The following is a 72089-nucleotide window of genomic DNA, read 5'->3' as shown; positions in this document are numbered from 1 at the left end:
CATGACACGCATCTAATAATTATCAAGTTCTCATTAGTCACATACTTTCGTCATACATTGGCATCACGTAATACCAAATTTGGCATATGTGAAGCTAGCAAAACGGCCACGAGCGCATCATCAGTGTGGATTGCTGTGATGTTGTTACATGACACGCATGTCGTGATTATCATGTTTGGATGTGTCATTTAGCTATGTCTTTCGTTCACGTCGCGTAATACCGAGTTTGGTACACGTGAAGCTAGTGAAACAACTGCGAACGCATCATGAGCGTGGCATGTAGTCATGTTGTTACGTGACACGCATGTGACGATTTTCATGTCGGGTCTGTCGCTTGTGTTGGCCATGCAATCATGTCAAACCATACTAGTTTTGCAACATGCCATGTGAAGAAACCACCGCAAGAGCTGCAGGACCATAAATTGTAAATCATGACATTCATGACATACATGTCATGACTTTCATGTTATGACTACTGAAATATGTTCTTCATATTTATGTCATAATAGGTTTCATATCGATATTATTATCAAAATGGCCAGGAGAGCTGAAAGTCGTATGCGGCTAGATAGATAGATAGATACGCACAAAGCCGCCGAAGTTCGCTAAGAAATGCTTCGCATTTAAAAATCACGGAGCGCGTGCCTCTACATCTCTCCTGCGCAACGCCGCGAAGAGGGCCAGCATCGACGTCGCCGCCAGTGTCAGCGTTAGCGCCAGCGCAGGCTTTCAATAAAGTACACCATTTTTTGCTCAAGCGAACAATCTCCCTGCCGCTTCGCATCCACACATGGTTTCCTTTTGAAGAGATGGTTCAATTTTTTTGAAATCTCATGCCCGAACGGTTATGCAAAGTTGCATAACGCCACGCACATTTCTTATTTGCACTCATATTTCATTCGATTTTCGGCCACGAAGCATGTCTCGAATGCTCAGCGAAAACAGCGGCTCATTGTTCTAGAAGGTTCACGATTATACTTAGATCACTTTGTTTAGATTACTCCCACTTCGCGGACATTACAGAGTATTCAGAAATTTAAGCGGCTGCTAGCGGTAACACTAGAATGTTCAATGCTGCTTGTATAAATTCCGACGCGCTTCATCGCTTGTCAGATGATCGCCGGCCGCATAGGTTCCAGAATAATATGCCGTCGACTTGTTACGCTTAGAGACTTGGACCTCATGTGCTCTATGTTGGACACCTGTACGAGATGAGGAGTAGCCGGCGCTTTCTTTGTGCGTTAATATTCGGCTACATCACGTCAATAAAAAAAGTAAAAATGTACACTGCGCAGTCAATGGACATACCGTCCGCATAAAACGTAACCGATTTTGTCAGAACCATTACTTTCTCCGCGACTAAGCATTTAAACAGGAGCTCGGGGTAAGGCTTTAATAAAAACTTGTTTACAGTGAGAACCGCAGCATATCAAGTAGTACCGAAATTTAGGCTTTTACGGATTACCTTTGAAGGGTTCTTGTACTGCTACACCGTAGATTACTCACTGACCTTGGAAGATTTCCCGCTTGGACGGCTCCGCGAACCATCTAGTAGAAGCTTTATGCAGGAGGACTGTATGTGCACAGTTCATAGGACTTCGGTTGATTGAGGCCACCTTGTGTGACAATGTAAAGCACGCACAAAGTGCTGCATGAAAACCGGAGCAGACCGTGCGCAAGGCTGCCTCGATTGCTCGAAGACGTTGGGGAGCGGTATATGGCGGAGGCCCCGATAATCAGGCTGTCTGCACGCACGATAACGTGCACGTTATAGGCTGTTTAGAGGAAGGTAATTGGCTCTACAGGGCGCTCCAGAACAATCGCGAAATTGGAGGCAGTTAGCAGAACGACACAGACGGCGCGGCGCTGTGCAGTTGAGTGCACGCCCGACTGACTGAACGAATGAGAAGCAATAATTATTTCGGTTTCGTTACACGCGTCCTTGGTAGACCGAGGAACGGTTTGATTTCGTCAGCATCGTGCTGTTCCTTAGTTTTCGTTAATTCTTGGTCGTTGCGTAGATCCACGGTGGGCGAATGATACACAGTTGTACATCTCAGCATACTCCACTTCCAAAGAGTACTATTGCGTACATCCTAATGTGCTGCCTGCATCGATTACAAGTGCTTTGTTAGCACGTGAGCACAACTCTCACTATAGCGGCTGGGCATAATTATCTTAATATAATTGCATGTGTGGAAGCCAAATCGCAGGGGGAGAAGTTAATGGAGATATTAAAGCTTGCTGGAGCAGATGTCTACAATGACTCCCCTAAATTCCTGCACTACCTCGGTATTATCCCAAAAGCAATGGCCTGAATTTACACCGCCAAGAGTACCTATGTGTTGCTCAAAGATAGCTTTGTAAATCGTGAGTAAATTACTCTGAGAAATACTCATGCTGTGAAATGGTTATTCGAGTGTATAGAGACGATTTTCGTCATACAGGGAGTGTATGTATATCATTTTCTTTTTACTTGAGGACTCATGACTTTAGAAAATTTGAGAGTGATTCTAACTCAGACGCTCAGCGACGAACAATATATTCGTGGAAGAAGAGCAATCCTTGCATTCCATTAAGCCATTTGCAATCAGGTTTTCTGGAGTATTTCAACAAAGAACGAGAGGGTATATATAGAAAACCCATCATCCACTCGTCAGAGTTGTTCATTATTTCGTCATCACACTGCGAATTGTTAGCGTGAAGTTGAGCTAAACTACTATACCTAGCACCATAGAAAGGTATTCGATGGCCTGAGTAAAATAAACGTTTCGTCAGTTAAGAAGCCTTCCTTTCGGAGAGATACGCATGCACTCTCTTGTAGCTTTGTTATGGTGATCGATGGCTGATCCGTGGGTCACAGAATCGAATTCTGGCCCCGGTGGCCTCATTTTAGTTGCAGTGGAGAATGCTTCGGGCCCGTGCACTTAGTCTAAAGTGCACGTTAAAGAACCCTGGGTGGCCAAAAATTCCTGGGGTGCTCCACTTCGGCATCTCTCATAATAATATCATGGTTTTGGTGCATTAAGCCTCATCCTTATCACTATTAAAATCGTTGACTGTTGGATGAGTTGGTGTTTTGACATAGAAACCATTGTGAGTTACGCAACTAAACAGGGCACACGAGAAGGAACAAACGAGTACAAGCGCCTGCCATCGCCTGCTCCTTCCCGTGTGTCGTGTTCAGTTGCGCAATTCACAATGGTCTCTATGTTATCAGTATTATTACCTGAAAACTGGCGGATGGCAAACATCTATGTTCATTTAGCATAGAAGACTAATTAGCAGAGGAAAATATCGCCTAACTATGAGCATGGTCGAGCACATGCATGCTTTTTAAATGAAAATGGAGGGTTTGATTCCAGTGGCGTTGGTCACATTCCGACGGACGCAAAATGCTATAGCTGCTCGATTGCTGTGCGGTGTCAGTGCCCCCTAAATAACGCGAGACGGTCGAAATTTTGCGCAGGCTACGGCGTGCCTTATAAAAAAATCGTGGTTCTGGCACGCAAAACCCTAGATACTACTACACTATCAAAAATAAAACAAAGGGGAACCCAGGATTCAAGCTCACAAAGTAGGCTGTAAGTACGGACAATCGCAGCTATTATTTCAAGCTTAAGTCAGAGAAGCTGCTTATACTGAAAATGATCTCATGCCGTATAACTACCGTTCTTTTTGAGCTGCCTATGAAAATGCCTAAACGAAGTTCTGAAGCAAGCATATGTCAGCTGGCGTACCACCGTAAATTACATGCTTTCGTTTTTGCGGCTGAGTCGAAGTGCATGAAGTCGCCCCACCGTGTGACGATGACGTGTGTGACCCAACATCTTCATAGCACTATCCAGCCACCTACACTTATTGCACAGTGGTGGATTGAGCTATAGACCAGACCTTAGACAAGAAACTGACGGTGCAAATGTAGCCGAATTCCCCCCTTTATGTTTGGCGTACAAAGTTTTTGAGGTGCCTTGCGTACCTGAAATCCTAAAGGGATAAACCATAAAATTTCATGCAGCCCACAAACACAAGCTGCTCTTTCAAAACGAAAGCGCACACCTAGTTTACTCTCTTCCACATGGTACTCTTAGCGCTTGGACTGAGCAGTGATGGAGCATATTTTGGCATGAAGGCTTCTTGTCTAGTCATCAGTAACATGTGTCTACGCTGTGTGCCGGGGTCTTCTCAGACCCGCTTACTGTGGCCGGACAATCTCACCAGTATTATTACTTAAGGAAAAAAAGTCTTTTTTTATTAATATGATAAATAGGGAGATGCTGGTGCACAAGTACGGCGCCAATTATTCCTTAGTTCTTGAGTAAAAATTGAAGACATATCTTAAAGAAAAACATTAAGGGCAGTGCATGGAAAAGAGAACGCCCAAACACACATATGCGAAAACACACTCATACGCACACATCAAACAACACGTACACAATAATAGGGAAATGTTCGAAAGACAACGACTTAGGTCTTTGATAATGCCCATCGTTAACATTCGATCCAACCGGCACAAAATAGCAGAGCACACGTACGGTCCTTACGGAGATGTATTCGCTCAGGTGTACATAACAGTCTACGCGGCAGGCACTTCAGCCAACACATATGATCCTCATAAATTGCCACGAACGATCCGTCGATGTCAACGCAAATAAATACGGCTTCTTGACGTCATCATATATTGTATGACGACAGAGGCTGTCAAAAATGGTTGCTCATGGTGACGTCACGCGATGATGGCATGGTAATAGGTGGGGAGATCCCGGTGCGAAATCAGGCGAAGTGGAGAAATCTTCCAGTTCTTACGATTCTGAAGTTAGTGCAAAAACACGTTTGGCACAGAGAGTTCTTGCGGGTAGGAAGGCAAGGATCGCTGAATCAGTTTAGAAGGAAATGAAAGTGGTTTCCGGCTCCCAGTCGTCCTAGACGACTGCACGATGGACACACCGTGTTTTTTGTTTGTTTGTTTGTTTTTCGATTTACCTGTATCACCTTGACAGCTCATATATATGCCACACCATTGCACATAAAAGACACCCACATGAACAAAACGCACCGATGCAATCTTCACCACGACTATACGGTGGTCCAAATAAGCATGCATCCATCGTTCTGCCGTGGTGCACCCGGAGCAGGAGCCGCTTTTCTTCTTTCTTCGCCACACTCTAGTTACACCGCACAAAAACACTCAATCGAAGCACTCGCTCCGACCACCTGTACTAAACCACTCCGCGTGTCCTTAACCGAAATCTTAAGCCTGTCAGAGCATGAAGAGTTCGCCGCCGCAAGCGATCGAGCAACAAACTAGAACGCTTTGTTGCATCTGCGCCTTGCGTCGGTAGATGCGATTGCCTTCTCGGCACGTAGGCACGAACAATGCGACGACCGCAGAGACAGACGGGTTTTCGTTGGTAAATACCTGCGGGCGATAATTGAAAATGCGATCAGGGAAGTCGGAATGTCTTCTTTCGCGTTGTAACTTGATCCTTGTTATAGTTGCTGCACTGTAAATATAGTTTCGTGCTCCAGTAACCTCAATGTCTGATAATGGCTGTTCAGGCACTTACAAATGTGGCATATTAGTGCGAAATAACTCCCATGAGCAAAACGAAAAAACAGCTGCCTCGCAATAGTGGTGCCATGCCTTTAGGAAGTGCGGAGATCATCTGCTATCTTTCTCTTTCGTGTTTCTAATTCGTTCTCTGCGGAACATTTTTCTATATTTTTTTCTAGTTGTTTCTTTTGTTCTTTACCTTTTTTTCTCTTTCACTCTATTTCCATTCATGGCTTCCTTCTTTTTTTTTCAGTTTGTATGCGTTCTGTTGCCTGCGTTATACGTCAATCAATAACAGCATGTTACCGGGTACAGTGATCCACTCTTAAAAGTGACTATTTACCCAATGGATGGATTGATAGATGGGTGGATGGATTGATATTGCTGCACCCTTTAGATCGGGCGGCTGACGCCACCTAGCCGTAATACTTAATACTTAACAAGTGATGCGCAAAGCGCCACCTGCCGCCACTGCTCAAAAGCGTTGGTGGGCTCCGGCGAGAAGGGGACCCGCGAGCCTATAAGCGAGCGCGATAAAGGATTTGTTTGTCATCGCTATTGGACAATTCCGATGGCCTTCAGGGAAGTCGAGAAAGCACTGATGCGTCGTTGGCTGCTCAAAAACGTACAAAAAACTTGCCAGGAAACCACTTCTAGAAGTTTCCGGTGCTGTTTCACGAGCGAGAAAGCCGGCGCCGTTGAACTGCGGCTGTCCGACGCAGATGGCAATCAATGGCGCTTTTTTTACGGGAGTGTTAGAACAATTACCGTGTTTTTAGTTCTCCAAATATGTCGCTACGTCAAAGAAACAACAACAAAAACCCCTACTATGTTTTCGCCTGGCGTCCTCGCCTACACACTGAAAGCTGCGATCATCATAAGGTTGTGGAGAAATAGCTTTCATAAGGTTGTGGAGAAATAGAAAGGCAGTATACAAAATTCGCTCATTTATCGAACATCACCTCTGCCAGATGGGAGGCAGCATTCCGCAGCTCGTCCTTGGCAGATCAGCTCTGGGCTGTCCACCAAGCCCGCGAGGCGGCTGAGGAGCTTGGCATCTCAGTCCCCACGTGGGAGCTGCCCGCAACACAGTTATCTGTGTTTTGGAGGACCAAATAAATGTATACAATCCCATCCGATCTCTTATTAAAACGAATTGCATTAAGCGGAAAGCCGGACAATGTTGAGCAAGCGATAGCTCCCTCACAAAAGGGGCGTGCAATCATCCGTGCGTTGCACGGAATCAGCTGCATCGTATCTGTAGGTGGCACAGGAATGTGATCATCGGTGTGGGATATGTCGCTGTGCACGCGCATCAACAAGGGACATACTGACTGCACAATGTAACACCTGTACTCATTAAAGCCTTTAATGTGGCGTTTTCTCCCACGTTTTATTTTCTTTATTATTGCTGGTGGTGCTAGCAGCTGGTTGCTATGTGGTCTTTTGCATAAAGTTGGTGCTGCTTCATTTTATACTTTTGTCATACATCTTTTTATACCCAATGCGTGAGGTCGATGCTCAAAATTTCGCTTTTTTTATTCTTGCTGGTGGTTCTAGCAACTCTTTTTTTTTTCTTTCAGATGAAATTGCAAGTTGGAAGCACTTGATTTTGAAGCAATATCAATGACCACTCCTAGCATTTGTTTGCAAATTGTTAATATTGCAAATATGTACTCTTTCAACTAATTCATAGCTTCTTTCACTTTTCTGAAGCTGAAAACTGTAAGTATAGTTACGTAACTTATCTCATGAAATGTTTTCTTAAAACTCCTTTAATTAGCGTTTCTACAAACGTGTGATGTGTTTAGAAAAAGTTTATTCTCTCCTGGGACGCAACAAAGCTAAGGGACAAGCGTCTGTATAACAGGCACAATAACAAACAAAAGACCAAGCACAACATACATTACACATTTAAACAAGTGTCCAAGTCCATAGGATGTCCATCGTTCATAGTACTAATAACTATACATACACTACATAAATGCACTAATCACAATATGGACAATGTACATGATGATATATGTGCAGAATTTACAAGACTTGGTGAAGATGTTAGAAAATATGTACAACAGGTATCAATATTCATAAAAGTTACATTACTTACAGCGTTAGAATGAAGTGCATATATACAAGAGCTCACACCAATATGGGACATACACAAACACATAAAATAGTAAACACATACTGATTACATGCACCAATCAGACATTAACAGGTGACCTGGCTATAGGAACCAGGCCAAGTTGAAGACTAATCGAACGCGTCTGTCAACTACGGACAGAAAGCGGCACGACCATTGTCGCAGAAATTCTTCCTCCCCAAGGAAGAACAATTCCTCCGACAGAAACGATAAGAGTTCACAGTAGAGGCGTTCCAGAATCGGAAGAAGAGCACGACGACGATGACCTGCCGCAACAGCTTCGCACCTATTACGCCATAAACAAAAGGCTCCCGCAGCTATTAGAAGGCGTGCAAGGCGACTACGCGAGCAGCGACCAGATGTTACAAAGCGATTAACACCTAGGCCACGAAAACTAGCGTTAACTGACCTCCAAAACACCTTTGCGATGACACATTGCTTCAGCATATGCTGGTTAGACTCCTGTAACGGGCAGTTAGGACAAGTGGAAGATGGGACCATGCGCCACCTCTCCAATCTGTCCCGTGTTGGGAGTACTCCCCATCCAAGACGCCACATAAAGTCACGGAGGTGACCAGGCAAAAACGATGCCGTTATCGCGCTCCACGAGACATGTCTCGATCGTGCTAGACGGGCTGGAGGAACCAGAGGAAGCAGAAGAGCCGCCGTTGTATCTACGATGCGTGGCCCGGGGGCCGAGCCACGCTTCATGGAAGACAGTGCCTCTTTCACTTCGTCAGCTGACGGACTTGTGCATAGTTGTTCAGCGACTTCAGATGAAATTCGAGGTAGCCTACTTAACATTGTGGCTGTCTCGGTGGTACCGCGATGTGATGACATTGTCGTACGAGCCATGTTGGCAAAGTAAGCTAGGAAAATTGATTGATCACGTGTCGGCGGCAACGCAGTGTGTAAGAATCTGGCCGCCGGAGTTCCTAGTCGACTCGACGGGTTGAGAAGCGAGCTTTTCGCAAAGCGTAGAACCTCAGGGTGAGCACATGGATTACGTCTGCAACGCCAAGCAGCCGCCGTCAATGACGAAGCTGCAATGAGTCGTTGAAAACGACCCCTTAACTCTCGCTGCCATGCGCGCATCAAGGGAGTTAGTCGATCAACCCGAAGAGCAATACGCAGCTTTGTGGCAGTGTCCGCTAGTTCTTCGGACGTACGGCGTCTGAGGGCCCGCCCTGCTACTGAGCAGTGTAAACGCCACTGTGTCTTGAGCGCGTCCCACACTTCCGGACCGCATCCCAAGAGAGAGGCCCGCAAGCTTCTAGATAAACTGGAGCGTGTAGGCGCGTCGTGCAGAATGCGGATGTCAAGACGCCAAGGTTTCACTGATGATGAAAAGGGAAAGTGAGCCTCGAGCGTCACTGGTCGGTGGTCTGATATATAAACAGGCGATGATGGTAATTTTACTACATCAGAGTGCGATACGTAAGAAGCTAGCGTGCTCGGCACATAGAAACGATCCAAACGACTAGACGACGTGCTACGCCGCCAAGTCCAGGCATACTGTAGTCCATGCACTAGTCTGTACGTATCTATCAAAGAGAAATGTTGCACTAGGCGACGCAGCTCTCGCGCGTTCCAATCAGAGCGACCCCATCCTGGACCTTGCACGTCAGCTCGCGTGTCTAATACACAATTAAAGTCTCCAGTGAGTATAACATGACGACCATCTAGAAAATACACGTCCAGGTCACGGAAAAAATCGTTAGACATCGCTTCTTGAGCTGGCCCATAAATACACAAAACACGCAGCTTGAAGGATGATAGGACGCAGTCAAAAGCCAATACCCGTCCGAACGCGTCATAGAAAACATGATGATTTCGCAGAAGAGCGCGGTTAAAAATAATAATTCCAACTCCAGAGAAGCGAGATGTCGCGAAGAAAAAATAACAGTCTAAATTAAATGCGCGTTTGAATGCACGAACGTGGCCAAAGGTGAAAAAATTTGTTTCTTGTAAACACAGAATATCACAATGTTCTGCGCGGGCTATGCTGATAACCTCGGCTTGTTTTACTGGGTTACGGAACCCTTGAACATTTAAAGAAAGAATTTTCAGGGTGTCAGCCATATTGAAAAAAGATGTGTGACTGACCTGGTCGTGTTTTTCGATTCGGTATACCCCGGGGATTTGTCCGGGGGAACTGGAGTACGTACACTACACAGCACAATTCAACCCTCTAGAAGAGGGTCGAGGTTTCTTCGGTTGCTGGAATTCGGAGCGGCTGTCGTGGGTGCCGTCCGAGCTGGTGCCAGACTTGTGAGCACGCTTGACCTCTCGCGGGGCTTGCATTTCCACGTCACAACTGTCTGGGCTAGAAGGGAGTCCGATGCTACTGTCGACTTCGAGGCTGAAGCTGCTGTCTGACGAATCAGATGGTGGTGGGGCTGCAGCGTTAACGTTGTCGCCGCCTCCAACGACCTTGATCACGGATTGCTTGTCGAGACGCGTCAGTAAAGAACTCCCATGGCATCTTGCAACTTGTTCAAGGGAGTCACGAGCCTGGCTTTCGGAATGATCCAAAGGGCTTTGCTCATTCGGTTTTAATTCTTTTCCAGGCGAGACACCAGCGCCCGTAGATCTCGTAACGTCAGCTTCTTCTGGGCACTCAGCTGCTAGGTTTAACGATGATTGCGGTGCCTCGGTGCCTACCAGCGCTTCTTTCTCGGCTTGCGCCGACGTCGAACATGGCACGACATGTTTGTCTGGGACAGACGTGAGGTCGATCGCGGTGGCTGTTTCTATTGCTGAGATTTGCAGACGTGGCGCGCTCGGGTTGGCCAAGCTGCACACTTCCTCATCTTTTAATGGAGCTCTCAGAATCGGATTCTGGCGTTCTTCTAATACAGCTTCGGGTTCTCGTTCATCTGTTGCCGTTGGTGACACGGACGGTAGGGCAGGAAAGGTCCCCGCAGTAGCATCAGAATATGAACGACGCACAGGGCAGACGGTGGTAGGGTGATTATCTCCACAACGTCGGCAGGGGCGGTCGTAACCTTCGCTTTCGTGTCCGTGCACACCACAGCGACCACAGAATGGTGCTGTGCACTGTGCTCGATAATGACCACTAGAGCCACACCGACGACAAACACGTTGCAGACCGCGGTAGTCGAAGGTGACTCGATGACCAGAAACGCGAAGATAGTTGGGGACGCGATTTGTGGGACTCATTTCCATCCGGACATAGCGTGTGCCTGTGAGAACTCCGCGTCTTGTGCTCATGACGCCAGCGGTCACAGTCAATACCTTGCCGTATGGGGACAAAGCCTGGACGAGTACCTCGTTGGAGACGAAGGCTGGTAAAAACAGGCAGGCGACGTTAGTTACCTGCGGGCCGACGGGAACGACAGGGATACGCTCGCCACCGATGGTCAGGTAGCCAGCGTCGACGATGAGAGTCATGGAAGCCATGCTCTTGACAGTTACTTGGAAGTTCATGCCTCCCATGTGCTGAACGCAGTGTACCTCTGAGAGGCCAACTATTGAGGCCGTCGCGTCGACGACGGTCTCCGGACTAGTCCCCGCAGGGACGGCAACGTCGAAGGCCTGCGCCTTCGAAGGCGTCCATGACGTCGATGGCGCCATGGCTGGATGAGGAGGACGTCCCTGACGTGGAACACGCAGGGACGTCAACAGGATCACTTCCTCTTCGTCTTCCCGTGCCTAGTTGATCACGGTTAACCCGGCACCAGGTAAGTATCTACTAACGTGTGATGTTTCTACTAACGTGTAACGTTTCTACTAACGTGTGATGTGTTTAGAAAAAAGGTTTAACGATTTACAGTACTTGATACTGTACTATGGGAGAGCTGAAAGGCGTCCCGCAGGTCATCGATGGAATGCAATGTTTACTAACACATGCCTGCCAAACCATGTTCCTGCCAAAGCCACGTGTTATCAGGCAAAACATATCAGGTGGCACATACTTGATATAGGTATAACATTTGACCTCCAAGGTGGTGCCGGTGAGAGATTTCTTCTGTGCGTTGTTTAACAATAAAAATAGTGCTCAATCTACATGTCAATGGCTGCTAATGGGGAATGAGAGACAGGAGCATTCAGCGTTTAGTCAACGTGCACGCTGCGATCCCCATTAGCAGCCATTGGCATGTACATTGAGCACTATCGGACAAGAAAGGGTTGCTACATAATACTCGCTGGGTGTAACCTCCTTAGTTTTAGAAAGGTTTAGCGAGCGTTGAGCCGCAGGGCCATGAATACAATCAACTAGTATATATCATGAATGAATTCGAGTTGGTTAAAGGGGGAAGCAGATACGAAGCGCAAGCCGTAAGAAATTAAAAGCTGAATCCTCCTGTCTCTCATTTCACATTAGCAGCCACTGGCATGTACTTTGAGCACTATCTGACAGGAAAAGGTTGCTACGTTATACTCGCTGGGCGTAACCTTCTTGGTTTTAGAAAGATTTAGCGAGCATTGGGCCGCAGTGCCATGAATACAGTGAACTAGTATATACCATGATGAACTCGAGGTGGTTGATGGTGGGAAGTAGACCCGAAGCTGAAGCCGTAAGAAAGTGTGCGTGTGCCACCTCTTGTTTAGTCTTTGGAATGTCCACTGAATGGCGGTGCTTCTATATGGGGAATATATGATGACAAGATGTGAGATGGTGGTACCTGGAGTGTTGAATAGATGGCCGAACGGACACACAGACAGATGCATGGATGGACGCATGAACAGACGCAGGGGCGGATGCATGAATGAACGCAGGGACGGGCGCACAAACAGACGCATGGACGGTCACACAGACGGACACATGGACGGACGAATGCTTCGCCCCACTCTCCATCATTCACTCCATCGATATGCTGCCATTTTTTTTCTCACGTTCAGCTCAGTCTGGCGCCACTAGTACCAACTGCCCTCATATTCTTTTTCTCGCGTTTATCATGCTCGTTTCGAAGATTTACCAACGCTGACCCTTCGCGTGGCTGCGCCTCTCGAATTCCTGCGCCGATGTGACTGTGCTTCTTCGAAGTCTACCGTATAAACATGTTGCATATAAAGAATAAGCTAGTTTTCAGAAAAATTTGGTAGCGATTTAGAGTACTAGGCGCACTAATAAGGGATTGCATAAAACAGTCCTGTGGGCCCGACAATACACACTGAAGATGCTCAGATATTGACTACGAAGAAGCTGTCTTTAGAAAAAGTGGTTATTGATTTTGAGTACTCGGTACTGTATACAGTATACTATGGGAGAGCATAATGCCATCCCTGTGCGAAGAGCCGAAATAGCAGGGGGGGGGGGGTAGAAAAAGTAGGTAACGATTTCGAGTACAAGGTTCTCTACTATGGGAGAGTTTAAAGCCGTCCCATGAATAGAAACAAGATAAACAAGAAACAACCCATTAATACAAAAAATATCGGGTCGAGAACATACGGATCGCGCGTCAACACACGCAGGCACTTGCGGACGGGCTTGTAAAGAAAGCGGCGTACTTACGATGAGCTCCACTTCGTAGGGAACCTTGTCGACGCTTGTCTGTGCTAAACACTTGATGCGTAGGGTGACAATGCCATCCGATACAGCGGTGACATTGAACACAAGTCCACTTTTACAAAGTGCGGCTCCTTTACACACATTAACACCAAAAAGTAATTACTTGGGACGCGTACACGCGAGTAAAAATTTGCGTCCACACTTCCGCCATGCTTTTAGTGAAAGGCGGCACCAGCTACGCGAGCCCACCTGCGATTACAACAACTGCCGCTACGCGACTTTTGGTAGTGCCCCTAAAGATTATTTCAAGATTGCGAGCGTTGTGCCCCAAAATAACTTCCGGTCACCTCACCTACTAGCTCGTAACGTCGAAACGGAAATGACGTCTGCACGTTTTCTCAGGGGTAAGGAAAGTCTCTTATTAGTTTTTCAGATAAAAAGAACGTGCGTAATACTCAAGGCCATTTCTTGTAGTTCTTATGTAACTCAAAAGAGCATTAATTTGAATATGCTTTGCCAAATGAGGGAAGAGAAATGTAGAAAATCAGCGGGCTATTTTCTAACGCTCTTCTTGCCCACCGATTCTATTTAGGCGTATCGGTGGACGAATCCGGATGTGATCAAGGGCCTATAGCTGACGTCATGCAAATTAACGATTGCAATTTAGTTGCTCGTTAAAATGTAAGGCCCACGGGACGGCTTTCTGCTTTCTTATAGTTGAGTACATCGTACTATAAATCGTTAAACTTTTCTACGCACGCGCTGCATAGCGCCTGTGGTAAAGCGACAGTTCGCGTGTGCGTTACTGAATTATTTCTTTCATTTTTATTTGTTTCTGTCGCATTTTTGAATGTTCTCTCCTAACTGTTTTTTTTTTCCTTGATGCCTGGAGTCGGACGATTATTCCCGTGTCTCGTAGCGCAATACTTCTGTTTCTGCACGTGACAGCAATGGTCAAGTGATCAAATCTAGGGAACAATAAAAGGTAGCAGCGTGAAATGACTAGTCAAGTGGATAACGTCGATAGAGAATGAGATTGCCAAATGAAAAAGATAGCTTATCACAGACACGACACCAATCACTAAAAAACTGCGCATCCAAATACGCGAGCAGCCACCGCAGCTTCGAGGACCACGCTTCGATGCACTCACGTGCGGTGAGGTCTTTAGAGCTTAGCGATATTGCGTAGACGAAATTCTGAGCTGTTCTATGTTGTGCACTACGATCCCGACTACATCTTCTCTGCAAGAAGGACTTTCTGTCTAACTACGATGCGCCATTGTCTCCAGCGCATACTGGTCGGTATGTCTGGCAGAAAAGCTAGGAATGTTTTTCAGGAGTAGGGGAGAGATGGAAACAAGCATACATTGTGTATGTTCGTGCGTGTGTTAGCATGCGTGCCCGGACATGTACACATGCAAAATTGAAAAAAAAATACTGGAGGAGGCAAAAGTGTGAATTCCAACCCTCGGGGATAAACTCCTGGTGCGTGTGTGCCTGTTTGTGATTTATAAGCGCGCTTTTTAAGGCCTCTTTTGTGCACGGGTTGAAGAGCAATTGTGGCGTTTGTTATTGTATTTCTAATGATAATAGCTAGTAGTGCCACAGTAGCCTAGGCAAGCTTGCTGTGCGTTTGTAAGCCTCAATATGAGATACCAGGTGGATGACTGCAAAACAAAGTTGCTCCCCTCGGGGCGCGTGGGTCACAAAGACGGCCGTCAGGGTTCTATGCGTTAACTCGCAGGGAAGCTTTACGTGCTGTGTATTAAACGCGAAGCATTTTTAGTGAACTTCCGCGACTTTGAGCGTATCTATCTATCTATCTATCTATCTATCTATCTATCTATCTATCTATCTATCTATCTATCTATCTATCTATCTATCTATCTATCTATCTATCTATCTATCTATCTATCTATCTATCTATCTATCTATCTATCTATATATATATATATATATATATATATATATATATATATATATATATCTAGCCACCTACGACCTTTAGCTCTCCTGGCCGTTTCAATAATGGTACCAAAACTTGGTATAGAGTAACATGGCTATATGAAGAACATATCTGACTAGTCGGGACAAGGAATTCATGACATGAATGTCATGAATGTCATGATTTACATTTTATGATCCTGCAGCTATTGTGGTGGTTTCGTTCATATGGCATGTTGCAAAACTGGTATGGTATTGCATGATTGCATGACGAACACAAGCGGCAGACCCTAACATGAAAATCCTGACATGCGTGTCATGTAACAAGAGGAATACATGCCACGCTCATGATGCGCTCGCGGCCGTTTCGCTAGCGTTCCATTGACCAAATTTGGTACTACAATACATGAATGGATGACGAAGGTATGTGACCGGTGCAAACATGATAATCATGACATGCGTGTCATGTAACAATATGACAACATCCCACGTTCATGATGCGCCCGCGGCCGTTTCGCTAGCTTCACATGTACCAAACTCGGTATTACGCGACGCGAACGCACGACATAGGTAAATGGCACATCCAAACATGATAATAGCGACATGCGTCTCATGTAACGACATGACTACATGCCACGCTGATGATGCGCTTGCGGCAGTTTCGCTAGCTTCATATATGCCATATTTTGTATTACGTGACGCCAATGAATGACGAAGGTAGGTGACTGGTTCGAACATGATAATCACTAGATGCGTGTCATCTGAGAACATGACTACATGCCACAGTCAAGGTGCCAATGAATTTCGACGTGACGCGGTGCACGTGCTCACCCGCGATCGTGCCGTCGCGTCACGCCGGCGTTGTCCCACCAGGCGCCGGGCCTGCCATATAGTCACAGGCGCGCACCGCGCTGCATTGCTTTCACGCAGGCGCGTCTCAGCGCATCTGGCGTCCCTCCGTCACGAAAAGAGAGAGACGCAGTAATTCCTGGGTAACGCATCGGTGCGGAATGCAGCACGTCGCTTTTCGCGCCGGTTGCCATCAGGCCACGCCAACGGACGTTGGTCGCGCCTGGCGGCAGACTTTAGAGTGGCCGCGTTTTGCTAACGTAGTGTCGCTTTGCCCAACGTGTGCGTGCGTCAACGCTACATTGGAGTATATTGAGCCCTTCATGATGCGCTCGCGGCCGTTTCGCTAGCTCAACATATACCGAATTTGGTGTCACCTGACGTCAATACTTGCAAAATATACGACTGGTGCAAACATTATAATCCTGACACGCGTGTCATGTAAGAACATGACAACACACCACGCTCACAGCGTGCTCGCGGCCGTTTCGCTAGCTTCACATATACTAAATTTGGTATCACGTGACGTGAGAAGATGACGAAGGCAAACGACACATCCAAGCATGGTAATCATGACACGGAAGTCATGTACGGTATCATTTTCCTTCACCTCGTAACCTTGTGCTGATTTTAAAGTGACATATCAACATTTCTCATTCGTGCTTCGCATATCACCGATTCCCACTGTACGTGGGATCTGCCAATTTTTTTGCTATCAAAAGTGCCGCTCCCGGAAACGCACACACCATTCTTTGACCTTGAAGTACGGGTAACGCGGATAGAGAGGTATGCTAGAGACGCTGCCATAGCGACTGGTGGGCGGCTATGATGAGTATGTGGTGTAGCTTTAACCTCGTCCCACATAATATTCTTCTATACTGCATGTGATTTCACGCACACGTACAATCGCATGCATGAACACACCACGTAACTCTGTTGTAACGTGGCAACAATTGTGGTGTAAAGGAAAATTTTTCATATCGTGAAGACAAAAAAACAGTTATTACGTCATCCGACTGCAATGAGAGGGTCGACTTTCAATAGCAAGAATCTAAGAAATAGTATATTAATTATTTTATACTCGAGTAAATATGGCGCAGAATGTATGACCGACAATCCCCTCAAGGAGCGATCTTACTAGACTACTGGTTAGGTGGGCTAAATAATGAAAAAATCTGGGGCTCCTCGAACTATTTTGTAAGCAAACTCAACGTTCTTCTCAATACAATGTACAAACCAGTCAGTAGATATTTTTATCGAAGCTGGCCAGCAGCAATGTTGCGTGAGAATCACTACGTTTTTTTTTTGCTTCTATATTTTTATTTACATCGCTTTGCATGTTGTGTTGGTATCCGCCTTATGTCAATCCATCTCCTACTTCTCCTTACCATCAGCTCTTTGAGTCACATGCTCTGGCAGTGCCCTGCGTTACAGGATTTTAAAACAGAAGAAGACTGGACGACGGCAATCACAGACCCCAGACAAGACGTCCAGCTTCAGGCTGTCCAGAGGGCCCGTGAACGAGCGGAGAGGCATGGCCTCTCTGTTCCGACATGGGACTAGCCAACGGCTGGGTGGGGACCTACATAGTTGGCCCGCTGCCTTGCCTCTCAGGACCAAATAAAGTTGTTTGTTCTGTCCTGTCCTTACCATCATCGGCAGCCTGATTGCATCACCTATAGGGCAAACGCCACTCCCATTTTTTTGACAATCAAACCAGTCCAGTACTTGCTGCTGCCAACGTTATATCTGCAAACTTCTTAGTTTCATCTGTTCAGCAAACTTTCAACATTTCCCCTTCACGCTCGTCTCATCTTGAAACGCAGAGTGTTATTCGTACTTATCAGCCATTACCGTGCGTATATGCTCTACATGTCATGTCCACGCCATTTTCTTCTTGATTCCAACTGAGGTGTTTAGAGAATAGCCATTCGTTCCCTTATCCACGCTGACCTGTTCTTGTCCCAAGAGGTTGCACCCTGAATTTCCCTGCCATAGCTCACTGCTTGAGCGTCAATTTAAGCTGAACCCTCTTCGTGAGTCTCAAGGTGTATGCTTCATACAGAAGTACCGGTAAGATGCAGCTATTATGCACCTTCCTCTTGAGAGATTGTGGTAGACAACCAATAATGAATGGAAAATGCTTGCCGTATATGCTCCACCCTATTATTATTCCTTTAGTTATTCTCGTGGTTCGTCTACGCAATCACTACCGTGTAGACGAAACATGTATCAAGCCATGAACGGTAACAGTGTAAGAGACATTGTTAATTTATAACTTAAAGCTTACGATAAACCCATAAACACTGCCAGTTTCATCAGACACTTTGCGGGTTTTAAAAATGTGATATATACTGTTTTTTCAGACTGTGCGATAATATTGTAGCGGAAAAACGGTGACAAAGCTGCTACAATGACCCTCATCAAGCAACCCTCTTCGTAGAGAGGGTAGTCCTATTACGCTATAGCAGTTTTGCTCATAGTGGCGTAATATTGGTCATAGTGGCGGTGCTTATCTGCGCCGATAGCAGTACTATTGTTGATTATCCGGTTTTACAATGTTATGATGTTATGATGTCAGAAGGTTGTAATGTTCTTTAATGTAACAAACATAAGTTGTGTACACCTATGACAAGCTATAGTCAGTTGACGCTCCCTCTTGATAAATTGCGAATGCGATGCAAGCTGGTCCACCTAGCATGCATGTTATAATGTGATATGATATGAAGGACTTTGGCGTTAACGTCAGTGACCGATCTGATGCCCGTCTCTTCGACAAAACTGATGTTGGTGCTCTAAGCTATGGTCACTTCATTTTGTAGCGATTGCTCCCATGTTGCCGTTATTTTTCTTCCACAGCCTTCTTACCAGTATGTCCGCGCATCAGTGCTTCGCATCACTCATTGCCACCTTGAACAGAAGCCTGCTAGCCCCCTTAGATAGGCTTCAGTGCGCTTTAGACGAAGACCATGGGAGACGCACGTAACACAGACACGGGCAGGCGTGTTTTCACTATACAAGCTCTGGAGAATGGGGGAAGGGGGGCAAATGGAGGGCAGGTGGAAATGTCGGGTGCTACAGGTTGGCCCTACCCTAAGCATCCCATTGGGGCCGTCCCTGGTGGTACGCAATAAGTGAGGTGTGCAGAACACGTTTCGAACTAACAAACGCGTCATTGTGCCACCGTAGCTGCGTTGAGATCGAAGTAGCTGGACGACTAAAATTCCTGGAAAAAGATCTCAGACGAAGACGGCGAGAGTTGTGCCTTTCAAATTCACATTCTACAGCAGCAACCTACGGAGTCGGGCTGCGGTTATTGTAAATAAACCCTTCCTTCTACACAGCGGGAGGTTCGATTTTCTACTAGAAGCGGTGCCGAAAACCATGTCTGTGTCTGTGTGTCTCCTGTGGTCTTCGTCTAAATTGCGCTGAAGCCTATCCAAGTGTATCAACTCGCCCAAGTGAAAGTTCTGCCAGCCCACATCTTTACTTGGATAGAAGAACGTACTGCAGCGCATTCTTCTACTGCTGAATTATACTAGGTTTTCATACGATGGACAAAATAAAATCTCATTAACTCGATATTTGTTAATTAAGAAAATTGGATTATTTGGACGTGTTATCTTGTACTCTTTCCTATATGAATTGTGGAATGACATCAAACTCCCGTTGCTCCTCCCCATTTGACCGATATGATTAATTCGTAAGATCCTCGGAGCCCGCCGAGTACGAAACGTCTGAAATGTGCGTGGCCAAGGGCAGAAACGGCATCGCAGACGAGCGTTACGAAGTGACGCTGTCCGCACCACTGTCATGAGTTAGTGACAACAGCTTCGTCCTCGTGAGGATCTGGGTGTGAGCAGTTTCACTTAAACTTGAGGCAATGCATGCGCAACGTCGCAAACATTAAATATGGCGGAAGCGGTTGAAAATGAAGGCCTTTCAGCCGTGGTCGGTATGCTGACATATAAGCTCGCTTGCTACACCTCCTTCCGAGGGGTTGTGTTTCTCGACGCGACCAGGCCCATTGAGTTTTTCTGACTTTTATGGACCAAATTTACAGACCTGACTGGCCCGTTTTGAGACGGTCTTTGTATCTCCAGCTTACTTATGCTTGTCTGAGTCTTCATCGTTGTTTTAGTAACTTCCCTTTTCTTTTTCTCCCCAACAGCTTCCTTTCATTATATCTCTTCCCTCCTCGCAACAGAGCAAGCAGGCATTGTGCACCTCCAGGTGGCAGTTGCCAGCCTGCCCTCTCCATCTTTCTTCGGCGTCCTTGCGCAGCGGTGTATGCGAATCAAGTAAATATATATTTGTGATGGGTGAACCATCACTTGCCGACAACTTTACCTGCGAAAATCTATCGTGACGTGCGGAAAGTTCCTTCGGAGGGGCCGGGAGCTGGGAACATATGCGATGTGTTTTGACTATGCATGATTAAAGAAGGGAGGGCAAAGAGAGGGCAGGCGAAAATTCTGGTGGTAACAGCTCCCCCTCCCCTATGCATCCCGCAGGTGCCGTGCCTCGTGGTACGAAACAGGGGAGGTGTGTAGAGCACGTTCCGGTCTAATAAACACGTAAATTTGGCGCATGCAGTAGCTGCGTTGAAGTTGAAGTAGCAGGATGACAAAAATATTGCTTTTTGATTTTATCACATGCGAAATAAGTACAGGAGTTGCGTATCCACCAAGAAAATGAAGGTGCGTTGAATTAATCGACGTCTGTTCATTGTATTCTTTCCATAATTTTGATAACTCAGCATTTTTAATTGGCACATTTTTCTTCTGATCCCGTGAAATCCGAGCTAAGGAACTTCTACTCTGGTAGGAATCACTAAAACTTTGTTCATCTCAAGTAGTGGAGATATGGGACATATCACAAGAAAAGCAAGACCCTATGGATAAACGGGTATATGGAGAGGCTGCTTTCGCGCTGCAGGAGTTCAAGGTGAAAAACAAAAACAATCGCTATTCATTGGAGTGAGTGAATAAACATTTCCTGATCCGGCGTGTTAGTGGTCCGGGCTATACCACACGGGGGGGGGGGGGGGGGGGGTTCTAGGAGATCTTGTCTCCGTACAGCCTCTCTGGATCTTTTTTTTTTCCTCGCAGCCTATCCGCACATTCCTCAATTAAAATGTAACAATAACAAAAATGAAATGTATGCCTGAATATCATCTTCATAGCGATGTTAAACAGCATAAGCAAAGATTCTCGCTTGAAGTCAGGTCGAGGCCGACACCTTGTTAATGGTATTGTAGCGGTATGCAACGAGGACGCATAATTTGCGTGAGTGGGTCATTGTCAATGTCAAACGATTCCATGGAAGTGGGTGTCCTTGTAAACAAACGACCTACAGCGAAGAACTTTGCATTCGCAAATGCAAGCTTCTGCATCGCGTATGGAGGTGGATTTATCTCTTTCCGGTTACCTTTTCAGGTTTCAGCGCATTCTGTCACCTCTTGCTAGATTTGCATCTGGGGCTGCCCCAGGAAGTAATTGAGCCACACGTGGGAGCAAACGGGCGCTTAGCCACGTGTTCAGGGGTGAATAAGCAATGCGCACGTGACCTTGCACGGAAGCGCTTGCAAATGTGAAACGTGTCCGGTCATGTTCGCCCCAAGCGTTTGGCAAAGCTAATGTGACAGCTCCGAAGTGCTCAGTTGTCAACACGCCGTATTGTGGACGCGAATCGTGAAGGTTTTTTTTTTATCTGGGCTAGTACGTGGAGGCACGTGCATACGAGGAAGAGTTATCAAGTGAATGTGTGATTACGAGGGATCAGGCCTGCTACCTAGTTTCAGGATGTTTTGAAGAGCAGTACCAACTACACTCTGAATAGCCAAAAAAATATATTGCAGGTGTAATTACTAACCTAGACTTTCTGAATGAAAAGAATGGGAAGTTGCGAAAAGATAAATTCTTCCCATTTTTTTTATTTTGAAAACAAAATGTGAACAAACTGATAATGTGATTGTTGCCTTGCAAATGAATTATGTTAAAAAACGCATGTGCCTTATTATTATAAATTTGGCGTGGGACAGAATGAAGAAACGCTTGCCTGAATACAGGCATATTCATTTATACATACAGTGTGTTTTTAGGTGGAAAAAGATTAAATGAGGAATATACTATGAATAAAAAAAACCGTTCAGAAAGTGCCTTGCAAATGAATAGGAATAATATTATTTATGGTTTTATGTTCCGGAACCACCATATCAATACGATGCACGCCGTAGTGAATGGGGCCAAAAATTTCGATCATCTGAGGCTTTTTAAAGAGCACGTAAGTCAAAGTGAGTTGCCCACATTGGTGATGCAGTGGTTATTGTGCACAACGGCGAACTTGAAGGTCACAGGTTCGACTCTTGCAGCGGCATTTGGATGAAGATGAAATACCAAATAATGGTGCAATGTTTGCTTTTTAAGCACGCTAAAGTAGATAGATGGTCGAGATTTCTAGAGATCTCCACCATGGCGTAGCTCATAAACATATCGGGGTTGTGGCTCGTACAGCTGCGCATAGCATTAATAATAAAAATAGTCTTATTAGCAATCTTATTATTATTATTATTATTATTATTATTATTATTATTATTATTATTATTTCTAAGCTTTGGCCCAAGTCCCAATACTTCACTTACATGACGATAGTGTGTGATTACGAGTGTGTGATAGTGTGTGATACCAATCTGCCACACTTCACTTACATGTTTACCATGCAAACCCAAAAGCAGAAGCCTGAACTGTTATAAATTGTGCGTCATGTTTCGAGGCAGGCTCCGAGAATTCAGCCACTAGAATCGTCAACGACAGTGTATATGCCTCGAAACTGTGTAAGCCTCTTTGCCATTATTTGCCTTGATAACGTGATCAAACGCACTTGACACATCATGTGCCGAGTGTACTTCTAGTTGATAAAGAAGAAGGCTTTGTGGTTTTTTTCACGTGCAGAATTTGAAGAAAGGGCCAAAGGTGTTACTACGGCAGCTTTCAGCGAAAGCCATGACATTCCCATTGCAAAAGTGAGAGCAAAATCAATGAAATTGTGTAATGAAATAATCTAGAAGGTGTGCTTAGCTGCATCAGAAAAATAGGAATGACTGTCTGGAGACATTCTTTAGCCCTAAAACGCGCAAGAAATTGATAGTTCAGAATAATAGTGTTCGAGAAAAACACATGCCAGAAAGCTGTGGCTGTGTACCTGCAAAGAACGTAAACTTGCTTGATATAAATGACCCCTTTCTGACGAAAAGTTTGATGGATATGTGGGGTTTAACGTCTCAAAACCACCATATGATTATTAAAGACGCCGTAGTGGAGGGCTCTTAAAATTTAGACCACTTGGAGTTGTTTAACGTGCACTCAAATCTCAGCACACAGGCCTACAACATTTTTGCCTTCATTGAAAATGCAGCCGCCGCAGCCGGGATCTGACGAAAAGTTTGGAGCAAGTGATAAGTTTTGTACAGGGCAGAAAAAAACCTAAGGTTAAAAGATTTTTTGCATATACTAAAGATCTTTATGATTCTGTGCCGCAATCGGCAGTATTACATGTGTTGGTAAATGTATCAATTAGTACCGTGTCGTTAGAATTAGCACACAAGCGGGTAGATCTGTCGACTATTTTTGAAAACTTCTCAGATTTTAATTGCGTTGGCGCTTATAAAAAAAAAACAATGGTACCCCGTGATAGCAAAAACAAGGAGTGTGCATTGCCTCTCGCTTAGCACCAGCTTTGAGTGATTTGTTTCTCGTCGAATTGGACAAGGACCTATCAGAGCACCAGAAAGAATACAATGTTGTGAAGGTATTTAGGTACATCGATTATTTTTAGTTTTATCAATGACACGATTGCCAATTTCATCACTGAGTGTACAAGCATGTGTAGCATTTATCGCAACTGTTTTACCCACCTGAAGTTACTTTTAAATTTTCATGTTATGGAAAATCATAATTCTTGGCATTAAATTCTAATTATCTGATGAAAAGACGTGTTGACGTTATGAATCCAGAACAAGTGAGCCGCTTTAGCAGTTTCGCTTCGCGCATACTAGATTTGTGAAACAGGGAATCGCAAAGACATGGTTGAGTAAGGCAATAAAGAAGTCTTGCCAGTGCCCCATGTATGAAAGCCTCAGACGACAGGTCTCGCAATTAAATGGTCCCCGAAACACTTTTTCAAGTTACCATGGAATAAATTCCCTCGAAGATCTTTTTGCCTCACGAATCAAACGCCGCAAAAATGTTAAGAATCTGTCCAGCGCGAGGGGACCTAAATAGGTTCATCGCATGCTGCAATTGCATTCTCTTTTCTCTCGTCCCAACGAAAGCGCTGGAAGCTTAGCAGGAAGGGGTGGGAGGGCAAAGAAACTACCGCGCATCTTGACTTTGAGCACTTTTTTTTTTTTCTTCGAATGCGCGGCTTTTCTCTGTGTGATCGCGCGCGCACGCGTGGACAAGTCGCGGCCTCCAGCGGCGATTTCTGTAACGAGCGAGCGCGCCATATCCAAATCAGCCAATGGCTGATAAGTCGTTCACGTGTGATTTTTGGGCATAAAGTGTGATTTGTTGAGAAGAGAAAGCAATTTTTAGCTGACTTCGATAATTTATTGTGAATTCCAAGCCGCGTGCTGTGCTATAATATTTGACTCGCGTGTTGCCGGGAGCCTCTATTACTGATCGGCAGCATTTTTTGATCACGCTGAAAAATTGTTGCAGGGCCCCTTGCCAGTTATCCAAGAGCCTCATCGTCTCAGTCACAGAAGGCTTGTGCAGAAAATATCCAAAGAAAAATTGCGAGAATGCAGATAGGGCAAGCTCAAGCAGGAAAAAGTTTGCCGTCATCTTATACATACATTAGATCTCTCAAAACATAAAGAAGGTCGCGAAAAATGTGCCGCAACGGTAGTTTTCCCAGCGCCCAATAAATTTTTGAGCCTATGCTCAAAAAGCATAAGACCAGACAAGTAAAATAGATGATATGTGAAAAGAAGCATAGAAACTAATTTGTTGAATGCGTGGCAAATGTGTGGTCTATCGACATCCACTTACTCGTGGAAAGTGCTATATCGGCCAGACAAGCAGATGCACAAATGATAGATTGCATGAGCGCCATTACAAAGTAAATAGCGTTTGGTTCCTCACGGTTTTCTCTCCCTTAATTGCCATATTGATCTATGTGCACACCTAAATTCAAACAATCGGCCATCACGAGTAGAAGTCCGTACGAGAGAGAGAGATAAACGTCCTTATTCACAAAATCATGGAGAAGGAGGGCGTGGGAGGAACCCCTAGTCCGGGGTCCCTAGGACGACTCCAGCGACGAGCCGGGCCCGCTGTAGCAGACTTCGGAGGGCCTCTCCATCACGGAGAGCAGCATCCCATAGCTTCTCATTACGCAAAGGGTAAAGGAAAGCAGGTAAGGGAGGAAAGATGTTCGCAGTGCACTCGATCGAGACATGGAAGGTCGTGGGAGAGTTTCCACAGCCGGGCCAACGGTCTCCATAGCACTGCGGGTAGAATTTGTGAAGTCATACTAGATTGGGAAATGTTTTAGTTTGTAGCTGGCGTAACGCAACTGCCTCCTCTCGCGAGAAAGATGGCGGTGGGGCGCTCTGAGTGTGACGGACGTTCGTGTAGTGACGAAGAATGTCTTTGAAAGTGAGGAGAAGGTCCCCCGCTCCGAAATGATCGCCTCGCCTTGCCAGGCCACCCACAGGGGAAAATTCGTGAGCAACAGCGTGTGCGCGTTCATCGCCCAGCAGAGAGGCATGACCAGGAGTTCAGAGTAAGTGGAAGCGAAAAGTACCGTTAAAGGGCCGAACAGCAGGGAGACCGCAGCCAGCGGTTTAAGCAGCAGCTGCAGCAGCACAAGCCCCCGCCACAACAAGCGTCTTCTTCGTTGTTTCTATAGCAAAGCCCGTATTTGTAACTACATTGACTCCCCGGTGCAAAACGAGCCATCCTGGCAACCTATGGCACATACAGGACTGGTGGATCGTAGTGAAGTTTTAGACGGTTGGCGTGCACAGTTTCGCGCCCGCGGCGCCGTTGCTCTGTAGGTGGCTGAATAGGTTCAACCATGTAGTTGACTGGTGATGTCTGTCGCGGGATCCTGTACGGACCGTCATATTTGGGTATGAACTTTGAGCAAAGGCTTGGGGCAGCCGATGGCACGCGGAGCCTCACGATTGTTCCAGGCGCGTATGACGATGGGGATGAGTGTCGGTCATGTGAGGGCTTCTGGCGAGCCTGATCGTGCGTAGTAAGCGCACGTGCGAGCTGCCGACATTATTCGGCATATGTGGCGGCTTCGGCCAAAGTCGTCGATTTTGAAGGGTCTGGGCGGTACAGAAGGATAGTGTCCAAGAACAATGAAGGTTCCTGACCATAAAGAAGGAAAAACGGAGAGAATGCAGTTGTAGATTGAATTGCGCTGTTGTAAGCGTGTTACAAGCTGCCACTCTAGCGTCGCCAGCGCGAAGTCGGCGACGGGAATGACAGCAGGTTGGTTCGTTCCGTACGCAAGCAGAGACAGTGAAGAGATCAGAGACGTGAGAAAACAAAACAACTTTACTCTAATGATTTTGCAGCACAAGGGATCTAACACAACACTTCAATACAACTAACAAAATACATCACACTTGATACAACTAAAGAAATATATAACAGAAACAATAAATCAGCTTACGAGACAGAAGTATTACAAACTACACAAACTAACACGAATAGAACGACGGAGGAGAAAGTTCGAAGATATAAACATGTGAAGGCATACGTGTGATGACCGGCAGCGTTGCGTCCCCGACGATCGGATGCGAGAAGTCGAAGAGAGTTCTGGCACGACTGCGATGTCGGCGGTGTTGCAACGCTGGTGGCTCCGGGAGGCTAGTGCTTGCAGGTGACTTCGAGCAGGTTGAGCTAACTCGAGGCAAAGTCCCGATGTCTACGTTGCCGACGTTAATATTGCGTCACAACTAGACGAACGGCTAAGTTTAGGTGGCCAGCCGATACAGAGCCACACTAAAAACTTCTAGAAGAGATGCTTGTTGATCTGTTTCTACACCATCTTGGTCAGCGACTAGTCTGCCTAGCAGGGCAAAATCCTGCGCTTAAATCCCCCTCGTGTCTCCTCGCTCTCTTCCTTGGGGACAAGAGACCTCTACCTGGGTCCAATCATGCGCGTTTAATTGAGGGGAACTCCGCCCCAAAAATATTTTGACCCCACCCCTTTTAGTAGGGAGAGGGCCCGCAACTAGCGAGAGTGACAACCTGTTGGGTTGTTGTCATACGGCTTGGCCACCAGAGCGTTTCCCACGCTTTTCTCCGTGGGAACGGTCAACCACTTAGCTCTCAGCCGGGCGTCTTGTAGTCTAATCCTTGTACGGGGTATACCGCGGCCTTCTACGACCTTGCAGACGTCGCCACGGTTACAAAAGGATTAACTGTCGGCGGCGACGTTCTAAGGAGAGCACCCCATTTTGCACTTATCGGTTCCCTTTCATGTGCCGCCGTTTCTCACGGTCAGTCGGGGAGTACGGCGCCCGTTAATTGCCGTGACGCGGTGTCGCCGAAAATAGCCGTCCGTGACAAAGCGTAAGTAACGAATGGCAGTATGCGGTCCCAGTTCGTATGGTCATAGGAAATATACATGGAGAGCATGTCACCCAGCGTGCGATTAAATCACTCGGTCATCCCGTTGGTTTGGGGGTGATATGCGGTGGTTGTTCGATGCACGATGTTGCATTCGTGTCGGAGGGCTTGTACAGCTTCCGACAAGAGGGAACGCCCACGATCACTGAGAAGCTCACTGGGTGCACCATGCCGAAGGACGAGTTTGTGTAGAATGAACAAGCTGACTTCACGCGCACTGGCCTCGCGAAGCGCCGAAGTTTCGGCGTAGTGCGTAATGTGGTCCATGGCTACGATGACCCAGCGGTTTCCATTTGGTGTGTATGGTAGGGGACAGTACAAGTCGAATCAGATGCGGCCAAAAGGCCGAGAAGGACAAAGCAGTGGCTGGAGTGGCCCTATTGTTGTGCGAGGGGAGCTCTTCCGGCGTTGGCACAAGGTACATGAACGGACGTACTGCCTAACAAAGTGGTACCTTCTGCGCCAGTAATATCGAATTCGTAGGCAAGCATACGTCTTCACTACACCTGCGTGGGCCTATTGCAGATCCGCGTGGAAAGAGGCACACACGTCAGAACGTAGATGGTGAGGGATTACCAGCCACCATTTGCGGTCATCACATAGGTAGTTTCACCGGTAATGAAGACCGTCACGGATGGTAAAATGGCGAGCAGCTCGCCGAAGTGAACAGTTGTCGGTACGTAGAGACGTCTGAGACAGGTACTCTAAGACGCTATCCACGGACCCTGGCGTTGCTAAGAAAACAGGTTGATGGATATGTGTGAAAGGCTTGATTTGATCATTTGGAACAGTACCGAGAAGTGTGAAGAGCAAATAACATGAGATGTAGGAAGGCTGCAGACAACGATAGATTACGCACTGATGTAAGATATGTGAATGATAAGCTCAGGGGATTGCACATAGACCAAGGTAACTCAAGAAGTCTGGGTAGTGATCACAAACGTATCAAGCTAAGTTTTGGAAGAGCAGTGAAAGTAGGAAGGAGACAAGATGAGCAACTACAGGAAAATTTTTATTCAGAAAGGCAAATTGAAATAGCCACTAAACAAACTGAAAGTAATCTCTGAGGATAATAAAACAGTGCGGACATACACGAATCTAATTAGACTGTTTGAGCTAGAGCTTGCTGAGGCACGTGACAAGTCACCCCGGAAAAGAACACACAAACCCAAAAGTTGGTGGGATGAGGAAGTTAAGAGAGCCATAGCAAAATGTCAGGAAGCCTCTAGGAAGCACAGACATGCTAAGCAGCGGGGTGAACCGACAGATGATTTTGAAAGAAAATGGGAAATCTTTCTAAGCTGTAGAAGGGATGCATCCTTTGTGATCAATGAAAAGATTAGAAGAAAGGGAGCTCAGTGACTGGCAGAACTACATAAAAAAAAGATAGGCAGCTGCGAAGTTTTGGAACCATCTAAACTTCCTATGAAATGAGACGAGACTAGAGCAGAGGTTTATAACTACAGTTCAAGGTACTAGGCTAGAAGGGAACGAAGCTATTGAATATATAAAAACAAGGGCGACAGAAAAATTTTAACTAAGAAGTGCTTTATGCACCACAATAGACAGGGATGAATCAAATGGCGTAGTGGCTCCATTTTCACAACAAGAGTGGGAAAGGGCTGAAAAAAGGGTTCCTAGTAGTACATCAACAGTCCCAGATGGCATTCCAATTATGCTGATAAAGACATTATGTCCGAAGTCTAAGCAGGCTTTGAGAGAGGCAGTGAGCAAAATAATAATCGATGGTGAAGTTTCCCTATGGATGGAAACTTGGCAGGATGAGCATGATCTATAAAGGAAAGGGGGACAAAGCTAAAATAAACCTACCGTCCTATAACAGATGCATCAGTGGTCTACAGGCTGGCGAAGCAGATTATAAAGGAAATACCGCAGGCATGGATAGAGGATGAGGGGGTGCTGGGGAAACTGCAGAATGGGTTTCGGAAACACAGGAGGTTGGACGACAATCTGTTCTCACTGAAGCAGTGCATCGAAATAGCAGAAAAGGAACACAGGCCCCTGTGGCAAGCATATTTAGATATAAAGGGAGCGTACGATAGCGTGGTTCAAGAGGAATTGTGGGGAACAGTGGACACCCTAGGCGTGAAAGATGTAGTCACTAATCTTTTAAAGGATATCTATAAAGGTAACAAGGTAGTTATAAAGTGGGAAAAACTGGTATCCAAGCCTGCAGAGGTAAAACGGGGGGCTTAGGCAGGGGTGTCCCCTGTCACCCTTAATATTCATAATGTATACCTACAAGGATTTAGATGTCAATTTAGAGGGGAGTGGACTGGGCTTCAACCTCTCTTTCGTAAAACAAGGAAAACTCATTGAACAGGCACTACCAGCATTGATGTACGCAGATGATATAGTGCTAATGGCCGACAACAAAAAAGATTTGCTGAGATTGTTGGACATCTGCAGCAATGAGGGAGATAAGTTAGATCTCAGATTCAGTAAAAAAAATCAGCAGTCATGATTTTCAATGACAACGAAGGCTGTGAGCTTTGAATACAGGTAGTCACGCTAGAGATAACAGATAAATACAAATATCTGGGCGTATGAATAAGCAATGGGACCGATTACCTAAGGTAACACGAAATATACGTGACGACTAAAGGTAACAGGAATGCAGCAGTGATGAAAAATAGGGCACTATAGAATTACAATAGGTATTATGTTGTGAGAGGAATATGAAAAGGGGTCATGGTTCTGGGTCTGACATTCGGCAATGCGGTCTTGTGCATGAGATCAGAAGTTCAAGCAAGATTAGAAACTAAGCAATGTGGAATAGGTAGGCTTGCTTTAGGAGCTCACGGGAATACACCAAATCAGGGAGTACAATGTGATATGGGATGTACATCATTTGAGGGCAGAAAAGCTAGCAGCAAGATAAAATTTGAGAAGCGATTGAGAGAAATGGGGGAAGAGCGTTGGGCAAGGAAGGTTTTCAGCTACTTGTACATGAAGAATGTCGATACAAAATGGAGGAAGCGAACCAGAAAATTGACTGGTAAATACTTAAAAACAGCAGGGGGCCATACCAAAAAGAATTATCGGTTAAGAAGAAGGTGAAGGAAGGTGAGACCGATATGTGGAGAATTGGTATGATTAAAAAGTTCGCACTAGAGATCTATTGAACTTTTAAGCAGGAAATTGCCAAGGAAAGGATCTATGATAATAGTCGGGGTAATTCTCTACTGTTTGAGGCCAGAACGGGAGTATTGCAAACCAAGACATATCGGGCCAAATACGAAGGGGTAGACACGGTATGCAGTGCGTGTGGAGAGGAACAAGAAACTGCCGAACACTTGATAATGTTCTGTAAAGGGCTTCCCCCTATAGTTGAGGATGATGGTGCAGAGTTCTTCAAAGCACTGGGGTTAAGGAACCGGGAGGGCAAAATAGACTTTAAGCGGGTAGACTTAACTAGAAGGAGGTTATCTGATTGGTGGCTAAAGTCAAGGCACGAGTGAAAATTAAACTCTTCACTGCGAAGTACGAATCCTCAGCTTCATTATTTAAAGGGAAAAAATCTAGTTTTTGGTTCATTAAGTATTACGGCTTGATGGCGCTAGTCACCGCCCAAACTTAAGGGCGCAGCCATATCGATTCATCCACCACGCTCACGATCTGAAAAAACCGCGAATTCGAAAAAAAAAGTGCTCAAGGTCACGAAGCGTGGGTAGCGGTTTTTCTTTGCCTCTAGCATTCCTCCCTCCTTAGAGTTACTGTGTATGCTACGTTTACATATACAGTAACTCTATCCCTGCCTTGGTTACAGTGCTTTTGTTGGGACGAGAGAAGAGAGAATGCGATTGCAGCACGTAAAAAATCTTACTTACTTTACTAGTACTGGACGGATTCTTAAAATTTGTGCGTCGTTGAGTTTACGAGACGAACGGTACACTTTTCAAGTGAATTAATTACATGGTAACTCAGAAGAGTGTTTCAGGGCCCCTTTAAAGTACCCCTGACATTAAAAGTATTGTTTGCGGGCTTTTTACAGTAACTTCTAGTTTTGCATCTGGCAATGTCGTAACTATATTGTAAATGTTCTAAGGCATCATATAAATATTGCTGGTGGCGTTAATTCAAAATGATTTTGCGTCAGCTCGAAACGCCCACCAAAATAACATAACAATCTCTAGCGCCCTGTAGCGGTGCAGCGCCATAGGTCCACGTGCGCTCAAGCTTAGGAGACGCTGAAACAAACTCTTTTCAAATAGGGAGACCCGCGGTTGGAGAAGAATGAAAAGATGTGGGGGCTTTCCCTCCAAGGAGGATTAAACAAATTGCTGGAGTGGAAACTATTGCGCACAAGTAAAGCCGTTCCTCTGGCAAGATGGCGGCCGTCTTAGTAGGGGTGCACTTCTAGTACACTCTCGTAGAGCCATGATAAAGCATCACCGTTGAGCTATTAAAAACGAAGGGTTTCTCTCGCACGCCCAAAGAGTTTAATGTGGCAACTTCTTCGCGTAACATAGTGCTCTGTGTGCGTCTTACAGTTAGTAGTTTTCCTCAGTGAGCCTCTAATTGGAGGCAAAGTTCTTTGAAGATTCAGTCATCCATACTCGTTTCTGTGTGTTATTTGGATGGCAACAACTATCTTTTAATATAGAACTAACGTATCATTTACATAACATATCAAAGCCACTTGATCTTTAAGTGGGCACTATCAGAGAAGAGCACGTTTCCGCCATCTTGGCAGTGGTAAAAGGTGGCTTCACTTCTGCTGGCAAGGCATTGCGGGAGCTTCCACTCAAGCAATTTTTTTAATCATCCTTGTTACCCCCTCAGAAAAAAAAAGGAAAGCCTTCCTGGTGAAAACAGCCAAAACCACATCGAGAGCAGCCCGACAACGGTGACGAACAATAGTCCTCACTGGGTGCCAGTCGGGGTATTGCGCTTGTGCATGCTCTGCTCTTGACTTCTGCAACGCCACAAGGGGATCCCCGGTCAATGTGAAACAACAGACGACGTCGATTCTACCTAAATACTCGGAAGAGCGCGCACCCTTACTTTAAAACCCAATTAAAATATTTTCTAGACAACGCGATAACCCCTAATAATCGCTCAGATGTGGCTTCGCATGAAAGACAATCAAACAACACAAGCATCTCGAGCTTCCCAATTTGGTGCCAGGGGTCCTTTAACATTGAGTTCTTTGGAGTGTTTGATGTTCTTAGAATGATAATTATTTCCACGTTCAAGATTATTTGAGCAAGCTAGAGCGTATGTATGTTTGGGCACCAAGCGGGAATGAAGCCTGTTTCCAACTGAGAATATTTCATTTCTCATTCGGAAACGCATTTCTAACTGGGAATGCATTCCCCACTTGTCCCAGTTGGCAAGTGGGCTGCATTACCAACGGGAACCAGTTGAAACCAGTTGGATTAACAGTTACGAATTTGCACCTGGGTTATTGTTTCACTTCAGTGTCCTTTTATTATCAGGGTGCCTACCAAGTCAGCGATTCCAAATTATCGCCAAGATTTCAAGGTTTTCCCAGAGAATAATTTTGCAAAACTCCCTGAGTGGCACATAACTTTCTGCCACGTCAATAAAAGGAGGCACCGTGCAACTCGTCTAGTAAGCATGTGTTAAGCTTTGTACGTCGATTTTTATAAGCTTTCCAACAGATCAAATTACTTTTATGCAGATGTTGAATATATGAAATGTGTAAAATCGAGAAGAATATATATAAAAAAAATCAGAAACACTATTTTCGTGTCATCAGCAATGCTCATAAATTCATCCCAGTGGCGCCAGCGAAAGTATACATTGGTCATTCAGCGATCATTGATTTGTTGTTCTGATTTCATATGAAGAGATGAGAAAATGTATCGAAACAGATAGGGTCGATGACGCCACCGCGTAGCCAAGCACCTTGGTTGTCATTTCGCAGTTAACCACAAATATTGCGTAGACATATACATGGTATGTTTCTCGTGGACATTCTAAGTGTCTCTTTGATATCCATACAAATCTAAATTTCGAATATTACATGTACCCGCGACAACGAAAAGCTCGGCCACGTAGGGTTGCAGGTACCACACGGACACTGAATGGACATTCAATAGATATACATAGACAATGTCATCTAGTAAATAAAAGGTTTTTCGTGCACTTCGCACACTTACCGCATGTAGTTGATGTGTTAGATTTGTGTTTCCAAGGCAGTTTCGCTCATAGCCACTCAGCCGTACATTATAGAAAACCTCAAAGGCATGAGGCTGGTAGGACAGATTGATATGTGGGGCTTAACGTTCCAAAACCAGTACATGAGTGACACCATATTGGAGGACTTTAGCATTTTCGACCACCTGGGGTTCTTTAACGTGCACCCAAATCTGAGCACTGGGACCTACAGCATTTTTGCCTCCATCAAAAGTGCAGCCGGGATTCGAACCCACAACTTGCGGGTCAATAGCCAGGTACCTTAACCACTAGACCACCAGGGCGAGGCTGGCCAGATTGCTGTCAGACTACACATTTAAAACCAGTCTCATGGTGTCAGTGCTTCCTGTAAGTATAACACAACAGCTAAGGGCCAGACTGAAGTAGGAGCGCAGGTTTCTAGCACACAAAACTATACATACAGCAAGCCTGAAGAAAGTTCGAGGCTGGAAATAAGTCCCCTTTTTTTCTCTTGAGCTTTTTTTTCTCCACCGTTTCTTTCTTTTTCAGTTCTTTCAGCCTTTTTCTTCTCTATACGTTGATCTATTTCTCTTGCCTTTTCTATCTCTCTTCCTTCTTTATCTCTTCCTATTGCTCACTTGCTTCATCTTTTCAACTTTTTATGTGGTTTTGCTTGCATTAGGCCAAGTGACGATAGTCTAGGCCCCTGAAGTGCTTCACACTTGAAAGCTCCTTCACGCTGCATGATTTTGCACAATCCAAAAAGGTAGCACTAACGCCACACACGTTAATTTAATGGCCGTTCACGCGCTTTATCTTCTCGCTTATGTAAGTGTGCGCACTATGCACACTCAAACATTACATGTCCATTTATGTTCGAGCACTTCCTAAATATTAAGTACCAGTTTATAGTTATCATTATAAACGTCAATTAAAGTGGTTTTGGAAGACAGAAATTTCTGCAATATATTTGATGTTGAGAGCACGTATATACGACATCATTTGCGACTTGTGCTTTTCGTCTAAGAAAAAAGTGCATACGACGTTAATAATACGTAGGTTCTGTAAACTGAAGATGGCACGTTATGGGGATGCCGATTAAATGTTATCGATAGACGTAGATGTATAGATCTTATTTCTATGTTGACTCGTCGACATGAAAATATGCACATAGAACAAATAATATACAGTGAAAAAGTGAGAAGACACACACATGCAGTCCCAGAGAAAGCAAAATTGTGAAGTTAACATGAAAATGACCACTTTTGAACACAACAGACGTGCATGGCAATATAATTAGCCACTCTAGTAGTGTAGTGTCAATAACGAAAACAACAATGAAATTCAGACCTTTATTTGCTCGTATCACTTAAAGTTACAAAACGTGTGCCGCAGTAAAAGACGGCACATTAACTTTGACCACGGTGACTGGGTGCTGTTCCCCGGCTCGAAATGGGACAGCCTTGTTTGGCTATTGGACATGCGTCGTCGAGCATAGCAGCTTAGTCTGTCAGTTGCCATAGGAGGTGCAACATTTAAGAAGCTTTCATGCTCAGCTTTTGCACATTCATTCATCAACACCAGTTGATTTCCAACAATACAAGATGTAAAAGTGCCCATACACTTAGACTTGTGTTTAAAGCAAGAGCGTCAGCTCGCGAAATAATTCGTGGTTGCTTATGGAGGCTCCATCACACTAATATGCATTACTTCTAGAAGTAACCATTTTAAAAAGTATTAGCCTACAACACATTCATTTTCCATGCACCAGAGTAGCTCCCCTGTGTTTCGATAGAAGCAAGTTTTTTTATTAAACTTTTTTTCCAGATTTACTGAAACAGAAACATTTTTTCACTCTTTTCAAGCAGAACTTCATGCACTGTAACTATGCTGTATGAACTGTAAAAAATGCACACATTACAGCGCCTAGATGAAAAAAAAATATTGGATCTCGCAAGAAAATGTTTCAAACCCAATATTTCTTTGCGTGTCATGTAGACTACTAGCGTGGGGTTCCTTTAGCACACATAAAATATAAACAACCAAATGATTATACATTGAACACTAAAACACACATAACATCACCAGCCACCTAAGCACATAGCAGTGCTTGCAAAAGCATTTCTGGCAGACATAACGTCACCATGCACTCATGCGAAATTGGTCATGAATAAAGGTTGTATATAATTACTTTAATACAGCAGAACCTTGGCTGGTATATTTTTTCTTTGCCTTACTTTTAATACTGACTCGAAGAGACGTGGTCTGTCCTTTCGTCCATACAAACCATAAATAACGCACTATTGGCTTGAAAAGTGTTATAGTGTGGCACTAACATGTACCAAACAACCCTAGTGATAGTGCTAGCAATACCGGTGTATAAAAGGCAATAGAAGCAGAGTGATGAAATAAGGGTGAGATCAGAAAAGCCAGCAAGTTTCAATTAACGGGTATCCTAGAATCTCAAGGAGCTTTATTTTATACACCCAGAAGGAAGCTGTCAACTGAAAAATGCACTATGTATACAAAAATTGTGAAAAGTTTTAAAGCATGTGAGGTGATCAATGTAAAATAAGCCAATTGCATTTGTGTTTGGAGAAGTGCTTCCTGGAGTTGCTTTTCGATGCAAAACCCTGGGTAAATAATGGGCATTTATGCGGTGATCGCCTGCGTAAATGTGCAGATGCTCAGTGAACGAGAAACTTTGAGAGAAGGTCCAAAAACACAGGTGGCACTTGTGAGGTTGCTCATTCGAGTGAGCGCGCAAGTGTCTTACAAGAGTAGATCTAATCAAAAGGCTGTTAGGACAGAGGTGGCACTTATGTGGCCTCTCGCCTCTGTGGGCACGTAGGTGAACTACATAATTCGATCTTTGAGAGAAGTACTGAGAACAAAGATGGCACTGAAATGGCTGCTCGCCTGTGTGAACCCTCATGTGCACTTTCAGATGGGATGAGTGGTCAGTTTCATAATCACAAAAGTGACAGCGATGCCACCGCGATGTGTCTTCTTACCGTCTATAATTGCCCGACGGTTGGATGATCTCAGAGCTGCACAAAGCAATAAAGATAGGTGATTTTGGACCGTTTCTTGCGAAAGAGAAGTGTGATGAAATTGCATTACACCTTCAGCGACTTGAACCTTTTTATCACACCAATACATAACTACAATTAAACATCATTATTTCAAACTTTGTATTTAGAAATACTGGATATTATGAAGAATTTCAATGTTTCTTTTCACAATGTACAATTATATGCATAAATGAAAAAGGTGGTTAGCACTAATCTGACTACATATAAAGCTTTGTGTGCTATCTGCGTTTTCCCAATTCTGATTTCGCTGGATATCCGTAGAAGTGATGAGCCGTGAGAGCCAGAAGGCAACGCAATGTAGCAATAGTAATAATGACTTATGAGTAAACAGGAAAATACCGGCGATCTTGTTTTTGCCAGTGCAAAAAAAAATGATGATAGAAAAGAAAACGTGCTCTCATAATCAGTTGAAAACAAGATGGGCTTCACTGCATTAGAGTAGCGTCACGCAGACAGCATGTCGCGTAATTCTAGATCGTCAGCGCGTCATGACTTACCCTTTTTTTCTGGGAATATAAAGAAATTAATAAAGGACAGTCTGACGAAACTCGAATTGCATGTGAACCTCTGATTGGCTGTTGCTCCAGCAATTTACGCAATTGCACTACAAAGATGCCAAGGAAAGTACATGAGATTAGGAGTAAGCTCTAGGCTGGAAGACATCAAGTGCAGTATGATAATGAGCAGCTTGTTAAGAATAGTTTTCAAGCCTATACTTTGATTACACCAAAGGATATATCAATTATAACCTCAATAACCAAATGAAGTTGAGCCTATTTTATATCTTGAGTGTAGATTCCCACAACATTGCGTGTTACGACAGACATCTTAATATAGTTGTCATAATTATTTTGCAACACTGTGTTTAAGTAACTGATTATAACAAAGAAGCATTCATAATGAAAAATGCTGCAATGTAACATAAATAAACAACTCAGAAATACAAACTATAAAAACAAAAACACCACAAATATATTCAGATCACGTAAAAACAGAGCAAATTTAAACAGGAGCCCTGCAATGAATTTCAATTCAGACATTTATTTGCAGGTAATAAAGACTGTCCAGCAGCTGTACATTGAACATGAGAATGAACATTGATATCGATCACAGGAATCACAATATAAAGCTCCACCTCGTATTGAAGGCAAAGTGAAAAATGGCATCAAGTCAAATGCAGGACAATACATGAGCACGATAACTAACTAGGCCACACGTGACCTGGCGCAAATGTTACCGAAAACTGGAAGCAAGGAAAAGTGTTCACAAACATGGCACAGCGTGCTTCTGATTATGATAACTCTGAATTGATTTGGCTCAGAATTGGTTTCGCTATTGAATAGAAAAGCATAGCGCTAGTGCGAAGAGAACATTGCTTTTGTTCAATTAGGAAACCAGCAATACGTTCGGTGAACAAGTACCTTCACGTGCTCTTTGGCCAAAAGTACATGTAAAGAAGAAAGCAATATGAAAGAAATAAAAGCACAAAAGACCCGCATCTCACTAAAGATTATTTTACAAAGACGGGCCTAGAAGAGGGAAAACAATCCCAGCGACATAATGATACAGGTGTCTGCATTCGTGCTTCTGAGTGTATATTGTTTTTGAAACTATATTAACTATTGACATTTTACAAGCTGAAACAATCCTGTGGCTACAAAGCAACCTTAACGAAGCACGCAGCTTTAAATTTTACCACATAGATTACTTGAGTACGACCTGAGTCTAAGTAGACTGACAATGCTAAATTTAGCTTACTCTCAAAATATGACTGCCACAGTCAGGATTCAGTCCTGTGATATCACCCATAGAGTTAGGCCCAAAGTTTCAATAAAATATTTACCACTGTAAGAATTTTGTAAAAACCAAGTCAGACTCATAAGATCACACGTTTAAAAAGAGGAGCTAAAAGAACTCTTACTGAACTGTTCACTTGCATTTGTGCATGTACAAGTGCCTACTGATGTTGCTTTTCCACACAAAAGTCCGAGGACATAATGGGCATTTGAACTGTCGGTCACCTGTGTGCAAGAGCAGATGCTTTCTCAATGTGGACTTTCGAGAGAAGCTCCGGGAACGCAGGTGGCACTTGTGTGGTCACTCATTCGTGTGTGTGTGCGCAAGTGTCTTACTAGAGTGGTTCTAACTAAAAAGCTGTTAGGACAGAGGTGGCACTTATGTGGCCTTTCGCCTTTGTGGGCACGTAGGTGAACTACCAAATGCGATTTTTGTGAGAAGTACTGAAAACACACAAGGCACTGAAATGGCCGCTTGCCAGTGTGAACCCTGACGTGGTTTTTCATATCAGACAATCTATCAGTCTCGTAGTTACAGGTGTTGCAACGGTGGCGGCGTCCCTGCTGCGACTTCTCACCGTTCCCACTTCCTGGATGCGTGGACCACTTGGGTGCTGCACACACACACAAAAAATAATAACAGAACAGGTAAATTTTGAATCCCTTTAAACAGCACAGCTCTGTAAGTGTTGCACTGGGCCAGTTTATGTGACTAGCTCCACAGAAAGCGAGTATGTGCCAAACATCTCCGAACATAGTACAGCAAGCATAGTGAAGTTTAACAACAGGCTGGGAAAGAGAAGTGATAGTGACATACCCATGTACAGCGTAGCATAGCAAGAAATGAGAAAATGAACTGAGCAGGACACACAGTGATGCAAGGGCTAAGAGGAATAAAAAGAGGGCGACATAAGAGAAGATAAGGAATTGATTTGATAGATTGATATGTGGGGTTTAACGTCCCAATACCACCATATGATTATGAGAGACACCGTAGTGGAGGTCTCGGGAAATTTCGACCACCTGGGGTTCTTTACCCACCCATTTGGATTCTACACAAATCTGAGCACACAGGCCTAACACAATTCCGCCTCCATCGGACATGCAGCCGCCGCAGCCGGTATTCGATCCCCGACCTGTGGGTCAGTAGCCGAGTACTTTAGCCACTAGACCACCGCGGCAGGACAGGAGATAAGGAAGGTGACAAATCAGAAAAATGAAGCTGAAGAAAAAGATAAAGGAATAAAGAAACGAGAAAGGGTTAAAGGAAAGGCCTGAATCTGTATTTACCTTTTGCCATTTTCACTGTTTACTCAAATTGCACAGGCGCGGAAATGGTTTTAGTTTATTTACCAAAAAAACCTAATGAAGATAAAAATCCTTGACTCAATATTTCAAACAACAAGAATGTGTTGGTTAGGAGGCATTTTTTTATCACTCGAGTTTTTTACTAAGCACACATAAAATCCAAGTGCTCAAGTATTTTTGCTTTCATTCTCATGACAATGTAGTTGGAATGTCCATAATGTTAAAATGCTCACTAAATTATTGAATACATACTACAATATTAATAATAAACTGCTTCTGAACTCAATGAGTCTTAAGGGCACTTTTCAGACAGAAAGCACAATACAAGGACCAATAAAATTTGTCCAGTGCACAGGTATGTCATTAAAAAGAATTAAAATGCAGCAAAATTAACAGAGATTAAAGCTTACTAGGTTTTGTACAATATTAGGGGAGAAGCAATCAACTGCGGCTTCACCACCAATGACGTCTCAATACTAGAATGTCAGCCCATAATTTATGGGGCCATGCAACACTTTTGCAAGTAACCAACGAATGCCTTAATTCAAGCAGTTTATTCCATCACAAATAGACTGTCAAATATTTTAAGAATGCATTGAGTACAAACATGGTTACAGGAGTTTGCCACATGCTTTAAGCCCTTTCTATTGCATTTATTACCAGCGAGTGGGCTTGAAAATGATGCAAGAGGGGATGAGAAGAGAGCAAGTGCCTCCATCAGTGCCCTTGATGACCTTTCTTTTTTTCCTTCAAAGTCATGATTTAGTTTCAGTGCTGTTCCAGGCAAATGTGAGCACATTGCGCCATCCTGTAGTGACCTCCGTAAATATGCAGCTCACAGTGCTTAAATCAGCCAATGCCATGAATTTTTCATGAATGCTTGTTCATTCCAGATTACGGCCTCATTCGTCAAGAGACGAGATAGTGATCTCTGGATGACTTTAAGAGTTGAAAATTCTATACCGCAAGCTACACAATAATTCCCGAATATCATCTTCTCAGCACCTTTGCCTATCAATACCCAGCTTTTTGTCACCATGCTAAACAAGTGTTGCAGCGCCTTTTTCAGTAATAATATCATGACACATTTTAACTCTGACCTGCCTTATCAAATGATGTAGAGCCAATTTCATATCCAGGGCATACATTTTCCTTCAATTACATTTATTTAAGTGTATATACTCCATGCCACATCTCTGCTTGGTTTCTCAACTGCAATGAGCTGAAAGTACCAAAATACCTAAATTCATGTTCCTATCACATAATATACTATAAAACCCAAATCAATCTATAGGTGCAGTCTAGGCAATGAGGCAAAAAAGTAAAACAGTGGGTCTATCTAATAAAGATACCAAAAAACAGGAAATGAAGGTTATAAAAGCAAAATTAAAAAATATAGAGCTATCTACAAAAAAGTTTATAGTAAATTTGTCTTTTTTTATTCATGACAATGATATGTGGGGTTTAACTTCCCAAAACCACCATATGATTATGAGAGACACAGTATTGGAGGGCTCCGGAAATTTCGACCATCTGGGGTTCCTTAACATGCACCCAAATCTGAACTCACAGCCCTGCAGCATTTTCGCCTCCATCAAAAATGCAACCACCGCAGCCGGGATTCGATGTTGTGACCTGCGGGTTAGCAGCCGAGTACCTTAGGCGCTGGACGACCGCGGCGAGATGTCTTTTTTTTAATTCACCTGATACAATAATATTCAACTGCTGTAATCAAAGGCCATGCAAGTGTCATTATTTTGACCAAGCTAAGTGTGCCTACAACGAAAAAAAAACGCCAAACAAGCACAATGATTCTTACGTGAATCTAATAGATCTTATGAAAAGTACAGACAAGTCAGCCTAATAAAAAAGATCAATCACATGACACTTCATATAATGTGCAAAGACAACTGAAAAAAGACAAGTCACAAGAAAATTAATAAAATGACCCAATCCCAATAACAAATACAATGGTGGTATTATCTAAAACTTATAAAATACAGCCACTAACACAAAATTTTTAATGCGGTGTTGTTCATCCAAACAGTGCTCCTCAGATTCTTTTAACATTTTAACAATAGGAATTGAAAAATAAAAAAGCAATATTGTTACAAACAATGAATTAAGGCAACATTTTCAGTTGTCAAAACATTGTATTTTCGAAAGCAGTTTTGGAATTCGTCTTTGAAGCTTGAGCAAGCAATGTTTTCACGAATAAACTCTGCTTCGAGTGGAAACTCTTTTGTAACCAACTAATGCACAAAAACACTTGAAAATCACTATGTTTTGCACATTCAGTCAAACATTGCATGACTTGCAACAGTGCTTTGCTCACAGCACATTCGTATCTACATGAGACTATCACTGCCGCAAACCATGAAAAAACAGCTACAATGATCTATGAGATGTTCCAGGATCATTAATTATGTACTTTGTTATACATATACAATTCAGAGCAATTTAATAGACTCCGGAAGAAGACCGTAATGACTGAGGATTAAATGATAACTGGCTTGGATTTATAATTACGGTGAGGCATCTTTATTACTTATCCAATAAGAATACATATTCTAAAGCTACAGGTTATCACTCTTTGTAAAAACAAACTATTTACTGAACCTTCCTGGCACCATAACAATACTGACAAGTTCAATTTACTCCAGACTTTGTCACCGAGACACATCTTTCAGAATGAAATGTTTGGTGAGACAATGAAAATCCCATATTCTCAATTGTTCTTCAACTGCTCATTTGCAATGTGGCACATCTTATTGCTTAGCGCATGCAATCACTGTAAGCCTGTTTTCTGGAAGAACTTTCTCTCGATTTATCATTATAAAAATATTTTCAATTATTATTAAGCTTCCGCAGATAGAGGCAAGGTAAAGTCTGCCAAGCTTCAAATGAACACCACAATGACAGTACTGGTAAGACGTTAAATGTTTTATTGTGCAATAAGAAAAGCTCACAGATAATAGTAAATCTGGCATAGATAAAATTAATGACTATATTTCCCCGTAGTGACTACATCAATTGTCAGTCATAAATAGACACAGGAAAACACAATTAGCTTTTGTCGTATTGTAAAAAAGCAAAAAATGCAAAGGAGTTGACACACTTGGAACGAAATTGCTGAATGCTTAACTGCTGTAAGGAAGCCCACATGTACTACATATACAATAAGACTGCAAAGCATATAGAACAAATTATATACATACATTAAAAAAGAGAAAAAAGACACACACACACGCATTCCTAGAAAAAGCACATTTGTGAGCTTAACATGAAAGTGATCGCTTTGGAAAACAACAAACGTACATGGCAATATCTTAGCCACTGTAGTAGTGCTGTGACAGCAATGAAAACAAGATTAGTTGCAAGACGTTTATCTGCTCGCACCACATTAATGTTACAAGACATGCGCCGTAGTGAAAGACGGCACATTAACTTCTACCACGATGACCGGGTGCTGTTTGCTGTATGTAATAACTTCACTGCGTTGATACCTTGGCCAAGATATTTGTTGTTTGCCTTGCATTTTATGGTGACCCCAACAGACGTGGTCTGTCCTTCAGTCCACACTTCATTAATGAGAAGCTCATGGCTCGAGAATTGTTAGAGGGTTCCAGTAACGTGCCCCAAGGAACACTACTGACAGTGCTCTCAGTACCGGTGTATGAAAGGCAATAGAAGCACAGTGAAGAATCAACGGTGAGATCAGAAAGGCCAAATTTTAATTAATGGGTATTGTAAAATCTCAAGGAGCTTTATGTACCCAGAAGCAAGCTGTGTCAACTGAAAAATGCACCATGTAAACACTGACGAAAGAATACAAGAATTGTTAAAATTTTGAAGCATGTGAAGTGATCAGTGTATACGACGTCAATTGCATTAGTGTTTGCACAAGTGCCTGTTAAGGTTGCTTTTGGACAAAAACGCCTGAAGACATAACGGGCATTTATGTGACCGCTCACCCTCATGTGCACGTATGTGAACTACCAAACTGCCTCTCTGAGAGAAGCTCCGGGGACACAGATGGCACTGAAATGGCCGCTCTCCTGGGTGAACCCCCATGTGCACTTTTAGATTGGAGGAGTGGTCAGTCTCATAGTCATAAAAATGGCAGCGGGGGCTGATACACAGTGTGTCTTCTCATCGTCCTTAGTTACCTGGTGGCTGGATGAGCTAGAGCTGCACAAAAAAATAAGACAGGTGATTTTCTACCGTTTCTTACAAAAGAGAAACATCATGAAATCGCATTACACCTCTGACAACTTGAAATTTTTCATCACACCGAAATATAGGTACAATAACACCTAATTCTTTCGAACTTTTTATTTCGATATAAAGCATATTTTGAAGAATTTTAGTGGCCTTGTACACAATATATATTTGAGAGCATAATTGGGAGGGGTGGTTAGCGCCAATTCGACTACATAGAAAGCTTTGTGTGCCATGTGCCTATTTCTGATTCTGATTTCGCTGCATATCCATTGAAACAATGACCCTTGAAAGCCAGAAAGCAATGCAATGTAGCTAAAGTAATAATGAGTTACCAGGGAAATGCCCACCGTCTTGCTTTTGCATGGCAAAAAAATATATATATAAGAAAAGAAAACGTGCTCTCGTGATGAGCTTAAAACAAGATGGGCTTCACTACATTAGAGCAGTGTCGCGCAGACATGTCGCATGCTTCTAGCATCGTCAATGCGTCATGACTTACCCTTTCTTTGTGGGAATATAAAAAAATTAATAAACGACCATCTGACGGAACTCGAGACACATGGGAACTTCTAATTGGCAGTTGCTCCAGCAATTTGCGCAATCGCACTGCTGGGGGCTTTTGCCTCCGACACAGCTACTTCAAAACGATTATTGATCATATTTATCAGCCAGAACACAGCCTTGATTCTGTCACATCGCTCAATATTTTTATTTTTATTTTTCCTTATATTTCCTGATAGAATGGACATCTCAATGAGCTAATGCTACGAGGGGCAGGTGACATGCTGCCCGCAGGTCAACTCTGTGTTGCAGTGAAGCACAACTTCGTACCTACAAGCGTGAAGTGTAAATTTCTTTGCTTTTCTGGACTTTACCCTGGTTTCTAAACTACAACATCATAATGAATTTGATAATTGTTAGCATAACCATATTTAACAAAGTACGAGAACACAGAAATGCATGTTTTGTGCATTATTGAGTGCTAAGAAAAGTAGCGAAAAAAAAGACTGGCCTTAATCCATAATTTTCGTGTAATGATGCTTAACTTAACAAAAGATGTCTGATCACATGAAAAACACAAAATGAAGCAAAGAACAGATGGCAATACAACAAATTAAGTGCATCTGACTATCAAGCAACCTTATTTGGTTGGTTGGTAACAACTTTATTAAGCAACCTTATTTCCTGAAACTTTTAAGGATCATGAGAATTGAGATTCTTTCACCTATGCAAGACCATGCAAAAACAACGAATAATCATCAAACTATCTTGAAGATCCATGTGAGTCTAGTATATCCTGTTGAAAGTACAAACATTGGAGGCTGAATAAAGAGACAAATCAAACACACTTCACATATAATGCACAGACAATTGAAAGAAGCAGTGAAATTAGGCAGAGAGAATGACACAAGAATTACAGGGAATACAGTGGGTGTTCAAGTAATATCTTTCCATCCAACAGTGGCATCAGATTAACTTTACGTTTCAAGACTTATACCTAAAAAAAGAAAAATAACAATGCGCGAGAAACGATGAACTAAAAGAGAATTGGCTCTCAGCCTCTGGAGCACTGCTACATGTAATGCATTCTTGATATCCATGTCAAGTTAGAGCAAGCTGCATTCTCAAATCAATATTTTCTTTTTAATAGGGCTAGCCAGTAACTTATTAGGATTTGATAAAATGAAATTTTCATTTGCAGTAAATAAGCTCAAACATAACATACAAAGTGATTTTCAAGAAGGTCACATAAACATGTTGGAACATCCAGCAAAAAAAAAAAAGCTTGAAGAAACCGGACAGTTGAATGGAAGCATTAGGCAGTGACAGAGTTTGTCTACATTTTCGTAAACTGAGCTGACTGAATACAGCACATTAGGCTTCTTTTTCCACAGCACATCTACCTAGTGACATTATTAAATGTAGTGATGGAATTGTAAAATGAAAAAGACAATGCTACCTTTTGAAAGGAGTTAATTGTATACGCCATTTAGCAAGGTACATCATGGCAACTACTGGATTTAGTCTGCTCTAAAGAATTCCACTAAAGATCCACGATAACATATCAATTATCACAGCACACACACAAAAATACAAAGGAACATAGACAGATACTAAGATTATCTGTGTATGATGAGCCTGCCAGGTATGCCTTGGTATAGTACCTAACTAAAATGATCAAAAGTCAGGATTTATTAAGTTGAGGTGGAGCTAATTTCTCAAGTTTCCACTTACAATGGCGCTTTAACTATACGATTTCAGTCTGCAAGGTAGCGAAGCCTTTCTCTTGGGGCACAGCAAATGCAAAGACTGGATTTTATAACTCTTTCCTCGCTTCACTAAACAATTAGACGTGCAAACCCACCTTCTAGAGCACAGCAGTACTTCAAGACTTTTTAATGGTGCCGGAAATTCAAGTATGCTTTCTAAACAGCACGAACAACAAAATGAAAGCATTTAGTCAAGTTGCGTGCAACTCAGCAGACCTCCTGAGCTTCAGATTCTGTAATTAGTTATAATTAAAACTTCCTAAGTTATTCCAAATATTACAGATGTTTTTGAACATGAACCTATCACTCTTTTATGGGCAAAATAATGATGGCCATAAGAAACGGTGAAACTTTTAATTACCAAGATCGAACACCTCTCTTCGGTCAAGGTGATATACGTTAGCAAAAAATATTTTGTGTATGAACATTTCAGGAATTGGCACAGGACACTCACGATATTCAGAGTGTGCAATGCTAGTCAGTGCTCTCACTCTGCCTGTTGAAATCTTAGTGCCTTTAACAAACCTATAGCAAAGTGGGCACGTCAATCGGATATGCGAATTTCACCATTTCTGTCCGCAACTGGTGAGGAATAGGTGCATACACTAAGCCAATTATGATTTAAGCATGTTTGTTGCCTAATGTTCCTTCCCTTCTTGTAGAAATATTTTGCGAGACACAGTCACTTTAATGAAAGCAGTTGAGTTTAATGATATAATAGAAATGGGGTTTTTCAGCAAAACTTCCCTATTGTTTTTTAACATTTTAGGAATGTTCAACGTGAAGAAATAAGTAGTGCGGGCAACTTGTGTAGGTCACTCATCATCATCATCATCAGCCTGACTACGTCCACTGCAGGACAAAGGCCTCTCCCATGTTCCGCCAGTTAACCCGGTCCTGTGCTTGCTGCTGCCAATTTATACCCGCAAACTTCTTAATCTCATCTGCCCACCTAACCTTCTGTCTCCCCCTAACCCGCTTCCCTTCTCTGGGAATACAGTTAGTTACGCTTAATGAGGACTCTCAACTATCCCTCAAGAGGAAGGTATATAACAGCTGTATCTTGCCAGTACTTAGCTACAGAGCAGAAACCTGGAGACTTACAAAGAGGGTTCAGCTTAAATTGAGGACGACGCAGCCAGCAATGGAAAGAAAAATGGTAGGTGTAACCTTAAGAGACAAGAAGAGAGCAGAGTGGATTAGGGGACAAACGGGGGTTAAGGATATCATAGTTGAAATAAAGAAGAGGAAATGGACGTGGGCCGAACATGTAGCGTGCAGACAGGATAACCGCTGGTAGGTCACTCAATCGTTTGTAAATATATTATGATAGCCAGTACAATAGTTTGGTAATAATCTACAATGTAATAACAACTAATCGCTGTGAATACACCATAATGTTTTTTCCAATACCTCCACTTGCTTTAAAATTGATCTCCAGAACCTTGGGATCAATGAATGCAAGTTTCCTGCTATAATGCGTGCCTAAACACTTTTTTTTTGAAGCTGACCTAACTATACATTTGCAATATTACATTTATACATTCCCGTCTCCTTCCAATAAACTTTCTGTTGCGAGTGTGGCACTGTGTGTCTTCCGACTTTTCTTGTCAATTTTTGTTTTTTGCAAGTGTTCTTTTCTTAAATGATCCTGTAGTGTTTGTGTATGTGGGCGCATTGCAAAAGCTTCAGGTTGCGACGAGAAATTAGGAATTGTCACAATGGCTTAATCTCAATATTGCCACTTCCACAAACTTGGTAAACGTGACGCAGCGGTAGCTTGGGTGGCCTTGAGTTCGAACCGAGGTTATATATATAGTGGTTCTTGAGAAGAGAAAAAAGGCACTAATTTCTCTCTGCCCCTGGGCGACACGGCTCAGTGCCTAGTAGGAATGAGAAGAAGGAGGGATAAAAAAGATTAGTGGGAAGATATACAGAAATAAATAGAATGACGCAAGCGACGAAAAGAAAAGGAGATAGAAAAGTTGAGAGCTGGTCGAAAAAGTCCGAGGACGGGGATACTTCACGGCATCAAAACACCACAGAGGGCGAACCAGTCGGCGGAAGCTGCGCTGGTGTCGGAGGAGATTGTGGGCGGCTCAACCGGTTATCGTGAAAACCTCCAAGCAACTCCAACCGAGGTTGTCGCTATTGCAAAACACGTCCTTTCCTCTTTTCCTTACTCAGCGCCAGACTCACAACACACAGGTGCACATACTCAAAGTATGATTGTAACATCTCTCCGCGCACTGATCAAGCCCACCAGGCAAGTCACACAGCCTCTCTAGAACGGAACGGCTTTAAACAAGCAATATGTGTAAGTTCTGTTTTACAGAATGTTGCCTATTCACTGGCAGGCAAGCAACGAGGTCACTCACTTCCCTTACGCAGTCGATATTGATACATGGTCCAACATAGCGTGCCAGCAATTTCACACATAATTCACATTCTCTCACTGGAGTCCAAAGCCACAACAAGTCGCCGTGTTCATATACGACATGTCGGCAACGTCGGTCGAACCGCACCTTCGAGCATTCTTACGAAGCAAGAGTGTGCAAATGGGCAAGTTGTCGGTAGCTAACGTGGTTGCTTGGGCGAGTCAGTACGACATAATTCACATAAAAAACAGCGCCAATAACGAGGGACAAGAGAAAGGAGACAGACAGCGGCAGTGCCGCTGTCTGTTTTACTCGCGTTTGAAGCTTATTGCCGCTTTTCCGTTCTGATTTCTAGATTTCTCACTTTATCAGCACATTCTCGAAAAGCTCTGATTTGAACCACGGATATTGTCACTGAAAACAAAATTATGCAACATGATTTTCTATATTACTGTATCATGGCCTTCGGTTGTCTATTTACGAGATTTTAAGAAAAATCGATGAGGTTTTTTTATTATTCAAATTTCACTGGAGTACACTTTTGCCAATATGAGAACTTTGAGGCAATATATGAAAAATTACATTTGCCGTACGGCAACAATAACTTATGTACCTAATGAACACTTTATGTCCTTAAAACATGTCAAGTTTGAAAACGCTGCTTGCAATTCTTTTGGAGAAAAAAAATGGGGAATACGTAACTTATCTTAAACTGTCGCAAAATTAGACATTCTTAAAATTTATTTTTTTAAGGTCTACAAACTTGAAACCGTATGAATTCATTCTTCATTAGACATGCATTTCAGGTAAAAAAATATCTTCCTTGAAACGAAAATATTTGTCTTTTTATAGCATCTGCAATTTTCGAAAATGACAGGGGACGAAGTTGGTGCCTCCATGTTGGTGAAGTTTGATATGTTTTTTCTCGTAAGTTATGCCGTTAATCATAAAACGAAGTTGACTTTCGTGCTACCTCGTGAGAGGTGCACGAAATATAATATACTCAATGAAATCTAAAACATCAACTTTTTGACCCGTGTCAATCTCTCGTGGAATCACCCAGGCAGAACATCGTTCCAATTTTGGTGGTCTGATGCGTAAAACACAGATAGCACGTGCGTAAGAGCAGCGTTTGAGCATTTGGCAAGACCGTTTGTTTGAAGTTAATAGGGCGTAGAGTGTTGAAAACATGAAGCAAATAGACAAAGCATGTCTTCGACTACGTCGGCCATGAACTGGCGTCGACAGCCCCAAATGATAACTTTAGGAGGTTCGTGTCTGAGAATCACAGAGGGTAGCATGAAGAAGCACAGATAACGAGTAGTAGCCTAGGGTACAGCAGCCATCTCACAGTATAAAGTCAGACTATCGGCACACACAACAATGAGACAATTTTCGATTGAGGGCCATGGAAAGGGGCCAAGCAGGTCAATTCCAACTTGTTCAAATGAAGTTCTTGGAGGCAGCACAGGATGTAGCCGACCAGAATTGGTACTTGCATGACGTTTGCAACATTGACATTCATTTCAGGTAGACACTTATTGCTGCGTAGTCTGACGCGTTAGGCCGGTAAAACTATTTTTAAAGCTAGTAGAGTCCTCTTTGCCCCTAGATGGCCGGATGTTGGATAGTCATGCATAGCTTGTAAAATGGAAACACAGGGACTCTTCGGCACCAGCAGAAGGTATCTCGAACCTGTAATATAATAGTTCTTGTGCAGTAGCCCATTGCGAATGCAAAAATGAGTGGTCGATGAATTTCGTCCGCTAGCAAGGAGTTCTTGCAGAGCACCGTCCTTCTGCTGCTCTGTGCTAAATGCATTCTTGTAAGGAAATACTGGCAATGTGATGATCCCGTCGAAGTTTTTTGCATCACGGTCTGTCGTGAGAAGCGGCAGCCACATAGGGATATTTGCATCAGCATGCCAGCGCCCACTTTTATATACAACCGCAAAGTCGTACTCCTGTAAAAGAAGTGCCCAACGTGCAAATCAACCGGATGAATTGCGTAGATTGATGAGCCAGCACAGGAAATGATAGTCTCTCACGATAGTGAAGAAGCATACTTAGAGGTATGGCTTAAAGTGCTGCAAAAACCACTGCAAGACATTTCTTTTCGATAACAGTGTAGTTATGCTCAGACTTGGTAAAACTAGCATATGCCACAACATGTTCTTTGGTATCGATGCGCTGAACCAAAACAGCACCAACACCGCTAGCATTTGATTACACTTCTGGGGAAGCCATAGGATCGAAATATCAGAGAATAGAATGGAACGTCATCCGGAACTTGAATTCTCGAAAAACGAACGGACATTCTGGGGTCCCTTGAAACCGCACGCCTTTTTGAAGCGGCACATCAATGGGTGCGCGATATTAGCGAATGCAAAAATGGAGCGATGAAAGTAAGAAGAGCATAGTCACCAAAAGCTTCGTAGTTCTTTTACTGATCGAGGCTGGCTTAAGACTTCCACTGCAGCCGTCTTCACTGGATCAGGTCGTATCTCCTCGTTGTCTACAAAGTGGCCAAGAACGAGTGTTTGACGCTCTGCAAAATGGCATTTTTTTTAGGTCGTGCTTTGTTTGGACAATCTAGCACAAGGTCAAGACGATGCTCACGAAATGTGCGCCTACCTATTACCTCATACAATGGTTAGAAAAGGGAAAGGAGACAATGACCAGTTTGTAGTGCCAAACCAAAAGGAAATCCCTATGAATTTCTCGGAAAGAAAGCCTCTTTGTTGCCAAAAAATTCGTCCTGGTTCAGGTGTTAATCCAGGACCAGCGCCTTTTTGGGGACTGTTACTGTTTCTATTGAGCTAACCAGGAAGCTAGTGAATGTCAACGTGAGGGTGAATTCATCGACAGCTCTAACTACATAGACACAAGTATCGCATATGATTTCCGCGGAAACCCGCAAGGTGACACTAGGGTTAAGAAAGGGAAAGAAGACAACAACCCGCTTGTAGCACGAATCCACAATGAAATCAGTATGAATTTTCTTGTGGCATTCTGCTACAAACAGGTGGTTGTTTTCTTTCCCTTTCTTACACTTTCCGCCACTTTGCAGGTTCCGCAAAACTCAATCGCAATATTTGCTCATCGCTTAATAAACCAATATCAGTGAAATTAACAACCCTACAGTTTTACGACTATAATCTCTCATTAGACACTGATTGTCTCTCTTATGTGTTTTGTGATTATGTCCTAGATCCTTACATAAACATGCTCAACTGAAAATGCCAGAAAACCCAAACGTATGTTACTGTGTACAAAGGAAAGCACAATAAAAATGCCTTCAATTCACTACAGCTGTGTAAGCAATGAGGATTAGAATGGAGGATCCATTTGATAAAGCCTGCAAAAAAAAATCAACAAGAAGCAGAGAACATAAGAAAAAACATAAGTAAATGAGTAGAAGTATAAAAGAATCTTACTCGGTAAGTATTTTCAATCCCTCTCATTAATAATACCCAATGCCAGTAATCGAAGCACATGCAAGTGTCAGTATATGAAGCCCGCCAAGCTTTTCCTTAGCAAATGAATACCTTTCAAAATACCGTGACGAGGCATACAAAGCTGCCAGAATAAAAAAAGCTCATTTTGTGGGCAACACTGACCAACTAAATTTCATCCTACTTGGCACAATAAATCTTTGGTCAACTTGGCGGAAAATGTGCATTATTTTCACTAATTACAAACTTCGTATTACCAAGTATATCATGTGAAATTTCACGACGTCACCACCCGCGTTTTGATTTTTGCACGTTTTGTTGCTTACCGAACAAATTTCCTTGGCAATCTAGGTAGGCATTTTCGGTATTGCGAGATTCTAATTTTCTGACACACAAATAATGGTTTTTTTATCTTCTTTTTAAGATTACACATTCTTTTATGAACACAGAAGTTACACTGCAACCTTACGACAGGGACACGGGGAGTAAAAACTCTTATCTAGAATGTAGATTTCTGTGCAAAACCAGAACTTTGTTGTAAAACTTCGCAGCTTATAGCGGGCAGCAGCGGCTGGAAGCTGCAGCAGAGCATCGGCAGAGTAACAATGGCTGCTAGTCTGTGTCGGTGTCTTCCCAGAGAGGTTTAGGGTTAGCTACAGCCCGGAAACTGCCACACATCATAATTCAAAACAAGCTCAAAATTGGCTCGTCCAAAGAAACTGAATAATGGGTAGAATGAATTGGTGGTATAAGTGGATTGCTAGGTTCTATTCTGTAAACTCGGCAAAAAGGAAACTTTAAAGAGTGGTTGAAGCGATGTTTTCAAGGCGCTCATTCAGGCCACTGCAATGGATAGCCAGCAGTGATGAAACTATGAGACCTATGCAATTGGGCTTTTTGCCGAATAAGTTGTAGCCAAGTGAAAAGTTCAAAAAAAGACTCCTCCTATACCTCGATAGACGAAACGACCAGTAAGAATTGCCCTGATTTGAGCAATTTTCAATTACGAGTCTTTTGAACACAAATTTGTACCACTGTCCTACAAAGGGTTAAAGACAGAATCATAAGTCCAGCACCAAGTGGAAAGCTAGCTACAGCTTGCAATGTATGGGAAATTGATAGTTCTGTCAAAAATATAGAGAAACCAATCTAAGAATCACGAGAAGACGTAATTCTCAGTAGTATGAATAAAGTTTCTCATAGCTGTTGTATTCAATAACAATAAACGAGTGCACAAGAGACACCACACACCTTGACTTGGACTACTGAATGCAATAAAATTCAAACGGGTTCACACATCACCATCTGATGCACTGAAGTATCAACAATTAAGAATGCATGACATCTAAGATACTCACTATTTTATTCAGGGCAGTGATAATATTCACACAACTATTTTGCAATACTGTGTTTAAGCAAATTATCATAACAAACAACCACTCTTACTGAAAAATACTGTAATGTAAATTAATTAGGCAACTCAAAAATACAAACAACAAAAATTGGCCCCGTATCTGCATGTTATTCAGTAAATGTCGACGAAAGACTATTGTCTTGCCTGTTTAGTGTGAACAAAACATTTATTTGATGTTCTGCGCAAGAGAATCAGTTAACGATATTACGGAGGCACTCGTTAAACTGCCTCGAGCGTACAGCGAAAGACCGCATGAAGTCACGTCTCACGTGAGACATGAGAGCCATCAGGCAGTTTTCTGGAAAAATGAAGCACGCGGCTCTGAGACGGGTGTGCACCCCCGTCTCAGAGGTTATTAGCTGAAGAACGCAAAGCAACGGGTAAGTGCCATTACCGTCTCATCTTAGTAAAGCGTTGGAAACACTCACTTTTTGGTGCAAGCGTTGCATGGTCAGCGCAGCGCGATAAGCGCTACGGTCTTTAAAGTTACTTATGTGTGCCATTTCTAGATAAAGACACACATGCAGAATATATACCTGTTGTTATGGTGACCCAGACATGCACAATAATTGCTTTTTAATTGACAATTAAACAAGTATGAACGCTGAATCTTGAGCAACATAGGTGGGTGCTGCGGATGGGGTCGACAGTTTCAAATAACCAATGCTGTTAAAAGCTGAGAAGCAGACCAATATTCGGACAGACCAAAATTTTTGGGTCAAGGGTCCCCAAGGAAGACTATCATGCCGAAAAAACACAAATACCACAAAGATATTCAGATTTCGCAAGAACAGAACAAATTTAAAAAGGTGCCCTCATGTACATTTCAATCCAGAGATTTATTTGCGGGTAATAAAGACCGTCCAACAGATGTGCATTAAACATAAAAAAGGACTTTGATATCGATCCAAGGAACCACATTATAAAGCTGCACCTCGTGTTGAAGGCAAAACAAAAAGTGACACCAAGTCCAATGCAAGTCAACACAAGAGTACTACCAAAAACTAGGCCACACGTGAACTGGTGCAAGTGTTACCGAAAACCCGAAGCAAATAGAAAAGTGTTTAAACAAACATGGCACAACGTGCTTCTGATTACGATTACTATAAATCTGAACAGGAATTTTTTCTCAGCAGAAAAGTGTAGCGCTAGTCTGAAGAGAACATTGCTTTTGTTCAATTCGGAAACCAGCAATTCGTTTGGTGAACAAGTACCTTCATGTGCTCTTTGGCCAAAAGTACATGTAAACAAGAAAGTTATATGAAAAAAATAAAAGCACACAAGACTTGTATTGCACTAGAAAATTATTTTCCGAAGATGAGTCTAGAAGCAAGAAACAATCCCAGCAACATAATGATATAGGTGTCTGCATTTGCGGTTCTGAGTGTACATTGTTTTCATAACTACATTCAACAACTGCTGAGATTTTACAAGGTGAAACAATTGTGAGACTACAAGGCAATCTTAACAAAGCACTCAGCTTCAAATTTTACCACCTAGGTTTCTTCAATATGACCCGAGTCTAAGTAGGCTGCCAATAATTTGAAGGTATTGTCAGTCTAAGGACTGACAATACTTTCAAAATACAGCTGCCTCAGTCAGGGTTCAGTCCCGTGATGTCACTTATAGAGTTATGCCCTGATGGGTGGATGGATGAAAAACTTTTAGTGAGGTCCTGAAGGATTCCACCACCCTTTTATAGGGGTAGAATTGGGGGCCGCTCCCACATTGGGAAGGCCTCCGACACTGAAGCCAAGGTGAGTAGGGAACCAAATAATAGTATGGTGGATTTAGAGTCCATAGAAATATCAGTCCTTTGTGGATCAGGGAATGCTAGTGCAATGGCCATTTGTTCTGCTTTGTAAGAAGTGGTTCGAACCGAGGCCGAGGATAAAATCTGACCCTTAGTATCTACGGATACTACTGCAAAGCGAGCGAAAACGCCTTACTGGGCAGCATCAACAAAGCATGAAAGAGACAAGCGGGTGTGAGCTTGAGCTAAAAGAGAGGAGGCTCGAGCGACACGCCTGCCCACGTTGTACTGTGGATGCATACTTCGTGGAAGGGGGCACACTTTGATGCGAGGGCGTATATAATCATCAAGTGACGTATTTTGCACTTCGAGCATCAGGGGGTTGACTCCAGTGTCAACCAGAATCCTTCTCCCTGATGGTGTGATCGAAAGCCTGGCAACCTGTGCCATTTGTTGAGCCTCGATAACTTCAAGCGTGTTGTGGACTCAAAGTTTCATAACGTTCTCAGTGCTTGTGCGCATAGGAATGCCAAGAACTTTCTTGATGCTTTTCCTTATGAGGATGTTCAATTTATTTCTTTCATGGAGATGCTACCTGTGCATAGATGCGACATAGCTTATGTGGCTCATCAAGAATCCATGGAACAGTCTGAGGAGGTTGTGCTCTCGAAGACCACCCCGACTGTTGGAAATGCGTGATATTAGTCGGATGACCCCTACCACCTTGGAAGTCAGATGGTCGATCGTGCGGCCGTTCTGTCTATTAGCCTCGATAATCATGCCCAGAACGGGTATGAAGTGCACCTTTGAATACGCTGCCCAGATGCCGTGTGCAGCCTGATGTCGATGTCGGCTAGTGATTGCCAGTTTTTGGGTTTGGGTCCCCGTCTCGTGGGTCGATATAAGAGAAGTTTGGACTTTCCTGGGAAGAGCTTGAGACCCATTTCCTTTATGTAGACTTCAACACAGTCGACGGCCTCTTAAAGAGAGCTCTTCACAGAGCCCTCTGAACCACCAACACTTCATATGGTGAAGTCATCCGCTCAGATGGCGAACTTGATGCCTTCTTGGTTTGAGAGCTTGGCAGCAAGGCCGCATATTACAATGTTTAACAGCAGTGGGGAGACAACTGAGCCCTGTGGGGTGCCGAAGGAACCGAAATCGTAGGGCTTAGACTTGAGATTTCCAAGCTGTATAGTGGCTTTTCTATTGCTGAGGAACGAGATGGTGAGCTTGTGAAAGTTGGCTGCTAAGTTGAGAGAAGAGACAAACGCAAGTATGTGGGAGTGTGAGACATTGTCAAAGGCCTTTTGAAGATCGAGACCGAAAATAGCTCTAACGTCTTTCGTCTCCTGATCTATGATGTGATGCTTCAGCATTTTCATGATGTCCTGAGTAGATAGGTGCGGTCTAAAACCTAATATGTTGTACGGGAACAGGTTAGTCTTCTCTAAGTGCTTTGATATTCGATCATTGATGACATGCTCGGCGACCTTGCCTATACAGGACATAAGTGAATTGGGTCGTAAGTTGCTGAGACTGGAACTACGGCCAGGTTTAGGTATGAGAATAACCGACACCCTTATCCAGTGCTCAGGGAAAGTCCCCGTCTCCCAAATACGATTGACTTCTTTGGTGAGGTAGGTGACAGAGTCATGCTCTAAATTGCATAGTGTCTTGTTTGTGATGCTATTCAAGCCAGGGCAGGAGTTCCCATTAAGACTGTTTAGAATAGTCCGGACCTCTGATTCCTGGAAGGGCTTGTCCGATTCAAAGGCTGGTGATCCCATGTGTTGCGCGTAGCACAGAAGGAGGCCGGGTGGTTTTCAAAGGGAGGTATCTCTGTGCCAGACACTCCATTATTTCCGTGTCTGATTTAACCTTCCTTTCTGAGTGCAGTATTCGGTCTACCAAGCACGTCTGGTTGGATTTAGATTTGGTCTCCTGCAGCGGGTGTTTGAGGAGGTTCCATTTTCCCCCTAACTTTCATATGATCATCCATCGTGTTGCAAATCTCGGCCCAATGCTATTTGTCCAGCGTCTGACAGTGAGTGGTTATTTCCTGGTTAAAACTTCCGATGCGTTTTCGCAGTCTTCGATTCATACGGTGTGCTTTCCACCTGGCAAGAAGAACGCTTTTAGCCTCAAGAAGATGAGCAAGCCTGCTATCCATTGTATTGACTGGAAGATCAGTCTTTATTGTTTTGGTGGCTGATTTGACGTCTTCGACCAGCTGAGACAGCCACTTGTCGAAATTCGGTGAGTCATTATTCTTCTCTGCGCTCTCCACTCTGATCTTAAAGAAGAGGTCCCAATCTGTGAATTTGAAAGCTTTAGGGGGCATTGCCTGAATTTCTAATATCGCACTCAGAATACAATGGTCACTCCCCAAGTCCTCTCCCAAGATTAACCATGATGCCTCCCCTGTGGTTGCGACAAAGGTGAGGCCTGGGGTAGTATCCCTAGAGCAAGAATTCCCAGTGCGGGTAAGAAACGTGGGGTCAGGAACCAAAGCCAGATTCAGATTCGATAGCGCTTGCCAAAGCTCGGCTCCCTTCGCAGTGGTCCAAGGGTAGCCAGAAGCATGTAGGGGTGCATTGAAATCACCCGCTATAACTATGGGTGCGTCCACTTTCCTAGCGATCGTAATGGCTTTTGATAACAATGAGGTAAAGCAATGGTGCCTGCCTTTTGGGGGGCTATACATGTGGAGTATGAAAATGCTATTTTTAAGATTGCTGCCTGGTATAACTTCTAAAAGAGAGTGTTCAATCTTGCTATCTGCCATGCGCAAATTGTGCTCAATGTAAGGGTACTTCTTGGACACAAACGTGCTGATACCGCGGCCATCCGGAGGTTTCGTGATGTGATGGATGTAGCCTGGCAGGCTCACTGTTTCCGTAAGCGTCTCCTGTAGCATAATAACATGTGGTCGCATTGACTGGGATTTAATATACTGCTGGAAAGCTGATTTCTTTGATTGAAAGCCACAGCAGCTCCACTGCCAAATTACGAAATTGTAAAGGTGTCCCGCCAGTGTTGAGACCCTCAAAAGCTCTCTCCTGAGAGACACTATGGGTCGCCACCTTCTGCACGATCCTGACCTTAGGTATTACTTGGGCCGGAGCAGCCTCGGCAGATTGTAAATCTTTAACTTAGTCAGCCTCGATCTTTGTGACTCTGCTGTCCAATACCGCAATCGACTCGACCACCGCCCTGAGAGTATTTTTGATCTCATTCAAGGTATCCTTCACTTGTGTTTTGAAATCTGTGTCCTTGTTATTGGCCGGTTATTTTAGCGCTCTCCTTTTCGTTGGTAATAATTAATTGATATGTGAGGTTTAACATTCCAAAACCACCATATGATTATAAGAGATGCCGTAGTGGAGGGCTCCGGAAATTTCAACCACCTGGGGCTTTTTAACGTGCACCAAATTCGGAGCACACGGGCCTACAACATTTCTGCCTCCATTGGAAATGCAGCCGCCGACCGGGATTCGAACCCACGACCTGCGGGTCAGCAGCCGAGTACCTTAGCCACTAGACCACTGCGGCGGGGCTTTTGTTCGTGTTGCCCCTGGCTGGACGTCTATGGGTACCTCATCGTGACTCGCATCCGATGTGGCCTCTGTACAGGGAACTGTGTTTGAAGGAAACGGAGATGAAACCTGCTGTGATTTCTTCAAGTTGGCTATTACAGCCCCGAGTTGCTCGACAATGGCCTTGAGATTAGCATTTTCCCTTTGAATCTGCGCGTATATATCTGAGTGTTGCTCTGGATTGGTACCCCCCTTTTCCTGTGGTTGGGAGCCCTTGATCTTGGATGCCCAGGTCTGGTGCTGATTTCCTTGCTGCACACCGCTGGGGACGGTAGGCACCCATGAATTAGAACGGCCCTTGGATCTAGAATTTCCTCTGGATCTCGAAAGGCCCCTTGCTCTGCCTCTGGAACGGGATCACCCTCACGGTGGTTGTAGCTGTTGGCTGACGTCAGGCGGGCACCAGCTGCTGCTCGGGCGCTCAGTCGTAGCGCGGCCGCCTGCAGCGGCTGGTAGCGATGGGGAGTCTCCTCCACCATTTGTGAAGTTCATGTCGTCGGCGTCTTGTTCCGCATTGCATCCGTCGGTTTCGTCTTTGTCAACGGACTATGTAGGGCACTTGAAAACATTGCTTATACGTCTTTTCTGCCGTGGGATGTGGACCCCCACATAACTTGCATTCTGGGGTGCAGACGTGATCCTTCGAAGGAGATGACATACCACACCCTCTACAGACCACCTCTTCTAGATGGGGACAAACATAGGCTCGATGACCTAGCTTTTCACTGACATAACAGACATCCGTCTGTTGACAATACAGGGTGCAGTAAACCAAGCTATTTCCACATATAACGTAATTTGGGACATGTAGTCCATCAAACAGAATAATCACTGTGGTGGAATTCTTGATTCTTTTCACTTGGGGTGCAGTCGGGTTCCTTGGGGTACAATAAGTGATTAAGGTTGTTCTTGACTGATGTCCGCATCAACACCCCAGATGATACCTTTGCAGGTGTCATCCGGGGCAGCTCGGTAGGCACTAACATGAAAACTGGCGGTACCGATAGTAATGGCGGTGATCTTGGAATACGCTCTGGCGTTCCTTTCTGCTGGAGTGCTTATAACTGCGATGTTCTGCATTATGTTCGAGATTTCACGTTTTGCGCGACTTCTTCCTCACTGAGCGCTGCAGCCACTGCGAGTGACTTCGGGAACTTAATTTGACTCAGTTCTCATGTCCAGGCCATTTCCAAGTCTAACGATGACTCGATGTTGTTCTCTAGGATGGTGAGGAAGTCTAGAACCAGCGATAAGACGCTTCTTCACAGCAGTTCGGGAACGCTGAGGCGACCATGCGTCGCCGTGCATGGAGACGCTTGCTTGCGTCTCGATCCTGGGGGTATGTGTCCCACGAAGTTTACGTTTAGTGATAGCCACAGACCATCCAGAATTTTGAAGATCATTGGGAGTGATACCTTCCCCATCCACAGAGACTTGCATAGACATTCCGTGCGTGGAGCGCTGAAACACCCTTCTGAGAAGGGCCGGCGGTCGCTCCGCCGTAGCCTTAGCTTAGCGCGCTCAGCTGAGCAGATGGCAACCAGAAAAGTCTAAAAAAAGGGTCAAAAAGCTCACCCACAGTGAAATACTTGGTATCGATGTAGTACGTGCGATTTTATGTGTCGACTGGCACCAAAAAAAGCTCACAAAGGCACAAGAAACTGTCCACAAACATTTTCGAATGTGGAGCTGATGTTTTCACTTCAACACGAGACGGCGTTCCCCTGGTGGTCATTCCTGAAATATCATGCCCAAAGTTTCCATAAAATATTTAGCACTGTCAGAATTTTGTAAAAACCAAGTCAGTCTCAGACGATCACACCTTCGAAAAGAGAGATAAAAGAACTCTTACAGAACTGTTCACTTGCGTTTGTACCTGCGCAAGCGCTTGCTGATGTTGCTTTTCAACAGAAACGTCTCCGGACATAACGGGCACTTGAATGGTCTATCAGCTGTGTGCGAAAGGCAGATGCTTTCTCAATGTGAACTTTCGAGAGAAGCTCCACAACAAAGGTGGCATTTATGTGGCCGCTCGCCTTTGAGGGTGCACAGATGGTCCATCAAATAGGACTTCTATGAAAAGCTCCGAGGGCAGAGGTGGCACTTATGTGGCCTCTCGCCTTTGTGGGTACGCACATTATTTACCAAACTGGGTTTCTGTGTGAAGCTCTGAGGGCACAAGTAATACTTGAATGGCCACTTGCCTGTGTGAACCCTGATGTGGGATTTCATTCGAGACAGTACACTCGTCTCAAAGTTACAAGAGTTACATCACTGGCGGCGTCCAGGCTGCTACTTCTCACTGTCTGCACTTCCTGGATGTGTAAACCACCCCGGTAGCGACATTAAAATCCAGCACCGTTCCATGGATGGATGGATGAATGAATGGATGGATGTGGCTGTACCCTTTAGATCGGGCGGCGACTAATGCCACCTAGCCATATACTTAGTGAACTACCCACTAGACTTATCCTTTATTTCCCCTTTAAATAGTGAAGTTGAGGACTGGTACTTTGCAGTGAAGGGTTGAATTTTCACTCGTGCCTTGACTTCAGCCACCAATCAGCTAGCGTTCTTCTAGTGAATTCTACCCGCTTAAAGTCAATTTTGTCCTCTCTGTCTCTAAACCCCAGTGCTTTGAAAAACTGCGCCATCATCCTGAACTATAAGGTGAAGCCCTTTACAGAATATATCAAGTGTTCAGCAGTTTCCTCCTCCTCCCCACATGCACTGGATACCGTGTCTACCCCTTCGTATTTGGCCCGATATGTCTTCAATCGCAATACTCCCGTCCTATCCTCAAACAGTAGAAAACAACCCGAATATTATCATCGATTCCTTCCTTGGCGATTTCCTGCTTAAAAGTTCGATAGATCTCTAGTGCGGACTTCTTAATCATGGCAATTCTCCACTTGTCAGTCTCCATTTCCTTCGCTTTCTTCTTAACCGATAGTTCTTTTGCGTTTGGCCACCTGCAGTTTTCTAAGTATTTACCAGTCAATTTACTAGTTCGCTTCCTCCATTTTGTATCAATATTCTTCAAGTACAAGTAGCTGAAAACGTTCCTAGCCCAACGCTCCTCCCCCATTTCTCTCAATCACTTCTCAAATTTTATCTTGCTGCTAGCTTCCCTGCCCTCAAATGATGTCGAACCAATATCACCTTGCACTCCTTGATTTGGTGTATTCCCGTGAGCTCCTAAAGCAAGCCTACCTATTCCACGTTGCTTAATTTCTAATCTTGATTGAACTGCTGATCTCATGCACAAGACCACATTGCCGAACGTTAGACCATGAACCATGACCCCTTTCCGTTTTCCTCTCACAACACCATACTTATTGCAATTCCTCAGTGCCCTATTTTTCATTACTCCTGCATTTTTGTTACCTTTAGTGTTCACGTATATTTCATGTTCCCTTAGGTACTCAGTCCCATTGCTTATTCATACGCCAAGATATTTGTATTTATCTGTTAACTCTAGCGTGACTTCCTGTATCCTAAGCTCACTACCTTCATTAACATTAAAAATTATGACTGCTGATTTTTCTTTACTGAATTGGAAACCTAACCTATCTCCCTCACTACTACAGATGTCCATAGATTTCTGCAAATCTTCCTTGTTGTGTCGGCCATTAGCACTATATAATCTTTGTACATTGATGGTGGTAGTGCCTGATCAATGAGTTTTCCTTGTTTGACGAAAGAGAGGTTTAAGCCAAGTCCACTTCCCTCTAATTTGGCCTCTAATCCTTGTAGGTACGTCATGAACAAGGGTGACAAAGGACGCCCCTGCCTAAGCTCCCGTTTCACTTTTGTGGGCTTGGATACCTGTTTTTCCCACTTTACAACTACCTTGTTACATTTATTGATTTCCTCTAAAATATTAGTGACTCCATCTTGCACACCTAGTGTGTCCAGTATTCCCCCCCAAGTCCTCTTGAACCACGCCATCGTAGGCTCCCTTGATATCCAAAATTGCTAGCCACAGGGGCCTGTGTTCCTTTTCTGCCATTTTGATGCACTGCGTCAGTGAGAACAGATTGTATTCCAACCTCCTGCGTTTTCGAAACCTATTCTGCAGTTCCCCCAGCACCCCCTCATCCTTTATGCATGCCTGCAGTCTTTCCTTTATAATCTGCATTGCCAGCCTGTAGACCACTGGTGTCACTGTTATAGGATGGTAGTTGTTCATGTCAGGTTTGTCCCCTTTTCCTTTATGGATTGTGCTTATCCTGCCAAGTTTCCATCCATCGGGGACTTCACTATAAATTGCTGTTTTGCTCACTGCCTCTCTCAGCCTGTCTAGACTTCGGACCCAGTGCCTTTATGAGCATAATGCGAATGCCATCTGAGCCTGTTGATGTACCACTAGGAACCCTCTTTTCAGCCTTTTCCCGGACTGGTTGTGAAAACGGAGCCATTGTGCCACTTGATCCATCCTTGTCTATTGTGGTGAATAAGGCACTTCTTTGTTAAAATTTTTCTGTCACCCTTGTTCTTATATTTTCAATAGCTTCACCATTTCAATTCAATTCAATTCAATTTTATTTCATCCCAAGGATGAGGGCAGGCTCGGGAGAAAAGTGACGTTTTGTCACTTGAGGAGAACCCGAGCCTCCCTAATACATGGCAAGCAACGTGGACATGAGTAAAGAAACATAAGCCATGAACATATAGGTAACGAACATAAGCCATGAGATGTTTAGCGCAGTACAAGTCGGAAGATGCACGTACAGTAATGCTATATACAGAGACTAATATGCGTAAGTAGTTCGCCACAAATTCCGAAGTACAATGCAAAATATGACGGAATACAGAATACTATATATATGACAACAATGCTATGCATAGAAATTGCGTGTACACACATACACATAAATATACACACACATATGGAGATGCATATACAGACATATATACACATACATACACACATATACAAGTATACATACATATATATATATATATATATATATATATATATATACGCACATATATATACACATATATATATACACACATATACATATATAGAGAGTTCCATGAATGCCTGGTCCACCATTTTCTCAATTTTCACGATAAAAGCACTTCCCTAATGTCACGTGCACTGCATTTCTCAAGGATTATTTTCGCCTCCAGTAATTTATTTAATAACAAAGGAACACTAAAACATAACATTTGTCGCCCAAAATTTGTTCTACAGAATGGAAGGTTCCAATGTTGTTGGTAACGAGTAGGGTACGGATTAGCATGCGTTTCCAGTTCAAAAATATCTAGGATATATCTTCTAGCCTAGCACCTTGAGCTGTAGTTATAAACCTCTGCTCTAGGCTCGTCGCATTTTTTAGGAAGTTTAGATGGTTCCGAAATTTCGCAGCTCCCTTTCTATATTTTTATGTACGTCTGCCAGCCGTTGAGCTCCCTTTCTTATAATCTTGTCATTGATCAGAAGAGATGCATCCCTTCTACAGCTTAGAAAGATGTCCCATTTTCTTTCAACGTCATCTGTCGGTTCACCCCACTGCTCAGCATGTCTGTGTTCCCTAGAGGCTTCCCGAGGTTTTGCTATGGCTCTCTTAGCTTCCTCATCCCACCAACTTTTGGGTTTGTGTCTTTTTTCCCGGGTGACTTGTCACGTGTCTTAGCAAGCTCTAGCTCAAACAGTGTAATTAGGTTCGTGTATGTCCACTCTGTTTTATTATCCTCAGTGATTACTTTCTCAGTTTGTTTAGTGGCTATTTCAATTTGCCTTTCTGAATAAAAATTTTCCTGTAGTTGCTCATTTTGTCTCCTTCCCACTTTCACTGCTCTTCCAAAACTTAGCTTGATACGTTTGTGATCACTACCCAGACTTATGGTGTTACATTCGTCTATATGCTTTCCCCCGAGCTTATCATACATCCTATGTAACATCAGTGTGTAATCTATCGTCGACTGCAGCCTTCCTACCTCCCAAGTTATTGGCCCTTCACACTTCTCGGTACTGTTGCAAATGATCAAATCAAGCTTTTCACACGCATGCATGATCATTTTGCCTGTCGGGTCGGTGTACCTATCTATATCTTCTATGTGCGCATTCATATCTCCTAGTATAGTTATCTCGCACTCTCCTCCTAAATCCTCAATGTCATTTGATATACACTCTACCATTGCCTGGTTTTCCTTGCTGGCCTTTGCTCCTTTCCACAAGTACGCGAAACCAAGGAGTGTCATTTGCCCTGCCACTTTCTCTTTTAGCCGTGAATGTTCCTTTGCACTCCTGCTTGACCCTTTGCCAGTCTGTACTTTTATGAATGAATGCCACAATACCACCCACCTTTTGGCTGCCACTGTTCTATTATAATATTGTCGCGAGAGGAAACGATAGGCAGGAACTCGAAGTAGAGGACTGTTTACTCAGCCACAGCTGCCACTCACTTCTTCGCTCTCGTCTTCTGCCACTAACACGGCGTGGCATTACCCTCTCCCCAATGAAAAAAAGAAGAAGAAGCATCGAATGAATGCCATGGCTCCGAAAAACAACGAAAAGTAGTAAGAAATGTCTGTGTCCATTGAAAATAAAAAGGACGAGATGAAAAATAAAGAGGCAAGAAAGTAATGTGCAATTGTCTTGAAGAATATTTCCACATCACAAAGTTCTTGTCTTGCAGTCAACGAGAATAGTACGGCTTCATCCTGGAGACATGAACCACATCCGAGGAGCGGGGCCTGCGAGAACGGTGTGACGTGTCTGCTGGGACAACTTCGTAGTTTACTTCGCCGAGGCGATGAAGAACTCTGTAGGGTCCGAAGTACCGACATAACAATTTTTCTGAGCGTCCACCTTGACGTATAGGAGTCCAAACCCAGACTAGGTCACCGGGTTCGTATATTACTGCTCTGTGGTGGGTGTTGTACCGGCGAGCATCTTGATTTTGCCGCGATAAAATGCGAAAGCGCGCCAGCTGCCGGGCGTCTTCGGCACGCTGAACAAATACATCTGCGTCCGGGGTGATCGTGTCCGGCAGAGTTGGTTGCAGCATGGTGTCAAGCATTGTGATGACGTCGTGGCCGTAAACCAGACGAAAAGGAGCAAAGCCGGTGGTTTCCTGCAAAGCCGTATTGTAGGCAAATGTTATATACGGGAGGATTTCATCCCAATTCTTCCGATTCTTGGCGAAATACATCGAAAGCATATCTGCAATCGTTTTGTTAAGACGTTCGGTTAACCCGTTAGTTTGTGGGTGGTATGCAGTTGCTGTTCGGTGTGTCGTGCCACTCAGCAACAGGATCTGTCAGAGCAACTGTGCCGTAAAGGCAGTACCACGATCTGTGATGACGACAGCGGGAGCACCGTGGTGGAGAACGATGTTCTTGATGGAAAAGTCGGCCACCTCGGAAGCAGTTGCTCGCTGGGCGGCTTGTGTTTCACAGTATCTGGTCAAGTAATCGGTGGCAACCACAATCCAGCGGTTCCCAGCCGTAGACTTCGGAAATGGGCCGAGTAAATCCATCCCGACCTTTTCAAAAGGTTCGTCAGGGGGTCGCAAAGGCTGAAGCAGACCGGCTGGTTTCGTCGTTGGAGTTTCGCAGCCCTGACAGGCTGTGCATGTCTTGACGTACTGCCAGATGGTTTTCGTAAGTTTCCGCCAGTAGTATTTGTCCTTGATCCGCGCCAGAGTATGCGCGAAGCTAAGATGCCCTGACGATGGCTCGTCGTGACTAGCACGCAAAACATCATCGCGGAGTGCAGCAGGAACGACGAGGAAGTAAACAGTTTTCGTTGAATGAAAGTTGCGCTTGTAGAGGATGCCTTGGCGTAGACAGAAATATGACAAATCATGCGCGAACTGATGTGGGGGTTGTGGGCGACGTCCCTCAAGGTACTCGGTCAGTGGTTGCAATTCTAAGTCTTCACGTTGCTGCTCAGCCACGTCTAATGATGCGAGAATAGCGAGACAGCTGAAGTCTTCATCATTGTCTTCTTCAGCGACCTCGACGGGTGCGCGGAAAAGACCGTCAGCGTCGGTGTGTTTCTGGCCAGACTTGTAAACCATCGTTATATCAAACTCTTGTAACCGAAGGCTCCATCTTGCGAGACGGCCCGAAGTATCTTTCAGATTCGCTAGCCAGCAGAGAGAGTGGTGGTCACTTACGATTCGGAAGGGACGTCCGTACAAGTAGGGCCTGAATTTCGTTATGGCCCATACAACCGCCGGACATTCTTTTTCAGTCGTCGAGTAGTTCTTCTCCGTAGATGACAACGTGCGGCTAGCGTAGGCGATGACGCGTTCCACGCCATCTTGATATTGCACGAGAATAGCTCCGAGGCCAAGGTTGCTCGCGTCAGTGCGGACTTCTGTGTCTGCTTCGGTGTCGAAGTGACCTAGGATCGGTGGCGTTCGTAGGCGTTGTTGAAGGTCGCGGAAAGCGCCGGATTGTTTGGGACCCCAGACGAAGGCGACGTCACCCTTCACAAGTTGTTGTAGAGGGTCGGCAATTTTCGAAAAGTTTGGCACGAAGCGACGGTAATAAGCACAAAGTCCCAGAAAGCGGCGTACATCATGCTTTGTTTTCGGTATCGGGAACAAAGCAACTGCCATAGCCTTGTCAGGATCGGGGCGAACACCACTGCTGCTGACAATGTGGCCAAGGAATTTCAGTTCTTCATATCCAAAATGACACTTTTCCGGTTTCAGAGAGAGGCCGGCAGTGCAAATAGCCAGAAGAACCGCCTCAAGCCGCTCAATGTGCTGTTCGAAAGTCGTAGAAAAAACGACTGTGTCGTCTAAATACACTAAACAAGAGTACCACTTCAAGCCACATAAAACTGTATCCATCATTCGTTGGAACTTGGCTGGAGCGCAGCACAGGCCAAAAGGGAGAACTTTAAATTCATAGAGACCGTCCGGTGTAATAAACACTGTTTTTTCTCGGTCCCGTTCATTTACTTCAATCTGCCTATATCCGCTATGAAGATCCATGGAAAAGAAGTAACGGGCGTGTCGCAGGCGATCCAAGGAGTCATCAATACGAGGAAGAGGGTATACGTCTTTTTTCGTTATCGTGTTCAGTTTGCGGTAGTCGACGCAGAATCGTAATGAACCATCTTTCTTTCTAACCAGAACAACTAGTGACGCCCAAGGACTAGTCGATGGTTGAATTACGCCGTCGTCGAGCATTTGTTTCACTTGATGACGGATAGCATCTTGCTTCTTCTGCGACACGCGGTAAGCATGTTGGCGCACGGGTTGCACGTTGGTCTCAGTGATAATTCTGTGCTTCATTAGAGGAGTCTGTCGGACTTTCGAAGTAGTGGCAGAACAGTCACTAAATGATGAGAGGAGACTGAGGAGCTTTGCCCTCTTAGGTTCTTCTAACTGGCGATTGACGTTGAGGCAACTAGTCACGTCAGTAACGCAGCTGTTCTCAGTCGAGATCATCGTAATTAAAGGGAAAGCGTCCAAATCATCCAATGCCTCTAAGTAAGCTATGGTTGTGCGTTTCGCAAAATGCCTGTGTTCGCCACCGAAGTTCGTAACTAAAACCGTAGTCTGGCCATTTTGGAGTTGAACGAGACTTCGAGCAATGGCTACTTCCCGATCAAGCAATAACGTCAGGTATCTTTCGGCGATGCCCGTAATCGACTGCTCCTGTGGACACTCAACAAGCACGAAGATACTACTGCGAGGTGGCAACGTGACGCAATCATCGACTACGCGTAAGGCCACGCCACGATGATTGTTCTCGATGTCGGAATCTGGAGAAACACAGTTAACAAAACTGACGAACAAATCGCACAGATTATTTATCGCTCCATACTCTTGCAGAAAATCCATGCCCAAAATGACTGGCCGAGAACAATTGGGCAGTACAAGGAATGATGCTACAAAAGCCGACGCACAAATCTCAAGCCTAGCGGTGGTTGCTTCTGGTTCAGGACCAGCAGGCATAAGACGTTGCAGTACAGTACCCCGCACCTCCACCAGTCTGTCGCGAGAGAAACGATAGGCAGGAACTCGGAGTAGAGGACTGTTTACTCAGCCACAGCTGCCACTCACTTCTTCGCTCTCGTCTTCTGCCACCAACACGGCGTGGCAATATTCCCACGTGTAGTCCACATTGTTAGGAGGTTGTTCCATGTCCCTGAGATGTGTTTCTACAAAACCGTACACCATCGGCCTCTCCTCCCTTAGCTGTTCTTCTATCTCTTCCCACTTCAGCCTGTTCCTACCACCCTGTATGTTAATATACCCTATGTCTGAATTGGCTCGGCGCTCGTGGCTACGTCTATTTCTGACCAAACTCTACCTATCTTAGATACTGGTGCCACTTTGGAATCGTATCTGTCCATACCACCTGTAGAAGAGTCTCTCTGGTTGTTTTCCTCGTTACTAGCTATCCTTCACACCGAAGGGCTCGATTGCCCCCCAAAAAAGCTGCTGCGCGTCCTGCAAGTCGCCAACCCACCTCATGACCTAGTGAATTCTGCCTCGTTTAAAACCACCCCACCTATGCACCTCTCTGTTTATCTCCACCACTTCAAAGCCTTTCTCTCGACTCATCCGGCTCATCTCTTGGTTTGCGTTGACGACCGCTTTTTGCGGGTTGCTATCACGCACCGGTGCCTCCGGTATCGTGCATATCACTTTCGCACCTAAGGAGAAGTGGCACACATGTCATCAACACCTTTCGCCAGTGTGGTCACTAGTCGTGCCGTATCTTCATTAAGGACATCGTTTAAACCGCCTGAAATTATCACGAGGTTTCGTCTATCAGCTGTTGTTTTGAGTTTTTTCGCTCGCTTGCCTCATGACTGCTTCCAGCTTGCGTCCTGGGAACGTCCCTACTGCAACCCTCTTGTCACCTCTTACGCTCTCTTTGATTGCTTCTGCGCATTGATTTAAATTCGAGTCCCCAGCGATTATCTCATGCTGCGACTTTTCAGTTGGAGCGTCCAGCACCTGGGGATTACTTGCACCTGTGACACCAGGTGCTTTGTCCCCTCCCAGTCCCACCACTACTTCGCTGAAGCTGGGCCTTGCGACAATTTAACCGGCTGAACCTGTTTTTCCCAAACTTGCTTGCTCTTTCTTCTCCGTCGTTTTGGTTGCTGGTTCCCTACTGTTCTCTCCGCAGGCCGCTCCTCTGTTCACCTTGGCTAGTGCTTCCTCGGCGGACTTCAGCCTTTCTCCCATAGCCCTCGTTTTCTCTTGCTCTGTCGCCAACGCAGTCTCGAGCTCCGTGATTCTCATTAGCAGGTCACTCTGGTTAACCATCATTTTCTCCATTTTTTTCCTCGACATCACATTGCCTACACTTTGTGTCAGCCTCTTCTCCTTCCGCTTCTACACTTGGGCGCACTTTCAAACCAACACCACAACCTGAACACTTTACAGTCTCTTTAACCACGTCTTTCCGACACCAATTATTCCTATGACTTGTCTCACTCGATAAATACAAAACTCGAGCCCTGCCCTACGAAAAAGAGAAAGTCTTAGCTCTACTATGTACGTGCACATCCCCCACGGGGTGGTAAAAGAAAAACAAAAAAACAAAAAACACACACGCACATACCTGGTGACTGACCCCCAAAAAAGCCGTACAATAAAATAAGTGCTACAGAATTTTAACTGCTGCCTTATAATTATAAAGACAAGCTCAAAGCATGCAAAACAACTTATCTGCGCAGTCGAATGGGAGCGCTCAAAAAACACGTCCATCCACCGTGACAGTCCGAAACGATCTCATGGTGAGCCACTACAGCGCCAGGGCGAGCCGTGGCGCGAACTAATAAGAGTAGCCTCACGCTAGGTGCTTTTCTCACGACCGAACGCGGCCTAGGTGCCGAATTGCGCGAACATCCCTAGGCACTTTAGTCCTTATCGGTGCGCCCCCACTGGCTGGAGCGGTGCGGGTATGTAAAGGAGCCGCTGGCTATGTTATGTGTTATGTGTGTGTCAGCGCTTCCTCTATTTCAGTGTTGTGCGGCGGTTTGTATTATTGCGATATTATTCCTTACGATTACGGTGATGCTTGACTGCTGACTGTTCTGTGTGAACGTTAGTTCTGAATGTGTGGTGCGCTCTGATGCGCTTTTGTCAACGCTGTCACACGGGTATTTGCTGCATGTGGTCGCGCTGCACTGCATTTGATCCGGACCGTGTAGTGGTGACTAATACCGCTTTTCCTCGATAAATTTTGATCGCGCGCAACAACTTTGTTGCTGCTGCCCTGTACAGCATCGAGTTTGGCGCAGATGCCCTCACCCCGCTGATCACAAGTGTCTGTGTGACACCGGCGGTATGAATATCGCATTATTTCCGCTACTCGCACAGGTAGTCCAAGTAGCACAGAGAAAAAAAGAAAAGCTGTGACTGTGATATCCCCTGTCGGTGATCACACGTCAATGCTTATACAGAGTTAAACCGTTCAGTTCTGAACACTTTTGTGGCCTCTAGTTCTTTGGCTGCTGCTTACATGACAATGCTAGAATCAAAATAACGCAGAAACGGTGCATCATACTTAGGAAAGTCTCTAGAAAATAGAAAACGTCTGCAAAGAGGCCCATGTACATGTTCGGTCTTGCAAACAAGCTTATTGCTCACGCTTTTGGCAAATTTTGTTGTTAGTGTTCTGCTGACATGAGCCGCAGTGGACCACCGCATTATACATATAATGTATGATTCGTGTGTCAAGTGGTCACCTGTAAATTGCGATCTGCATAAAAAGTGAGTGCTTTGCCTTTAGTGCAACTTTGGCATGCTCACTTTTTGCTTAACACCTAAATATAAACCTCGTCGTACATTGAAGGTGTCATCATCATCAGTCTGACTACGCCTACTGCAGGGCAAAGGCATCTCCCATGATCGGCCAATCAACCCGGTCTTGGGCTCTTCGTTGCCATGTTATACGTGCAAACTTTTTAATCTCATGGATCCACCTAACTTTCTGTCTCCCTTTCCTGTGTTTGCCTTCTCTGGGAGACCAGTCAGTTACCCTTAATGACCAACGGTTATCCTGCCTACGTGCAATGTGCTCGGCCCATGCAC

This window comes from Rhipicephalus microplus, chromosome 8, assembly GCF_043290135.1.
Source record: "Rhipicephalus microplus isolate Deutch F79 chromosome 8, USDA_Rmic, whole genome shotgun sequence".
NCBI classification, from domain to species: domain Eukaryota; kingdom Metazoa; phylum Arthropoda; class Arachnida; order Ixodida; family Ixodidae; genus Rhipicephalus; species Rhipicephalus microplus.
The sequence above is the reverse complement of the archived record's forward strand: the minus strand, read 5'-3'. Positions refer to the sequence as shown.